This window comes from Phyllostomus discolor, chromosome 14 (assembly GCF_004126475.2).
Source record: "Phyllostomus discolor isolate MPI-MPIP mPhyDis1 chromosome 14, mPhyDis1.pri.v3, whole genome shotgun sequence".
NCBI classification, from domain to species: Eukaryota; Metazoa; Chordata; class Mammalia; order Chiroptera; family Phyllostomidae; genus Phyllostomus; species Phyllostomus discolor.
The window spans coordinates 36,066,141-36,131,779 of NC_040916.2; the positions used below are offsets into that span (position 1 = coordinate 36,066,141).

The window sequence follows — 65,639 nt, forward strand, 5'->3', positions numbered from 1 at the left end:
GCCAAGCCCCTCCCGCTCTGTGATAAGCCCTCGGCGATTAACTTCGCGCCTGTTTTTCTTTTTAGAAGAATAATTTCCTGGAAGTGGGATTAATGGGTCAAATAATAGGACTCTGTAATAGATACTTTTTTAAAAAATAAACCTTTACATTTTCTTTGTAAAGATTTTATTCATTTATTTTTAGAGAGAGGGGAGAGGAGGGAGAAAGAGAGGGAAGGAAACATCCATGTGTGGTTGCCTCTTGTGCACCCCACACCAGGGACCTGGCCCGCAACCCAGGCATGTGCCCTGACTGGGAATTGAACCAGCGACCCTCTGCTTCGTAGTCTGGTGCTCAACCCACTGAGCCCCACCAGCCAGGGCTATAAGAGATTCTTGATCCTGTATTCCTAAGTGGTTTTCAGAAAGGTTATGTCGATGTTTATGCCCTGCAATAATGTATGTGTGCGTCCCAGCTACCAACTACCCTCTTGCCTGCGTTGGGACGTTTTTTTCCTCCATCTTTGCTAATTAATGGGAGGATGTGGTATCTCCTTGTCCTCTTTCTGGTTTTATTGATTCTTTGTGAGGTGCACTTTTTCCCCAAATGTTTATGGAGGCCATATTTTTTCTTAAGTTTGTCCAGTCCGAGGAGCAGTGGGCAGGGACCCGTGGGGGCGACGACAGGTGTGAGCAGAGCGCAGGGTTCAGGGTCCGGAATCCGGCCTGGGGAGAGATGGGGGAGGCCGAGTTTGGAAGGAATTTGGCTGTGAGGGTGGTGAGAACGGGGAGGGGTGGACAAACAGCATCAGTCCAACTGGGTGTGGGGGGCAAAGGGCGCCCACGAGGTGGAGAGATCCGAAGAAGACCAATGGGTGGCTGCTAATACAATTACGTTCGGCGGAGTCTTAGGGACTTTCCCCAGCAAGTTATCTTTAGGCAGGATTCTCGGGGCCGTGGGAGTGAGGGTGCCGGCTGGGTGGGGTGTCCCCTGTCCCCAAAACAGCCCGACTCCACTTCTCCGTAGGCTGCAAGGCGAAACAACCTGTAGGAGTATCATATTAATCGGAGCCAAGGCCAAAGCAATAAAACGCAAATATTAACGGGGTAGTGACTACAGGCCAGGCGCTGCTCTAACCCCTTAGATGAGCGCATTCATCCTGACCACCGCCATCTACAGCAGGGTCTCGCACACTCGTTTTACAGACAAACAGAAGTCCGGCTAAGTTAAGCAACTCTGCCCGAGTCAGTCAGGAAGTGGGCGGGGGAGTCTGGAATTGAACCCAGTCGTTCCGGCCACAGGGCCTAAGCTCTTAACCAACAAATACAGAAATAAACGTGGGAATGCACGGCACACCCTGCCTACCTACGCCTGCCAGGGCCTAACAGACGCCCAGAGCGAGAATGCCGGGGGCAGGACGTCTGCTAAAAGTGAAGCCCGGGACGGTAATAATAGCCGTCCCTCACTGGGCGCTTTGTGCAACAGCTCCTCCGAGTGACGCAGCGCGATTGCCCCATCCCACTTTCCGAGGAGGAAGCTGACGCACCGAGCGCGCACCGGACCCCGCGCTGCGGGCCGCGGAGGGGCGGCAGCCCACGTGGCGCCGGGAGGAAGATGGCGTGGGCGGGGCCGGCGGGCGTGGGCGGGGCCTGGGGCGGCCACGACGCGGCGCGGCGCTGGCCAGCCTTCGGCGGGGGTCGCACCTGTTGCGTGGCTTCCCCGCGATCCGGCTACGGCGGGCGGACCCCGAGCGCCCGGAGAACGTGGCGAGAAGCCCAGGCGCGCCCCGGGTCCCGCTGTGCCGGGAGCACGTGTCCTGCCCGCCTCCCGAGTGCGGGGCTGGGGGTCTTCCGGGCCAGTGCCGCGGCCGAGGTCGGCGGGGTCCGCATCCTCCCAGCCGGCAGTTTTGAAAGAGCTGCCGTCCTTCCCCCATCTCCGGGCTAGGGCAGGGGCTCTTGGAGCGACTTGGCCGGGGTCTGGGTTCCAGCCCTCGTCCCCTCCCTCGAGACCCGGGCTTCCCGGCTGTGCAGACCGTGGCAGGCGGCCGCCCCGGTCCCTTCCAGGGCTCGGGCAGCATGGCTTCAGGTGAGAGTGTGTGCCTGTGTTCCGGGGAGCCCTCTGGGCCCGAGAGGTGCACTGGCCGGAGGGGTGCAGTGACAGAGGGCGGGGGTCTGAGCGCCGCCAGCAGACCTGGGCAAGGCGGCCAGCTCCCGGGGAGGCCTGCGGGAGCTGAGCGGGCGTGTGGAGAGGCGGAGGGACGAGCCTGAGGGCACTGGCGTCTTTTTCCCAGACCCCACGGCTTCCCTGCCTTCCTAGAAGGTAGCTTCGGCTGGACAGTGGAGTTTTCCCAGGGGAAGATCCTCTCCCCCGGGCTGGGGTTCTCAGTTCTGTCCCATCCTCCCGGAGCTGGTCTGCCCTGGGGTTGGGGTTCGTTCAGAAAGAGAAGGAAAACCGGACTCAGCCCCAGAAGGCTAGGTGTTCACGGATTGCGCCTGCCCCGAGCTAAATGTGTTCTGGGCTCGGGCTGGATTCCTGTTGTTATTATTGTTATTATTATTATTATTCTCCCAGGCTGGCTGGACCGGCTAGCCTGGACTTTGAGTCCTTGCCCTAGAGCCCTGGCAGGGGCCGAGGGCTCCGGAGAGGATTAGTGGAGTGCTGGGCGCCGGCCCTCCCCTATCTCGTTCTCACCTCCACACCGCAGGCCGACGTCACTCCAGGGATGAGGAAGGGAGGGGAGGGGCGGGATCAGGGGCGGGATGGCGGCCCCTCTCCAGGAGGTTGCCTAGACAACCTCAGAAATCGTGGCCAGGGCCTCTTCCGCTGGCGGGGCCTCGGCTTCCTGCATCAGTCACTCCCGCTGGGGGCGGGGCGGAGGAAGGGGTTGGATGTGGCAGAGGCAGGCCCAGCTGGTGCGGCTCTGCCTCCTGGGCCAGAGCCATGGCATCCTATCCCTCCGGCCCAGGCAAACCCAAGGCTAAATATCCCTTTAAGAAGCGTACCAGCCAGCAGGCGGCCTCTGCGGTACCAGGTGAGTGTATGCATCCTGGGCCAGGCACCGGCCGCGCTCCGCCCCCGGCCCCCTCGGAGGGAGGCCTCTCCTGCACCCTCCGAGCGCTGGTGCTCCTTGTACTGCGCCCCAATGACAGCTGGATTGGGAGTTGGTGTGGGGAGAGCGGTGGGTGGAGGGTGGCGGGTGTCTATGCCGGGGACGCTGTCCTCTGTAACGGGGAGTGGGTGTGGGTGTGGGTGCAGCAAGAGGTGTGTTTGCACACGTGTCAGCGTGTGGATGTGCTAAGAGTGCCTGCAAGTGGAGTGTGTGAATGGAGTGGGGGCGTGTGGGGCTGGCTGGCCACACTGCCGGCGGCTGGCCCTTTGCCAGGCAGGCGCGGGCTGTCCTCCTGAGGCGAGTTCCTCCTTCCAGGAGCCCAGATCCCAGGTCCCCTCCCTGGGGGTCGGCCGCCCCGCCGGGAGGCCGGGGGCTGGGGCCCAGCTGTGCAGACTGTTGGCTGAGCGCTGGTTCTGGGGCTTTCTCGTGAGCTGCTGCAGGAGTGGGGTGTCCCCGGGCCCGGCTGTGCGGGGCTTCAGCTGAGTCTGCTGTTCCTCCGGTGTGCTCTGCACCCTTTGGTTCGGCTCCCACTCGGGTAGGCGTCGGTGCCGCATTCGGAGCAGGCGGCGTGGTGCGCCGTGCGAGCCCAGCTCCCTGGGGGCTCGCTGCCTGGGTTGGTGCTCGCTGAGGGATATCTCCCAGTACCCACCCCAGGCCTTGCGGCTAAGTAAGACCACCCCCACCCTGGTGACCAGGTCAGCCAGTGCCTCCCTGTCCCCAGCAGCTGCCTGGACCTGTAGCCTGGTCATCCCCCTCCTGTGCTTTCCCACGGCACTGGAGATGCTGGGCTGGGCTGCACTGTCCCGAGCGCTCGTGCTCTCCGTGCTCAGCTCTGTGCCGTCCGGAGGGGGCGTCTCCTGGGGCTGCAGCTGTCACACGCTGCTTGTGGATGAGAGCCGTGGGCACCGCTCTGCCTGCTGAGGCAGTCCTTGCAGCGAGGGAGGGCAGGCGGGATGCCGGGAATCTTGGAGTTGGTGGCACTGGGTGGCTGGCTCTTGGTTGCCCCCCCCAGCCCCGGTGTGTGTGTGTGTGTGTGTGTGTGTGTGTGTGGTGCTCTGGCACAGACCCTGGGAGGAGGTACCCGCAGGCAGCTGGGCCTTCCCGGCCTGGCCTTGGGGAGTGTGGAGATTGCTGTCTGCCTGTCACCCGGCAGGCTGGGGTGGGGATGGCTCTGGCCGCTGGAACCTGTGCTGGTCACCCAGTGTTGCGGTGGAGGTCCTGGGCCCTTCTGCTCGGAGAGAACTTTGAGGCCGGGACCTTGGACTCAGCTCCTGCTGACACCGTCCGAGGTCTGGACGTCTGTGGGCGGTCTCCCATGCAGGGGGTTAGAAGTCGGGGGTTGGCCCTGGCTGGCGTGGCTCAGTGGATTAAGTGCTGGCCTGCAAATCAAAGGGTTGCCAGTTCAATTCCCAGTCTGGGGCGCATGCCTGGGTTGCAGGCCAGGTCCCAGTGGGGAGCGTGGGAGAGGCAACCACACACTGGTGTTTCTCTCCCTTTCTCTCTTCCTTCCCTTCCCCTCCCTTCCCCTCTCTAAAAAAAAAAAAAAAAAAAAAAGAAGTGAGGAGTTGTGCAGGGTCAGAGTTCTTGGGCAGGCAAGGACCCAGGCTGTGTCTTACACCCTGGGGGTGAGGCAGGTACCTGTCTCTCTTCACCTTCCTGCTCTGCCTTCTTCCAAGTCAGAGGGAGTGTCGCCCTGTGTCCACTCCTGCCGGGCCCTGTTGTCTTTGCTGCCCATTCACCGCTCCGTCGCCTTGGCCTGCACTGCACCCCCACCCTCCCCAGAGGACGGGACTGTGTGTGGGACGTGTTTGGGGGTGTCTCAGGAGGCCATAATCGCAGACAATGGTGTTGTCCAGAGTACTCACGGGGCCGTGTCTCCGCAAGCCTCCCGGCAGCCATGGCCAGGCAGGACATCCCCTGCTTATCACCCCTTTGGAGTCAGGACCTGAGGCCTCCAGGAGGGAGAGGCTTGTGAGTGAGAGGGATCAGAGTCAGACGCAAGTCCGCCAAATCCTCGCCCCACCCCCCAAAACTGCTCTCCCCTCCTGGGCAATTTCTTCCCAACCATAGGCTTGGAGCAGGGAGCGGGAGGCCTCGGGCGCCACGCACCAGCCCCCTGGGCATCCGGGAGGCTCAGCAGCCGTTCCCGCCTGAGTGAGCCACTTCTCCGGCCGCCGGCCAGCTCCTCTCCCAGGCAGGGGGCCCTGTCCCTCCCGAGGGACCCACAGGCAGGGCCCCAGAGGACGGGTGTAGGGAAAACAAGGCCACTGGGAGTGGCGGTGAGGGCTGTGTGCCCCCTTGCCTTGCCCCCGCCCCGTGCTCTGGACAGCCAGGTCCTACCCACTCCCTAGGCCCCAGTGCATTTTAAGGAGGTGTGGACCCTCCTCTCCAGCCTCTCCTGTCCCTGTGCGCCCACCCTGCGTCTCTCCCTTGGGGTCCCCGCTTTGGGCCAGGCCCTGGCACCGTGGAGGTTAAGGCCCCGTTCAGTTCTGGGGCTCCTCTTGTCCCTGAACTTTGATGCCCTTTCTCTTAATGTCTGGGCTCCCCTGAGCTCCCCCAGCCCCCTGCTCACTGTCATCCCGGGGTCTCCCCTGCAAGCAGCTGCACTTGGTACAGCCCGTGCCGGCCCCTGAGCTGTCCTGGGGGACTGGCAGCAGCTCCACTCAGCAAACAGGCAAGCAAGGGGCACCGGCTGCCGGCCTGCGCTGCCTGAACTCTGCAGGTAGGGCCCAGGCAGGCGCGAGGACGAGTGGGCGCTGGGTCCTGGATCTGGATCTTCCCTTTGTCCGGACTGGGGGCCCGACTCTGGGGCGTCAGGGAGTGGTCCTGGAGAGTTTAGGGCACTCTACCCGTGCAGAGCCTCCAGCCTGCCCCTCAGCCACGGGGCAGAGGCTGAAGGGGGGAATGCTGGAGAACGGCCCCTCAGAGCTGGCGGGGGGAGCCTGGCCGGGGGGGAGGGGGTGTGGAGGGTGGAGAGCCCCCTGCTGCGGAGGCTGGGCTGTGAGGCCCGGTGGGGTCCTCCGGGATGCTCAGGAGCTCAGGCGGCCCCTTGAACTAGCCGGGTCAAGGCCTTTCTTTCCGGCTTCCTTGTGGTACACCTGAGTTCTGCCTCTCTCGGTGGGGAGAGACCCTGACCTCTGATCCTCCCGTCCTCGGGCTCTTGCCCAGGCCTCCGGCCCAGATCCTGGGGCTTCCGAGTGGCGCAGGCTGTTTGTGGCAGCTCCCCTTGGAGGGGCAGCCAGCAGTGGGAGGGTCAGGCTGGGGCCAGGCCGGTCTTGGCAGCCCTGGGGTCCTGGGGGAGAGGGCAGGCCTCCGGGGAGGCGGGGAGGGGCTACCACTGCCAGCCAGCTCCTCCAAGCCCTTGGCTCCTCTTCCCTCGGGGGCTGGTCCCCAGGTCGGAGCTGAGGGGCAGCTGTGGCTGCCAGAGCTCAGGGAGGAGGACCTGCCAGTCCAGAGGCAGGTCCGACTCTGGCCTGCCGGCCCTGGACGCTGCGGGCTAGGGGTGCTGGTGTTGGCCACCAGGTCCCCATGAGCTCCTGGAGAGTGCGTGGGGACACACCGTGCCTGTCTATAGGGGGTGCTCACGTGGAGGTTCTTCTGGCCTAGGGGGCGGGGCCCCTAGTCCCCGATTCAGATTCTGATTCCTGGAGGGACCCGATCGCTTGTTCTGGGGGCACACTCGGGACTCCCAGCCGAGAGCCTGGAGCGGGTGACGGGTCGCGTGCTAGACTGTGAGGGCGAGGTCCTTAGGGAGCCACAGGCAGGCTCACTCACCCCTCACCCTCTGAGAAGGGGCTGCCCACCCTCCAGGGGCTGGCTTCTTTCTGGGGCGGGCAGGGGCCTAGGGTTTCCAGCGCGCCCCGGGCCTGCCCCCACCCTTCCACCCCGGCTCCACTGTCTCCACAGAGGCCCGCGGTGGGCTGGGGGCCCCTCCGCTGCAGTCCGCGCGATCCCTGCCAGGCCCCGCCCCCTGCCTCAAGCACTTCCCGCTGGACCTGCGCACGTCCATGGATGGCAAATGCAAGGAGATCGCGGAGGTATCTCGGGGCACCCCACCCTGTGCCCCTCACGTGGTCCCCACGCCCTGATTTCATGCCGGGCCGTGTCCTGACCCCTCACCTCCTCCCAGTACCCCAGACTCTGCAAGGGAGGGCCCGGGGCTGGGGGCCGGGCCACACCGACCCTTCCTCCCACTCCCAGGAGCTGTTCAGCCGCTCCCTGGCAGAGAGCGAGCTCCGCAGCGCGCCATACGAGTTCCCCGAGGAGAGCCCCATCGAGCAGCTGGAGGAGCGGAGGCAGCGGCTGGAGCGGCAGATCAGCCAGGACGTCAAGTGAGCCCTGGGCCCCAGAGTCCTGCGGGCAGGCAGCCCCGGGTGGGGGCACTGCCAGGCCGCTGTGTGCGTGTGGAGGGGGGTCACGACCAAGCAGGGGGGTGTGTGTGTGTGTTTGTGCGTGTATGTAGGGGGTGTCGTGACCAAGCAGCTGTGTGTGTGTGTGTGTCAGGGTCACAGCTAGGCAGCTGTGCGGGGAGGCGGGGTGGTCGAGGCCAGGCATCTGTGGGGGAGGGTCACAACCAAGCATCTGTGTGTGTTGGGGGGTGTCTCGGCCAGGCGGCTGAGTGCGTGTGTGGTTTGGGGGGTCACACCCAGGCAGCAGTGTGTGTGGCGGGCATGACCAGGCAACCCTGCGGCTGTGGTGGGGAGGGGGCGCAGCGGAGTCTGCCTGCCAGCCTGCGTCTGGACGCTTCAGAGCTCCGTCTCTGTCCGTGTCCCTGTCCTCTGTCTCTGTCTGGGCCCTTGCCCCTGTCTGGGGCCCACAGGGAGGCAGCACAGGGCAGCGGGGGGACGACACACAGGCCTTGGGCCCGGGCTGCTGGGTTTGGGGCTGTCTTCGGCCACCGGTGGGGCCTGGGACGTGGTGCTTGCCGTCTGGCTGTGCTTCCTCACCTCCAGCGCCAGGCCAGGACAGCGCCCCGGGCACGGGTTCCGCAGCCCTGTGAGGTGACGCCTCACCCACAGCACCGAGCTCAGGGCGGCGGCCCCCTGGGAGCAAGTGCCGTCCCTCATCGTCTGCCCGACTCTCGCCCTCACCTCTAGGCTGGAGCCGGACATCCTGCTTCGGGCCAAGCAAGATTTCCTGAAGACGGACAGTGACTTGGACCTCCAGTGAGGAGGGCAGAGGGGTGCGGGGACCCTGGGGACACGCGGCTGGGGCCTGCCCCGCCGCTGGCTGCAGTGTCTGCCCTGTGCCCCCTCCCGCAGGCTGTACAAGGAGCAGAGCGAGGGGCAGGGGGACTGGGGCCTGCGGGAGCGCGACGTGCTGGAGCGGGAGTTCCAGCGGGTCACCATCTCCGGGGAGGAGAAGTGCGGGGTGAGTGTGCAGGGTCCCCGCCGGCTGCCCGGGCCTGGGGGGCTGGGGGCGGGGCCAGAGGGGGCGCTTCTCTTCCCGGGAGCTGCAGGGGGCGAGGGTGCAGCCGGGCGGGCGGGCGCCTGTCCGAGGGCTGGGAATGGGACGGTCTGAGCGTTCCTGAAGTCGGGCCTCAGGGAACCGGTGAGGGCGGGCCTGGCCGGTCCGAGACCCGCACGTCCTCGTCTGCAGGTGCCGTTCACGGACCTGCTGGACGCCGCCAAGAGCGTGGTGCGGGCGCTCTTCATCCGGGAGAAGTACATGGCCCTGTCCCTGCAGAGCTTCTGCGCCACCACCCGCCGCCACCTGCAGCAGCTGGCCGAGAAGCCCCTGGAGACGCGGGCCTACGAGCTGGGCCCGGACACCCCTGTGTCTGCCGGTGGGACCCCTGTCCCTGCCCAGCTCCACACGCCCTGGCGTCCCAGGCTCCCTGAGCTCGGAGCCCAGGCGCCTCTGCCCTGCCCGCTTCTTTCGCACCCGGCCCCATTCCCACCTCCTGGTGCTGGTGGGGGCGGGTGGGCGGGCAGAGGCACCCTGCTGGGGCAGCTGCATCTCTCCCCGCCCCTGACTGCATTCTCCCTGCCCTGCAGACGCCCCGGTGCACCCCCCGGTGCTGGAGCAGCACCCCTACGAGCGCTGTGAGCCCAGCTCCATGCCCGGGGACCTGGGCTTGGGTCTGCGCATGGTGCGGGGCGTGGTGCACGTCTACACACGCAGGGAGCCCGACGAGCAGTAAGAGGGGGCGGAGTCTGCTGGGGAGGCCGTGGAGGGGGGTGCCCATATCGACTGGGGGAGCCTGGGGGCCTGGCTCCGCGCTCCTCACCCACGCTCCCCCCACTGCCAGCTGCCCAGAGTTAGAGCTGCCGTACCCCGAACTGCAGGAGTTTGTGGCTGATGTCAACGTGCTGATGGCCCTGATCATCAACGGCCCCATGTGAGTCCCCGCTGGTCCCCTCCCAGCCGGGACTCCTGAGCCCCAGCCCTGCCCCAGACAGCTGTCACCATTCTGTCCTCGCTTCGAAGTCCCTGAGTCCTGCACTTCCCCCTCACCCGCCGCCCCCTCCTCGGCCTCACCCCAGCGCCTCCTGCCAGCCCTGAGCCCCCCACCTGCCCTTGTCCTGCCAGAAAGTCCTTCTGCTACCGCCGGCTGCAGTACCTGAGCTCCAAGTTCCAGATGCACGTGCTGCTCAATGAGATGAAGGAGCTGGCCGCCCAGAAGAAGGTGCCGCACCGCGATTTCTACAACATCCGGAAGGTGGGTTGCGCCCCGGGCCGCACCCTCGCCTCCGCCCAGCCTCCCCTGACCCGGCACCGGGCTGTAGAGGCCTCTCCGTCCCGCTGCCTGCACCCTCCGCCCTCCCGGCCTCACCGGACCCAGCAGCCCCCGTCCCGCCCCAGGTGGACACGCACATCCACGCCTCGTCCTGCATGAACCAGAAGCACCTACTGCGCTTCATCAAGCGGGCGATGAAGCGGCACCTGGAGGAGATCGTGCACGTGGAGCAGGGCCGCGAGCAGACGCTCCGCGAGGTCTTCCAGAGCTTGAACCTCACCGCCTACGACCTGAGCGTGGACACGCTCGACGTGCACGCGGTGCGTGCCGGCGGTGGGGGCTTGTGGGGGGGGGCTGGGTCAGCACGGGGGCTGGGCGTCGGGGGTGACCTGCCCGTCTCCCCCAGGACAGGAACACCTTCCACCGCTTCGACAAGTTCAATGCCAAATACAACCCCATCGGGGAGTCTGTCCTCCGAGAGATCTTCATCAAGACGGACAATAGGGTTTCCGGGAAGTACTTTGCTCACATCATCAAGGTGAGGAGGAGGTGTGGCTGCCAGGGCCCAGGTATGGGGGCAGCCCTCTCCCTGCCTGAGCGAGAGCCTGGGGGAGGCCCTGGGGGCTTCCGCAGTGGGGGAGGGGGCGGGGACGGCCGGGAAGCCCGGGTGCGGCAGTGGCCCCGTGCGTGCGTGCCTCCAGGAGGTGATGGCAGACCTGGAGGAGAGCAAGTACCAGAACGCGGAGCTGCGGCTCTCCATCTACGGGCGCTCGAGGGACGAGTGGGACAAGCTGGCGCGCTGGGCCGTCACGCACCGCGTCCACTCCCCCAACGTGCGCTGGCTCGTGCAGGTGCCTCGTCTCTTGTGAGTGTCCTGGGGAGTGGGAGGGGCTTGGCGGGCAGAGTTCAGGCGCCGGAGCCTGCCTTCTGCCCTCCCGGGGTGGCCGGCCAGCTCCTGTCCCGGCCGAGTCCTCTCCATGGGAGGAGGGGCCCTCATGCTTGCCCCCGGGGTCTGTCCTGCTGGGCCCACCCAGGACGGTTCACAAGTGCTTCTGGGATCTTGGGCCGAGCTCCGACCCTTCCCGGCCTGCTGGTGCCCTCACACCGCCTGGCCCTGACCTGCACGCACCTGTGTGCCCACCTCTCACCTGCAGTGACGTGTACCGTACCAAGGGCCAGCTGGCCAACTTTCAGGAGATGCTGGAGAACATCTTCCTGCCGCTGTTCGAGGCCACCGTGCACCCCGCCAGCCACCCGGAGCTGCACCTCTTCCTGGAGCATGTGAGGGGGCGGCACACGGCCAGGTGTGGGGAGGGGGCACGGCCTGCCTCGGGCCGGTGGCGGCTTCGGGCCTGATCCCCGTGTCCTGGGCCAGGTGGATGGCTTTGACAGTGTGGATGATGAGTCCAAGCCCGAGAACCACATCTTCAACCTGGAGAGCCCTCTCCCGGAGGCTTGGGTGGAGGAGGACAACCCCCCCTACGCCTACTACCTGTACTACACCTTCGCCAACATGGCCGTGCTGAACCACCTGCGCAGGTCTGGGCCCCCCCCCCCCACCCCGCCGGGGCCATGGCTCCGCCCGCCCTGCCGTCCGTCACCCCCTCACCCACCAGCCTGCCCGGGGCCGGGCCCAGTGAGCACTGACCCACTTCTTGCTCCCGCACGTGGACCTGGTGGTGGTGTTGGTGCCCTCGGGGTTCCGTGGCGTATGCCTTGCAGCCGAGGACCCAGCCCTGCCCATTGTCCCAGGCCCACACAGGCGTGGGGCGGGGGCTCGGCAGCCCCGGGAGCCCGGGGGCTGACGCTGTCTCCACGCCCCCCCCCCCCAGGCAGAGAGGCTTCCACACGTTTGTGCTGCGGCCGCACTGCGGCGAGGCCGGGTCCGTCCACCACCTGGTGTCGGCCTTCATGCTGGCCGAGAACATCTCCCACGGGCTGCTGCTGCGCAAGGTCAGGGCTGCACCCCCGCGCTGCCCCCCGCGGGTCCCTCCCTCCCGACCCTGGGGGCCCCTTCAGCAGCGGACCCTCTTAGGCAGCGCCTGTCTGGACCGCTCCCCGCTGAGGCCCCAGCTTGGATCCCGGCTGTAACTGACCCTCCCCAGATCAGGCCCAGCCGGGACCCCCCCCCACATGACTGTGGCCTGTACCCCCCAGAACCAGGCGTGCGCCCCAGCCCCGAGGCCACCTGACCGGCCCCCCTCCCTGTCGCCCACCCAGGCCCCAGTCCTGCAGTACCTGTATTACCTGGCCCAGATTGGGATTGCCATGTCCCCGCTCAGCAACAATAGCCTTTTCCTCAGCTACCACCGGAACCCGCTGCCTGAGTACCTGTCCCGCGGCCTCATGGTCTCGCTTTCCACCGACGACCCCCTGCAATTCCACTTCACCAAGGTCAGAACCCGCGGGCGGGGGACGGGGCTCCCCGGCACTTGGGGCTCAGGGCTGGTGCTGCCCCCTGCTGGCGGAGGACGGCATGCCGGGGCGAATCCCCAGGGAGGGACGGCGCTGCAGGGCCCCGTGCGTCTGTCTGAGGGAGCCTGGTCTGCGCAGGAACCGCTGATGGAGGAATACAGCATCGCCACCCAGGTGTGGAAGCTCAGCTCCTGTGACATGTGCGAGCTGGCCCGCAACAGTGTGCTCATGAGCGGCTTCTCCCACAAGGTACACCCTCCCCGCCCCCGCACCGGGGAAGTCCCAGGGTCCCGGGCCATGGCCCCTCAGAGCCGGCTGCAGCCTGCCTCTCCCCCGCCCCTGCAGGTGAAGAGCCACTGGCTGGGACCCAACTACACCAAAGAGGGCCCCGAGGGCAATGACATCCGCCGCACCAACGTGCCGGACATCCGCGTGGGCTACCGCTACGAGACCCTGTGCCAGGAGCTGGCGCTCATCACGCAGGCCGTCCAGAGCGAGATGCTGGAGACGATCCCGGAGGAGCCCGGCCTCACCATGAGCCCGGGGCCTCAGTGAGCCCGGCCGCCGCGGCGCCCCCTCCTGGCAGCACCTAGATCGCGTGGTGTCCCGGGACCCCTCCCCCCGCCGTGGTCTCTGCATGTGTCCGTCCGCCTCTGTTCCGTCCCGCATGTCTCTGGCCTCCGCCTGTCCCTGTGCCTGCCCAGCGCCAGCCGGGCTGGGGTGTGCGTCGCCCTTTCTTGGCTCCGGCGGCACCCGATGGCCTGAGTTGGAGAGCTGCCCTGTTGGGGGCCTTGTCCCAAGACCTTCTGAAACCTGTTGAGGGTCGGTTGTGGGGGGCCGGCCCCTCCAGCCTCTGGAGTCCTGCAAGTCCGAGCTTCGGCCATGGCTGGAGGTCAAGCCCCCATCTTGTTCCCATGGCTGAGGGACCGTTGGGTGGGGCCTGTGCCCGTCTGCCGTGGGTGTGGGGCTGCAGGGCGTCTATGGGGCCCCAGCGGCTCTGCGGTGGGCAGGGTGGGGCTGAGAGCAGGTGTAGTCCTGGCGTCCCGGGTTTGAACTCAGGCCTCGGAGGTGCTGGGCCACAGCCTCTGCCACGTCACTGCCCAGCAGTCTTGTCCGTCCTTCCTCTGGTCTGTGTGCCCTGGTGTTCGCTTCCTGTGCCTCTGTGGGAGGGGACAGCCGCCCTGGGCCATGTCTGGGGCCCTGCAGCTGGGGGGTCCCGGATCTGCCACCAGCCCTCAGGGCGTGTCCCACTGCGGTCCCTGGAGTTTTAAACGGACCCGGATCCTGGCAGGTCCGCGGCATTGTTTTCCGGGCCGAGGCCTTCGCTGTGAAATGCAGTGTCTTACACGATCCCACCTCTCCTAGTGCATGAGAAATAAAGATTATTTAAGTAACGAGGCAGGCGGGGTGTCTGTTGGGAGAGGGGAGCTGGGTTGGGGTGGCTGGGGTCGAGGCCGGGAGCACTTTGGACGGAGGGACAGCGTGTTTGTAGGGGAGCGACTGGGCTTGGCTGCCACGGGCTTGGGCACGTGGACCCGGTGGGAGAGAGGCGAGGCCCACCCGGCGGGAGCCATCTCCTGGCCCCAGGCCCTCCCCCAGCCTGCTCCCTCTGAAGGGGGCACCTCCCGTGGACGTCCAGGCCCTTGGGACCGCCCGGGAGAGGCGGGGGTCTGCGCTCAGAAGCAGACCTGGTGCCTGGTTCTCAGACTGCGGACGTCAGCAGCTTCTGGGAGCTCGTTTCAAGTGCCCTCCGATCCCAGCTCAGTGAGAGGACAGTGTGGTGCGGAGAGCCGCCCCTCTCGGCTTCTGTCCTGTGGTTAATGCACGGTTTCTGGCGCACCCCCAAGGAGGAAAGTGGGGTGTGCCCTGGGCGCTGGGTTGGCGCTGAGAAGCCTGTCACTGCCACTGCCGCCGCTGCTGCTGCCGCTGCATGGGGTGAATGCCAGGCTGGCTGCTTCAGAAGCAATTGGCCCTAGAACAGCGTGAGCCTAAGTAATTGAGGGCCTGCTGAGGGAGCTGGCCCCTTCCTCCCCCCTGTCTGCTCGCTCGGCCAGCCTGCTGCGTCCCTGCTGCGCCCCTGCTGCGCCAGCTCCTGCCATGACACTCACTCTGTGTGCACCACCGCCCCCAGGAGCTCCCCGATGCCCCTGCCTCCTGAGGGCCCCTCAAGGGTCAGGCTTGCCTCTGGCCAAGACCCCGGGCCCTTCTGAAGGCTTCCATGGCCGACTTCCTATACCACTTACATGTCAGAGCCGAGGGCTGGAGCCGGAGGAGGAGGAGGAGCTGGAGGTTGTGCAGCGCCCGCTGGTTTCTGCTGGGAGATGGGAGGTGTGGAACCCGCTGTGTCTCCTGTTCACTTGTAGAATGAGGAGAAGGGTTAGGGGATTCTTCCAGAAGAAGGCCAGAACTGCCCGTCTCCCGTGCCAGCACTTGGGACCGCAGGCACTGCATACCCACTCGCTGACCTGGGCGCGGAACGGAGCCCTTCGCACCAGGCTCTCGTCCTCTGGACGGCCCTCACAGTGTGGACTGGCTCCCACCCTGGGGATGCTGCCACGGGAAGGGCTTCTTAGCAAACTCCCCACTGTTTTGTTTTTTTTTAAAACAACTTACTTCTGGGTTTGTTTGTGGGTTTTTTTGGTACTCTGAAAATTCCCTTTCAAACATTTATTGAGAGAAAATAATTTTGAAACAGTAAGACCTTAATATTTTTTCCTATGTCAAAATAATTTCCATTCCAGGAATTTGGAAAATATTACAAAACTTGGAACAAGAAAAAAAACCCACTCGTCTAAGCAATATTAGCAAATATTTGCTGATGATCTGTGTGCCTGAGATATAGGCCTTAAAATATATTTACAACCTTGGTCAGCGTGGCTTGGCTGGTTGGGCCTCGTCCCTTAACTGAAAGGTTCTGGGCCACCGCAGGGGGTGGGCGTGGTCCTGGTATGGCGTGAACAGGAGGCAACAAGTTGGTGCCCCCCCCATTGATGTTTCTGTCTCCCTCTCTAAAAGGCGATGAAAAAATGTCCTCGGATGAGGATAAAAAATACATATATTTATATCCAATTTTAATCCTCACCCAAGGACACTTTTTCATTGCTTTTAGAGCAAGGAAGGGAAAGAGGGAGAAACCTCGATCGGTTGCCTTCCCATCCGTGGGGGGGTCACACCCGCACCCTGAGCACGTGCCCTAACGGGGGGGGGGGGTCGAACCACCCACGGGATTTTGGTCTACGGGACGATGCTCTGACCAATCGAGCCACACCGGCCAGGGCTGTATTTCTTTCAGTCCTTTCTAAAAAGGCATTTTTGCATTGAGATGTATGCATAATACGTTTTGTGGTTTTAAAATACCCGTCAGTCACTGCCCACTGCCTTGTGGTGAGTCTCGCCCCGGCTCACCCTGTCGGCCCTTTTTGGTTGGGGACAACTGTGGCCCCTGTGACCGATGGCGTCCACTCTGCAGCCACACTGCTCTCTGGTCGTGTGACCTCGAGCACATTTGTCCCCCTCTGTGGACCTCCAGGGGGCTGGGGAGGATCCCAGTGCCCCTGCTTCTATGGGTGGCGGGCGGGGGGCGGGGGGGAGTGGGGGTGGTGCAGAGCTGCATCGCAGGTCTGGTAAATGGAGACCCGAAAGAGAAATTTGGGGGCTGCAAGCTGTGGAAAGGACAAGGTCGCAACTGACGAGTGTTTAAATGCCTTCTGAAAGCCGCAGGCCTCCTGTAAGGTGTGTTGGTTAGTGTCCGCACACAAATGCCACATGCGAAACCAGTTTGTATAAACGGGGCTTTTGGCAAGAGTTCCAGATTAGGCAGGAGGCTTGGAGAGAGATCATTAAAAAAATGAGAAATCATAGCCCACAGTAAATTAAATGAGTTTATTCATTGTGCAAATGCATAAAAGCCCTTTATGTTGAGAGCCAAGAAGAGTTTTGTTTAATGAGGGAATGTGGGTACATTTTAACTTTTGCTCCAAGGAGGGTGGGGCCCCGGAGAAGCCCAGGCCGGGCCGGCGAAGGGCTGGCGGTGGCTGTCCTCGGTGCTCCAGGCCAGGGACCTGCTCAGCCTCCCATCCAGCCTGGCGTCTTTAACCCCTTGCCGCCCTCACCAGGCTGGACCTGTTCAGGATGTCTGTCACTCAGACATCTGTGCAGTGGCTGTGTGTGGCTGGGGGACCTGGCTCTGTTTAGCAGATAAGAAACTGACGATTTGAAAACCTGAGTGCTCCATTCATCAGCGGGGCAACCCCCCTCCCTGCCCCCTGGCTTCCCAGGTTTGGGGTGCTGAGCCAAGAGGAGAGAAGACCGCCTTTCTCCCCAGGCTTGCATGTAGAGCCAAGAGTCAAAGCCACGCCTGTCTAACCAAATTCCAAGTGGGAGCACAGGGTACGTTTCCCGAGGACTGGCAAACTCCAGAATTGCAGGAGACCCTGCCATCTGGGGGATCCGAATTCCTCTTCCTGAGACATGGCGACCTGGCCGTCAAGGCGACAGGCCTTCGGGCCTTGTCAAGGGGAAGAGAGGCACTCGGGACCACCCCGACTCCAGGCTGCCCGGGGCAGTCGTCTGAGGGGCCGACCCACCAGCGGCCTGGGAGACCAGCAGCTCTCCTCTGGGAGAGCAGGGCCAGCCTGTGTGTAGCAGCACCACCCGCCCGGGGAGGGGCAGACCTGAGTGACTTTCTAGTCAAGCGGTCTGCGCCGTCCCAGCTTCCTCCTCTTTAGCCGACTGTCCCCCTGCCCCTGCCCAGAAACCCTTGGCCTTCTGCCACGTCCGTCCACCAGATTGTCCTCTCTGGCCACCCCTTCCAAGGCCAGCTTTCCCCTGTGTCCTCATTGATGTTTCTGAGGCCCACCAACCCCTTTCTTGGGAACATTTCTCGCCTCTTGGCGTGGGTGGCTCCACTGCCACCGGCCCTGTTTCCATGCTGTCTCCATCTCCCCCTGCCCCGGGGCCAGTGCCTGTGGCTGCCCTGGGTGCACACCCCAGGGTTGGGGCCGGTTTGCTGGGACGGAGGCCTGGGCGGGGCAGAGGGGGCAGAGGGGCAGAGAAGGGGGCGGCTCCTCTGTGGCTCTCATCGCGGGCCTCGGTGGGTCAGGGCATGCGAGGATTGGAGCTGGACGTGGAGGCAGTGCTGGGGAGAGGCTGCTGGGGGCAGGTGGTGGCCCTGCAGGCCAGGTCCTCGATCTGTCATGGGGTCCAGAGATGACCAGCGCCCAGAAACCGACCCCCTGAGCCAGCTCACAGGAGATGTGCAGCTGGAAAGCCACTCGCCACTGTGTCTGGGCGTCACAACCGCACACACAGGGTTTGCTCAGGAGTCCGCCAGCGGCGGCTTGGTGGCAGTGAGTGGGAACACGGGTGTTGAACGGCCCGTGCTGGCCCTGGGCCACCTTCTCCTCTGCTCCGGGTGCCCCCGGGCAGAGCCCTGCCGGCTCACAGAGCGTCTCTGTGTGTTCAGGAGAGCTCCCCCTTCCTTGGGTAAACACAGCCTCCCCGCTGGGCAGCACCGCTGGGAGAGCCGAGTACAGGCTGGCTTTTGGTCCCTGGGCACCTCGGGGCTCTTGTCAGAGCACATCCTGTCTGAAGCAGGGGACAGCTGGCTCTGGGGTAACCGGGCACCCGAAGCCTGAGGGTGCCCGTGCAGCCGCATTGTCACGGGTGCACTGGCTCTCGCATCTGGGAGCTCTGGGCAGCGTCGGACACATCAGACGAAGCTACAGTCGCCCTGCTCTGTCCCAGGCCTGTGCTGCAGCTGAACAAGGCTTGGTGCCCGAGGCGCTGCCTGGTGCTTCCATGCTGCTGGGCGTGGCGGTGCACACACTCACGCCCAGGTGTCGCCAGGCCGGCCTGCCGTGGGCCCAGGAGCCCCCACTGTGAAGCATGCAGATGCCTGGCTTTCTCCCGTCTCCTCCCGCCACATCCTGCAGGTCCTGTCCCTGTGCACCAGGTGGCCTGCCCGGCTGCCTGGACACCTGGGTCCTGTACGAAGCCAGGGCTGATGCTCATCTGCATGCCACCTTTGTGTCAGGAAAAGGTGGACCCTCTGAGCAAACACAGACCTGTTAGCTCCCGGAACCGGTGGAGTCTTTGGGGAAAGAAAAGAGTGTCCCTCCCTGCAGGTGACTGCTAAGTCAAGTTCCTGGTTGTAGGCTGAAGCTTCCACTTGCCCCTCTAAGTGTAGTCCTTTGCAGTTCCCAGCCTGTCCATAGGGTGGCAGTACTGAGATCCTCGTGAGAACTGCTTCAGCTTCTGCCCCAGTTCCTGGCTGGCGGCTGATGGGACACCCTCTCCAGGCACTCAGTATGTCATGCAGTGGGCCCCAGCCCATTAGACAGGCTGGCTCCAGTGAGAGCAACGGCTCAGGCTTAGCCAGGGCTCCCTTAGGAGGAGCGCTGCCCAGGGGCCAACTGATGTGAACACCCTGTCTCCGGCGCAGGGCTGGAGAGTCCCACTGCCTGGCCCTTTGGCTGCGCTGCCCTAGACTCCCATGCCACCCCCTCCTCTCATCACCCACTGTCCCTTCTGGTCTGTGGGCCACAAGTCCTTAGCCACATCCACAGAGCGGGTCTTTTGCACTCCCAGAGCCTGATTGGGTTTCCCGGCGGCTCCAGCTCTTCCTCTGGAACACCTCTCAGTGCTAAGATGCTTTCTGCAGGAATTCACGTGGTCTCTTCCCACTGGATCTCCCTGTAACCCCCAGGGTTCTGAGCAAGGTCTAACTGTCCTCCCCGCCTCCCCGCCCACGCTGTGCACTGGCCACACCCCAGTCTGAGTGGAGGAGATGGGGTTGCTAAGAGCCCCTGCGGAGGCTCCTGTGGGCTGTGGTGGTCCAGGCGCGGAGGGAGCTCTGGGGTCTGGGCACTTGGGCAAGACTCCAGGGAGGAGGTGGGCCTTGACCAGGTCCTGCCAAGGCGAGCAGAACCCACCTGGAAGAGGAGGGGGGGGGAGGCAGCCTGGGGCTAGATTGAGGTATCTCCCCTCGTCTTCTGGCGACAGGTCAGTGTCTCAAAGGCTGCAGGAGAAGGGGACAGCAGTGCCCTTGGCCCTTGGGTCAGTGACTCCCTGGGATGGGGCCTGGAGGGGTCTCCTTGCCTCCCTTGGAGGCTGGGGCTGGGTCCGCTGTCATGGGAAGCTGGTCCCATGATGCTTAGTGAAGTATTTTGCTCCCTGTGGGTGCTCAGCAAACAGTACTGGCAGGGAGTATGGGGCCCTGAATTTAACCATCAGGCCTAGTGAGTCATGTCATGACAATGGCCAGCATTTACTGAATGTTCACCACATACCAGGCACTGGTTCAGGAACTTCGCATGTCTAATCTCATTGAATCCTCAAATCAGCCCTATGAAGTAGGCACTATTATTATGGCCATTTACAGAGGAGGAAAAGGAGACACAGAGAGGTTAAGTAACCTTCCCAGAGTCACACGGCTAGTAAGTGGTGGACCTAGGACGCCAACCTAGGAGGTCATTGGCTCCAGAGGCAATGCTCTGTCTGTCGGCCCCACTGTCTGTCTCTTCCTTTGTGTTCTGGGAACAAGTGCCCAAGGGGCCCATCTTGGCCCGGCAGGGGAGGGGCGGGTCCCTCAGATGGTAAGGAAAGGCTAGCTGTGCCCTGGGCCTCAGCAGTGCCCCTCAGCAGAGTGCCCCGTCTAGGACACCCCGACCGTGGGGCTGCCCTGTCTCTGCCCAGTCCCGTCTTCACCCCCCTTTCTGGTCCCACACCTGCCAAGCCCAAACCTCATCCCCGGCCTTCCTGTGAGCGTCCCACCAGTACGCCTCCTTCCCCGGGGGTCATTCCCTGACTTCCTGACGGCCTCCCAGCTACCGGGCAGAATTATTTTCCTCCTGGGGACTATCTGCTACTCACGCGGCTATGACACTTACAGCCCTAAGGGCAACCGCCTTCCAAGGCTTAGAGGAAGCCGAGCGCCTCCTACACGATCCTGCCCTGAGGCAGAGAGAAACTGCTATCACTACCTACCCCCAAACTGCGGCCCGAAAGAGGGGCTTTTTCGACCACTGGTGCTGGAGGAATAGGCATGCATACAGAAAAAAAAATGCTGACTCCAACTTGACACCACACACGAGTCAACCCCACGTCTTGAAAATCTTTTAGGTGAAAATACAGAACATCTCGATGACCGAGGTGGTGTTCAATGGTTTGTCTTTCTCTCGAGGACAGAGGTGTGTCACTCGGGGGATCAGCGGAGCAGCGGGAGCGGCCCAGGGGTCTATGGGAAGCCAGGTGGGTCGGGTTTTTAAACCTCCGCGGAGGCGAAGATGGGCGTTCACCAGGCGGGAAGGACCAAACCCGGCCTTTCTCCGCCCGGGAGCTGCACGTTTGGCCGCCAGGAGGCGCTGCTGGAGCACGGCTCTCCAGGTATAGGACAGGGATTTAGGATTTAGTACTAATTACTTAAAAGTGCAGCCCCCCCCCCGGGAATCAGGCAGTTTAGGAATAGTCGGGGTCCTTCATCCTCCAAAGGAACTCGATACAAAAGCCTCTTGAGATGGATTATAAATAAGTTCTGGTTACTTTCTGTTTTCTTCCTTGAGTGGATAGAAGTTTTTCTTGCCAGACATCTGTCTCTAACTCCCGGGCCCCCCAACCCCAAAGTGCTTGACTCCGTTTTGCAACCTGGGGGATTTCTCCTTATCTCTGTGATAATGACAGACATTCACATTAATGGGACTGTTAAGGAACTCTGTAAATGTTGCCCTTTGCCCTCAAAGCTTCCTGTATTTATTTTATTTTCTTTTTCTTGCCTTTTGTTTCCATGTCAGCCGGCTAATGTGCTGAGGTTGTAACAAGGTTCTTGGGAGGCACATGTCACACGAGAGCATGAACACCCAGTCATCACTCTTGTGAACTACAGAAGGATCTATTTTATTTTTCTTAAATTCTCATCTGAGAACATTTTTTTTCATTGCTTTTAGAGAGAGGGAAAGGGCGGGGGGAGGAGAGAGAGAAAAATGATTTGTTGTTCCACTTACTCATGCACACTCACTGGTTGCTTCCTGGATGTGCCCTGACCAGGGATCAAATCTGCAACTTTGGCTTATCAGGATGATGTTCTAAGAAACATCAGTGTAGCCTGATAAGGCTACACTGTGGGGACCAGGATGTTTTCTTATAGAGGCTGTATTACAGGTCACAGGTTACAGGTCACAGTTCACAGGTCACAGAGGGACTTCACAGGCCACCTGAGCCACTGTCTCATTCCACACACACAGGGGTCAGGAGCCAGGGTCAGGGTGGCCCCCGGGGACCTGGACAGCAGGGTCTGCAGGCCACAGTGGCAGTGGTCCTGGGAGGTGTCCTTGGCTCCTGCTGGCCACCTCCCTATGTGGTGCCCCAGCAGCTGCACAGGAGCCTGGCCCCTCAGGGGACAGCTCTCCCTCTCCTCTCACCTGCCTGTGTGACCCGCATGCTCCCGTCCTGTTCTGGTCAGTATCCGTCAGTGCTGGGGACCTCTAGCAGTGTGTTAAGGACTGCGCCTCCATACCTGTCTCTTTGTGGGAGCTGGTTCTGAATTTTAATCAACAGCTTTGACCATGAGCCTAACTGATTACTTTGCATTTGATTCTTATCACTCTCAGACACAGGACTTAGGAGCTGGGTCCTCCAAAGCACAGGAATGGAAACCCTGAGCCCGCAGCTCCCTGTCTCTGCTCTGGCCTCAGGAGTCGCTCTCCCCCTGCTGGTGAGGGCGGGGAGAGCCCTGGCATCAGGCATTCCCAGGTCCTGGAGGAGCTTGCAGGCTGGCGGGACTTCCCTGGACAGGCGCTGAGGGGCACGCTGGCTGTGAGGGGCCCGCCCATCTTTGGCTTTAAGGGGCAGTCTGATCCTCTCTGAGGCCTCGGGAACTCTGACGCCCGGGCAGGGGGTGGGGGGGAGCGGAGCGGTGCCTGGAATGGGAGGGAAGCCAGAGGAGCCTCGTTGTTTGCAGTTCAGATTTGTCAGCTGTGTCTCCCACGTGCCCTGTCCCCTCCCTCTGAGCCAGTGGAGGTCTGAATGCGGGCAGGAGTCGCGGAGCTGCCCGGGGCACCCAGGCGAGCCCGACCCGGAGGCCTTCTGCGTGCTGGCGCCCAGCCTTCGTACCCCAAGCCCCGCGGCTCGGAGGCAGGCACACGCTACGCCGGGAGATCAGGGGGCCAAACGCCGCGCTACAGAATCCGGCGTGAAGCGTCCCGGGAGCGCGAGCTGATTGGGTCCCTGGCGGGGGCGGGGCTGCGAGGGGGTGTGGCCTACACTAGGCCCCAGGCCGCCCCACTCAGGCCCTGGAAGAACTTAGAGCTCCGCTCGGGTGGAGTGATCTGAAGCCAAAGAACGCTGACCATGGCAATGACTCTGGGTTACTGGGACATTCGTGGGGTGAGCGAGGGGTCCGCCCCGGCGACCGGGAGGGATGAAGCTGGAGGGCGGGGAGAGGCAGAGCTGCCGGGCTGTTTCGTCCTGAAGGAACTTGCTCGCGGCTGGCCGAGCCAACCCTACTCCGGCCCATCTCCGGGGGGCGAGCGCGTGGGCGCCTGCGGGGTAGGGGTGTCTGTGTGTTGGGGGAGGGGTTCCCGTAGCAGAGCGAGTTCAGCGGTCCGGCCCTGGAACCCTGACCGCGGTCCGGCTGTCCCTTGCAGCTGGCTCACGCCATCCGCCTGCTGCTGGAGTACACAGACTCCAGCTACCAGGAGAAGCGGTACACGATGGGGGACGGTGAGTGCATCCCTGTCGCGTTCTGACCTCAGCCCCGCTCCTGCTGACTGGGTACCAAGCGCCCGTGCCCAGGCCACCTGTGGTTCCCCTCTGCCGCCTCCACTGCCTGAGGGTGGACTTGGGGCTTCCAGCCAGCACGGGAGAGGGGACGGCTGGGCCCCTGTGTCAGTGACTGGTGGCTCCTCTTGCGCTCCTCTGCACTTTATGGAAGCCTTATCCCTGTGGGCGCCTGAGACCTTAGCCTTGTTTCCCCCACGTGGGTGAGAGAGTGGTGTTCAGATTGCAGACTCACCTTTGCAGGGCCCGGCACCCAGGGAAGGGGTCGTCCTCAGGGGGCCGGTTCCTTCACTCCCTCTTCTCCACCACAGCTCCCGACTTCGACAGAAGCCAGTGGCTGAATGAGAAGTTCAAGCTGGGCCTGGACTTCCCCAATGTAGGTGCAGGGGATGGGGCCGTGGGCTCGAGTGAACTGTCTCCACTCAGATCTCCTTTCCCAGCTTCCACACAGGGTTTGGCAATGCAGGGCCTCTGTGCAGCCTCTCAGCTCCCTGGTCCCTGCACTGCTGTCCTGTGATGATGCCCTGGGGCCCAGCTCATCCTTTCATTTTGTGATATACAGGGTCTGGCACAAATAACGCCCCTTCTCTTTATTTAAAAATCTTTTATTGCAAAGTATAAGCATGTACTTCTGCATTATAACACTATCACACTCAAGCATACCCTGTGACATTTTTAGTGTGAATTTTTCAAATTAAACTATAAATTATTACACCCATATGATTTGCCCTGTCACTCACACTCAAGAAGGTCTTATCTTCTGGACCCCGTATGTGCTTAGCACCTGCCACGGGCCAGACACCGAGGAGCCCAACTTCATCCCTGCCCCAAACTTAGGGACGAGTTCCAGGGCAGCCTGTGGCCCACTGACCTGCTCCTGTTGCCCTTCCAGCTGCCCTACTTGATGACGGGGCTCACAGGCTCACCAGAGCAACGCCATCCTTCGCTACATCGCTCGCAAGCACAACCTCTTGTGAGTGGGGTGGGGGCCAGGGGCCAGGGGCCAAGTGGCCGAGCCCCAGGGCCGGCTGGGGTGGGTTGCTGAGGGAGAGCCCCTGTTGTGTGGCTGTAGGTGGGGAGACAGAGGAGGAGAAGATTCGCATGGACATTTTGGAGAACGAGGCCATGGATACGTCCAAATCAGTTGGCCACCGTCTGCTACAGCCCTGACTACGTGAGTCGTCTCTGGCCGAGCTCGGCTGTGCAGGCTTTGTTCAGAGCCTGCACACTTTTGTCTCCTCTACCCTGGTCCAGTTTGCCTGTGAACTTGGAGACTCTGATGCTCCACGCTGGTCCCTATACTGTCATCAGGGAGACCCCCACAACCCCCACGTGCCTCAGATGAAATCTCTGACTCAGTTCTCATGAATAGTAGAGTCCAGACACCCCAGGGTGCAAGTTCAGTTCCCAGCAGTGTTTTTCAGCTCCGTAGCCCTGCCCCATCCCTCACACCACAGACATCAGCACAGACATCAGCAGAGGTCCCAGTGGGACGCAGCTCGGGGGGCACCCCAGGGCCTCTGTGCCTCCGCCCATTCCCTCCTAGTCTCTCAGCTCTCCCCATCTGTCCAGACAGTGCTTGAGTGTCCACGCCGTCACCCGGCAGCTGGGACTCCTCATTCCTTCCCCTGGGATGTTTGGTTCTTTGCGTCTTTCATTCTGCTGAGGCCTGGGCTCTGCTGGGCTCCCACTAGCTCCTGGGTCTGAGCTGAGGGAGCGTGTTGTGGAGATGTCAGGGACAGTGGGGTGTTCCCTCTGCTTCCCCACCGCCTCCCCCCGGTGGGCAGCCACACCCAGTAGGTATGTGGTGGACACAGTGGATTACATTATAACCTGGGCACCAACGCAGTTGTGGTTGGGCACAAGGCTACTCATCCCTGGCAGCTGGGGGCTGCAGGAACAGCCCTGGGAGGCCAGCATCTGGCCCAGGGTCTGTGTCCGTGGGCAGTGACAGCTGTTTTGTGCCTCAGGAGAAACTGAAGCCTGAGTACCTGAAGGTGCTGCCTGAGAAGGTGAAGCTCTTCTCCCAGTTTCTGGGAAGAGGTCCTGGTTTGCAGGGGACAAGGTAAGGGGAGTCCTCTGGGAGGGGGAGCTGACATACTCCCAGGTTCAGAGATGGGCACCCGTTCCTCCTGTCCTGTCTGCAGCTCACCTATGTGGACTTCCTGGCGTACGACATCCTCGACCTGCCACCGCATGTTCGAGCCCAAGTGCCTGGATGCATTCCCAAACCTGAAGGACTTCATACCCGGATAGAGGTTGATCCACTGGTCTCTCACTTTTTATCCCTTTCGTCTTCTGTCCATTCCCCAAGCTTACCTGGTCCTGGAGCGCACGTGGAGCTACGTAGCGCTCACTGAGGACTGGCTGTGTGCCAGGATCCGCCCGCGGCATTGTGGGAGCACTGGGTTCAACTGACTTTCACCGTGTTCCTCTGGGTGGACGATGGATGACCTCCTTCCCTTTTACAGATAATGAAATGAGGGTGAAAGGCTAAGGCCTTTGCTCAAGGTCACAGCCCCAGCCCTGGGCTATGCTGGGCTCGCAGTCAGCGTTAACAGCCTCTGGGCAGATGTCAGTGGCTGCCCTTTCCTGGGCCAGAAAGAAGGGCGCAGCCCTGCTGCAGCCTGGGGCACAGCTCAGGGCATGGGAGAGGCAGAGGGTCCGGGTGTTTGCATGCAGCAAATTAGTGGTGTTGAGGCACAGGGGTACCAAAGACACACACAGTATTTACCTCAGTGTCTCCAAACAGCTTTTGCACAACGGGATGGTGCTGAGCGGTGCTGAGATTTCAGGGCGGCAGGGGGTATGGGGTCTGAGAGCATGTGCGGGCTCCCCTGCGGAAGCGTTTTATCTTGATGCTTTCAGTGGTGGGCACGTTCTTGCCCTTCCTGTCTCTCTGTCTTTGGTCTCTCTAATACCCAAGCTAATGTCTTGAGAGCAGGTGGTACATGGATTTCCAGGCGTATTCACTAATCTGCCCTTCTCTCTGTGAGGCCCGATGTCAGGCATAGAGCTGCTGCAAGGCGACCCAGCCCTGGAGCCCCCAACCAGGGTCTGTGAGCTCCGCTTCTGGTCCAGGGATGTGGGACCAGCTGGGAGGGCTCAGGGACAGCTGTGGGCTGCAGGCTGCCACTTGCTGGGCCAGGCCTGGTTACAGGCTGTCCCAGGACCTTCCAGTCCCATGGGATATCCTGGGCACTCTCTGTCTTGGGAAGAAGGAGCTCACACACCCCTGTGTGTCTCAGGCCTGGTTGGCTGCAGCAGCACGGGGGTGAGGTAGGTCTGGCCAGTGAGCGTGGGCTCAGGTGCAAGGCCAGCCAGCTGGACTTTCTCCTTTCATTGATGTGGACTAGGGGTGGGCAGGAATTTCTTCCTCCTATCAATACTCACCCCCTGTTTTGCTGAGTCACTGGGGAGGTCTGGCTTCCTGGGCCAGCTGGCACAGGCACAGTCTGAGCCCCTTTGTTGCCCCTGCGGGCCCTTCCTTGGGCAGCTCCTGGGAGGCCTGGAGCCTCCCTCTGCAGAAGGAGACTGTTTGTGCAGGCTGGGAGGGTCCAGGCCGCCTGTGTGGGAGGCAGGAGGGCGTTGCCGCAGCAGGAGCCAGAGTCAGAGAGAGCCAGGCTGCCTCCAGCCCTCCCAGAGCCTGGCAGTGGGGCCTGAGGAAGGCGCTGCCTGCAGGCCTGTGCGCCTGGGGTTTTCCCTGAGATACCAGGTGATGGCAGCACTTCCCTGGGTAGGGAGGTGTGTGGCAGTTTGGACATGCGTCATGATCTCTAGTGGGTACAGCGCACCTGGTTTGGCGCAGACCCTGGTGTGTGGTGACCCTCACTAAGGAATCACATGAGTTACGGGAACCTGGGAGTCAGCTCGGAAGAGCTGCGGACCCCCTGAAGGCTGTCCTCTGCCCCAGTGCCCGACCCCAGGCGGGGGTCCCTGACCTGGCAGTGCCCTGCCTTGGGCTGGGGGAGCCCAGGGTGGGGGGAGCAGCAGCCTCTGATGTTCGGCCTTCCTCCCCTCCCCAGGGCCTGAAGAAGTCTCTGCCTACATGAAGTCCAGCCGCTTCCTGCCGACCCCTGTGGTACACAAAGCCTGCCATGTGGGGGCAACAAGTAGGGCCTGTGAGTGCAGGAGGCGGGAGCGAGGGGCACAGGGGCCCTGGGGGAGCGGCGGGTCCTCCCTGAACCACGGACACAGCTGTTCTCTTCTGTTCTTTCCGCCACCCACACTCGGGTCCTGGGGGGCGCTTTCCCTTTCCAGTCGAAGTTCTCCTGGGATCTCAGGCCTTTCCCTCACCTTTGCTCAGTGAAGTCCCCGCCCCAGCATTGTTCCTACGGTACTAAATCAAGACAGACGTTCCTGTCAGTGATTGCATTCGATTTGGGAGCCCACCTGGACCCCTGGCCTGAGGGAGCTCAGCCCTGATCTCCCTGCAGGCCCTGAAGTCCAGTATCGCCAGGGTGCAGGCCCTGCCCCCAGCCCGGTCCCTCCCAGCCCTGCCTGGTCCCCACGAAGCCCACCTCCCAGTGCTGTGCCTGGCCCCCTCCCGGCCACCTGATTTCTCCACTGGGCCCTGCTGATCCAAGTGTCTCAGTGTGATACTGGCGGGGGTGGTTCCTTCAGATCCTGGGTGGGAGGATGGTGTATTGAGACTCTCATTTCTATTTCTGACACCCGTGGAGCAGGATCTCTCGTGGGGCTCTCTGTAGAAGGGAGGCCTCTTTCTGGACCTGCCTGTCTCAGTCACTCACCCTCATTCCTGGGGGCTCACAGGGCAGGGCTTCGTGTCTTACTGAGTGGGGCCCAGGGGTGTTGGGGGTCCGCAGTGGGGGACCAGAGTTCTTCTCCCTTCTGCATGGTCTGCTTCATCACAGCTGGGAGATCTCCGGGATTCCATGTCTGTGCTCTTCTCAGAGGTGGTCACAGCCCCCTCTGCAGGCTGCTGCCAGCTACTATAGGGACCTGGTATGTGGGCTTACTCCCTGGTGGTCACAGGTGCCCTGAGAGGCATTCCTTCAGTCCTTGCAGCTCTGCAAACCGTCTGTCTGGGCGTGCACGAACTGGTCGTCTGGTCGGGTGTGGAGCTCCACAACGCAGACCTTCAGGCCGCCGATGGAACCGCTCATCCACTGGGATCCCGCCCTGCTGGCGGGAAAGGTGATGCAAGTACGACTTGAGTCACCTGAATCGCTTTTTCTTTTCTGATTTAATAAAGTTTTATTTTTCAAAATGTACAGCTGGTGGTCCCTGTTGCTCTGCATCTTCCCCAGCCACTGGGGCATCCCCGGCCGTGGGGTGTCTGGTGTGAGTTCCTGGAGCTCTGTGCCTGGAAACCGGCTTCCCAAGCCCTCCACTGCGGGCTCCCGAAGGGCTGCCCTGGCCAAGGCAGCGCGGCTCTCCAGTGGCTCGGGACAGCCTCGGGGTAGCAGCGGGAGGGGAGCTCCTCACAGAGGGAGCAGGTGTTGTTTTCAGACAGGACTAGGTGACTGAGCTTGTCCCCGACTCTGCCTGTGGACCGCTGCTCTGTGGCCTTGCCCCAGGTGTGTTCACTGTCTCTGTCTTTCCTGGCCGACCCTCCCGCACCTTTTTCTTCATGGCGTCCTTGGGAGTCATAGGGAGACTCGAGAGTGCCTGTGCCCTCCCTGCTGCCTGAGGAGATGTCGGACCAAAAGCTTGAGTCACATTGTATAAACATAAGTAGCTTTTAGGCTCTTCCTGCCATTTGAGCTCACCAGGTCCTGGGTGGCGAGCTAGGGGATGTCCTCCATGTCACCCCCTTCCGTAAATATCCAAGCCTAGGTTTCCTCCACTGTCACCACAGTCACCTCCCCCATCGGCATTGCGGGTTTGGGAAGTGATTGTACATGATGCTGCAAATTGTGCTGCTGGAGAGGGGGTCTCCTGCAGCCAGGGCTCCCCCGTCGGTGCCACTGGGAGGAGCTCCTGGTTTTGTGAGTCTGGTGTTCGGCAGGCTCAGCTGGAGACAATGTTGCAAAGCATCCAAGGCCTCTTATCCAGAAAAGACTCTTACCCAAAACCCCACCCCGTGAACAAAGGTCCCAGCCTTGAACAGATCATTCCCGAGAGATTACATCCAGATGGCCACGAAGCGTATGAAACTGTGCTGAACGTCCTCATGCAGTAGAGAAGTCACAGCGCAGTTGGGCCCTATTGCGTACCCACACAGGCTAAAGGTAAAAGGATGGACGACTGGTCCGACTGGTGTCGCTCATGTGGTTGAGCATCAGCCCATGAGCAAAGGTTCGATTCTCAGTCGGACACATGCGAGGGTCGAAGCCTGGTCCCTGGTTCAGGTGCAGGTGAGAGGCGGCCAGTTGATGTTTCTGTCCCTCTCTCTCTCCTTCTCTCCCCCTCTCTCTAAAAACAAATAAAAATAATCTTTAAAAAAATGCAAGGCTTGACATGGTTGAACTCATGAAGTCACTGGAGGTGCCATTCACTCACTGCAGGGGGCACAAGCACGTGGACACCAGCAGTGCCTGCTGGGATGGAAGGAGCATGGAGCCTCTGCCCTGGAACCCTGCTCCGAGGTCAAGTTCAACAGGGATGAGTGCTGTGTCTTCCAGGGGGGCTCACAGTACCCTCGCAGCTTCATCTGAAGTAGCCGATGATTGGCAGTAATGCAAATGTCTATCACTGGAAGATGGGACAAGCTTCTGCTAGTGTGACTCAGTGGATTGAATGCTGGCCTGCTAACCAAAGGGTTGCTGGTTTGATTCCCAGTCACAGCACATGCCTGGGTTGTGGGCCCCCCGTAGGGGCATGTGAGAGGCAACACACACTGATGATTCTCTCCCTCTCTTTCGTTCCCTTTCCCCTCCTTCTCTAAAAATAAATGAATAAAGTTTTTTAAAAAGGGACAGGTTGACTTGGCTTATCACTAGGACTCCAGTGTCCCTGTGACGGAGTCCCACGTGACCGTGACACACAATACTCTACTGGAACAAATGCCCCATGTGAACCCAGCAACTGGGACGACCCTCACTGACGCAGTCTTGGCAAAGGGATGCAGATGGCAAATACATGCCTCCCAGCTGATGTGCCTGAAAGTCAACAGGCCAGACCAATCCAAGGTGACGGAGGTCAGCTGAGTGGGGCCCTTGTGTGTGCGGGGTTGCTCGTTGGCGGGACTTGAGACGGGTGGGAGTGTCCTCTGTGCTACTCCGGGGGGTGACCCAGAAGAGCATCCTATGTCAAAGCCACAGAGTGGCATGTGAGTGCTTTACTACCGATCCCGTGTACATACGATCTGACGTGCAGGTCTCATTACTGACGTGTTCTGTGGGGTCTGAGGCTCTGCAGGGCAGAGGCAGGCTCACGGGCCGGGCCTGGCCCAGGGCCCAGGGGTGTGAGGGGCCTGCTGTCTGACAGGCAGAAGGGCACCACTCCTGGACCCTGGAGGACCAGGCTGCCTGGCCACCCATCCCCTTCTCGGCCCAGGTCTCATCATGTCGACCCAGATCCTCCGCCTGGTGCCCAGCAGCCGACCCAGAGGAGGACTGACTCCAGGTGGCCCCTGTGGACGGTCCTGTGTGCCAGTGGTTGGCCCGGGGACTGAGTGCTCCAGCCCCCTCCCCGCCAGCTACCGTGGCCCAGGCACTTAGCAGCACATCTGCTCTTGCAGAGTTCCCAGCATCCGTTTTCCCAGAAGCACACAGCTTTCTAATAGCCTTTAAAATAGGGAACACCATCACAGCCCAAATGTTCCTGTTCTCTAAGTTTTCATGTGGCATTTGCCTTCAGTGTGGAAGCTGGCAGGTAGGAGTTGTAGGTATTGTACCACAGGTCACAGGTCACAAAAGGACTTCACAGGCCACCTGAGCCACTGTCTCATACCACACACACAGGGGTCAGGAGCCGGGGTCAGGGTGGCCCCCGGGGACCTGGACAGCAGGGTCTGCAGGCCACAGTGGCAGTGGTCCTGGGAGGTGTCCTTGGCTCCTGCTGGCCACCCCCCTACGTGCTGTCCCGGCAGCTGCACAGGAGCCTGGCCCCTCAGGGGACAGCTCTCCCTCTTCCCTCACCTGCCTGTGTGACCAGCAGGCTCCCGTCCTGTTCTGGTCACTACTGGTCAGTGCTGGGGACCTCTAGCAGGGTGTTAGGGACTGCACCTCCATACCGTCTCTTGTGGGAGCTGGTTCTGATTTTAATCAACAGCTTCCACCATAAGCCTAACTGATTACTTTGCATTTGATTCTTATCCCTCTTAGACACAGGACTTAGGAGCTGGCTCCTCCAAAGCACAGGAATGGAAACCCTGAGCCCGCGGCTCCCTGTCTCTGCTCTGGCCCCGGGATCGCTCTCCCCCTGCTGGTGAGGGCGGGGAGAGCCCTGGCATCAGGCATTCCCAGGTCCTGGAGGAGCTTGCAGGCTGGCGGGACTTCCCTGGACAGGCGCTGAGAGGGCGCTGGCTGTGAGGGGCCCGCCCATCTTTGGCTTTAAGGGGCAGTCTGAGCCTCCCTGAGGCCTGGGAACTCTGCCCTCCAGGGGCGGTGCCCAGAGGGGGAGGGAGGCCTGAGGAGCCTTGTTGTTCAGATTTGTCAGCTGCGTCTCCCCGTGCACTTCCCCTCCCTCTGAGCCAGCGGAGGTCTGAACCAGGGGGCTTCGCTGGGAGCCGAGTAGCTCCGCGGCACCAGGGGAGCCCGGCCTTCCCACCTTGGGCGTCCTGGCGCCCAGACTGAGTCCCCCAATACCCGGAGCCGGGTTTGGGACAGAGACTGTTGCCCGGGCTCCCGCGCGGGAGTCGCCGGGTAGTCACGGGTCTCCGGGGTGGGGTGTGGGCGGGCTTAGGGGCGGGGACTAGGGCGGGAAATAAAGGCTGTGTGCCCCTCCGCGCTTCGGGGACAGACCGCAGTTTCCAAGCCCATCCTGGAAGAATCCCGACCGCTCACAGCGCGATAACCAGCACCATGGCCATGACTCTGGGTTACTGGGACATCCGCGGGGTGAGCGAGGGGCCCGTGGGGCGCGGGGATGAGATCCGGCGGGATCCAGTGGGGAGGCTGCGGACCCTGCAGGTTCCCTGAGGGGTCTGGCTCAAGGCTGTCCAGGGCGAGCCCACCCTGTCCCCGTCCATATCAGTGGATGGGCTCGTGGGTGTCTGCAAGGTGGGGGATCTTGTGTTGGAGGAGGGGTTCCCGCAGCAGAGCGGGTCCCGAGGTCCCTCCCTGGAACCTTGACTGAGGTCCGGCCGTCCCTTGCAGCTGGCTCACGCCATCCGCCTGCTGCTGGAGTACACAGACTCCAGCTACGAGGAGAGGAAGTACACGATGGGGGACGGTGAGTGCATCCCTGTCCCGTTCTGACTTCGGCCCCGCTCCTGCTGACTGGGTACCAAGCACCCGTGCCCGGGCCACCTGTGGCTCCCCTCTGCCACCTCCACTGCCTGAGGGTGGACTTGGGGCTTCCAGCCAGCAGGGAGAGGGGACGGCTGGGCCCCTGTGTCAGTGACTGGTGGCTCCCCTTGCGCTCCTCTGCACTTCATGGAAGCCTTATCCCTGTGGGCGCCTGAGACCTTAGCCTTGTTTCCCCCACGTGGGTGAGAGAGTTGGTGTTCAGATTGCAGACTCACCTTTGCAGGGCCCGGCACCCAGGGAAGGGGTCGTCCTCAGGGGGCCGGTTCCTTCACTCCCTCTTCTCCACCACAGCTCCCGACTTCGACAGAAGCCAGTGGCTGAATGAGAAGTTCAAGCTGGGCCTGGACTTCCCCAATGTAGGTGCAGGGGATGGGGCTGTGGGCGTGAGTGAACTTGTCTCCACTCAGGTCTCCTTTCCCAGCTTCCACACGGAGTTTGGCAATGCGGGGCCTCTGTGCAGCCTCTCAGCTCCCTGGTCCCCTCACTGCTGTCCTGTGATGATGCCCTGGGGTCCGGCTCATCCTCTCTGATTCATCGCTTAGTGCCTGCCCTGAGCTGCACATGGCTGGCCAGGCCCATCTGTGCCCCATAGGCAAGGAGGGGGCTCAGGGAATCCTGTGGGCCACTGACCTGCCCTGTCTCCCTTCCAGCTGCCCTACTTGATTGACGGGGCTCACAAGGTCACCCAGAGCAACGCCATCCTTCGCTACATGCTCGCAAGCACAACCTCTGTGAGTGGGGCTGGGTCCCAGTGCTGGGGTCCAGGGGGTCATGGCCCTGGGCCGGCTGGGGTGGGATGCTGAGGGACAGCCCGAGTTGTGTGTCTGTAGGTGGGGAGACAGAGGAGAGCAGATTCGCATGGACATTTTGGAGAACGAGATCATGGACATCCGAATGCACCAAGGCAGGATCTGCTACAGTCCTGACTTTGTGAGTGACCACTTGCAGGGCTGGGCAGGTGGGTGTGAGAGGGGACTGCACTTGTGTTCTTTCTGTGCTGGCCCTGTTTGCCTGTGAACTTGGAGACTCTCATGCTCCACGCTGGTCCCTATAGTGTCAGCAGAGAGGACCCCACGACCCCCACCTGCCTCAGATGAAATCTCTGACTCAGTTCTCATGAATAGTAGAGTCCAGACACCCCAGGGTGCAAGTTCAGTTCCCAGCAGTGTTTCAGCTCCGTCCCTGCCCCCTCCCTCACACCACAGACATCAGCAGAGGTCCCAGTGGGACGCAGCTGGGGGGCACCCCAGGGCCTCTGTGCCTCCCCCTCCTCCCTCCCAGCCTCTCGGATTCTCCCCATCTGTCCAGACAGTGCTCGAGTGTCCACGCCGTCACCCGGCAGCTGGGACTCCTCATTCTTCCCCTGGGACGTTTTGGTTCTTTGCGTCTTTCATTCTGCCTGAGGCCTGGGCTCTGCTGGGCTCCCACTAGCTCCTGGGTCTGAGCCGAGGGAGCGTGTTTGGAGATGTCAGGGACAGTGGGGTGTCCTCTGCTTCCCCACCGCCCCCCCCCCCCGTGGGCAGCCACACCCAGTAGGTGTGTCGTGAACACAGTGCATTACATTATAACCTGGGCACCGACCCAGGTGTGGTTGGGCACAAGGCTACTCATCCCTGGTGGCTGGGGCTGCAGGAACAGCCCTGGGTGGCCAGTGTCTGGCCCAGGGTCTGTGTCCGTGGGCAGTGACAGCTGTTTTGTGCCTCAGGAGAAACTGAAGCCTGAGTACCTGGAGGTGCTGCCTGAGGGTGAAGCTCTTCTCCCAGTTTCTGGGGAAGAGGTCCTGGGCCGGGGACAAGGTAAGGGGAGTCTCTGGGAGGGGCAGCTGACATACTCCCAGGTTCAGAGATGGGCACCCATTCCTCCTGTCCTGTCTGCAGCTCACCTACGTGGACTTCCTGGCATACGACATGCTGGATGTACTGCGCAGGTTCGAGCCCAAGTGCCTGGACGCGTTTGCGAACCTGAAGGACTTCCTGGTTCGCTTTGAGGTGATTCCACTGGTCTCTCACTTTTTACCCCTTTCGCCTTCTGTCCCATTCCCGAAGCTTCCATGGTCCTGGAGCCCACGTGAAGCCGAAGTAGTGTCACTGAGTCCTGGCTGTGTGCCAGGATCCGTCTGTGGCATTGTGGGAGCACTGGGTTCAACTGACCTTCACCCCCTTCCTCTGGGTGGACGATGGATGGCCTCCCTTTTGTTTCTCATTGGCCGTGTCACTGATCTGCTCTTCTCTGTGCGAGGCCTGGTGTCGGGCACAGAACGTGTGCAAAGGGCACCCAGGCCCGGAACCCCCTTGTGGGTCTCGGTGCAGCTGGAGGGGTACAGGAGTCCCCTGCTGTGGTCCTGGGGTCCCACTGGGGCACTGGAGGTGCGCAGCCTGGTCCTCTCGGTCACCCATCACCCTCGGTGTCCCATCACCCTCAGTCACCCATCACCCTCAGTCACCTCCCAGAGGATCAGCCGAGTCTGCTTTGTCACAGAGGAGGGAGGTCCGGGCAGTGTTAGGCCCATGGGGATCCCGGCTTACAGTCTGTGCCGATTCCCCTCCCATCAAGAGACCTGCTTGGTCAGCTGGTTCTGGGAGCTCTGGCTCTGGTCCAGGGCGATGAGCCTTGGACATGAGGCAAGAGCTGGTTGTGGGATCAGCTGGAGGGCTCAGGGACAGCTGTGGGCTGCAGGCTGCTGCCTGCTGGGCCAGGCCTGGTTACAGGCTGTCCCAGGACCTTGGAGTCCCATGGAATGTGAGGCACCCTCTGTCTTGGGAAGAAGGAGCTCACACACCCCTGTGTGTCTCAGGCCTGGTTGGCTGCAGCAGCACGGGGGTGAGGTAGGTCTGGCCAGTGAGTGTGGGCTCAGGTGCCAGGCCAGCCAGCTGGACTTTCTCCTTCATTGATGTGATTAGGTTGGGCGGGGAATTTCTTCCTCCTATCAGCGCTCACCCCTGTTTTGCTGAGTCACTGGGGAGGTCTGGCTTCCTGGGCCAGCTGCACAGGCACAGTCTGAGCCCCTTTGTTCCCGCGCGGGCCCTCCTTGGGCAGCTCCTGGGAGGCCAGAGCCTCCCTCTGCAGAAGGAGACTGTTTGTGCAGGCTGGGAGGGTCCAGGCTGCCTGTGTGGGAGGCAGGAGGGCGGTGCCGCAGCAGGAGCCAGAGTCAGGGAGCCAGGCTGCCTCCAGCCCTCCCAGAGCCTGGCAGTGGGGCCTGAGGAAGGCGCTGCCTGCAGGCCTGTGCGCCTGGGTTTCCTGTGATACCAGGTGATGGCAGCACTTCCCTGGTAGGGAGGTGTGTGCAGTTGTGGACATGCGTCACATCTCTAGTGGGTATAGCGCACCTGGTGTGGTGCAGACCCTGGTGTGTGGTGACCCTCACTAAGGAGTCACATGAGTTACGGGAAACTGGGAGTCAGCTCGGGAGAGCTGGGGACCCCAGGAAGGCTGTCCTCTGCCCCAGTGCCTGGCCCCAGGGGGGTCCTGGCAGGACCCTGGCCTGGCAGTGCCTGCCTTGGGGCTGGGGGAGCCCAGGGTGGGCGGAGCAGCAGCCTCTGATGTCGCCTTCCTCCCCTCCCTCAGGGCCTGAGGAAGATCTCTGCCTACATGAAGTCCAGCCGCTTCCTGCCGACCCCTCTATACTCCAAGTTTGCCACGTGGGGCAACAAGTAGGGCCTGTGAGTGCAGGAGACGGGAGCGAGGGGCACACCTGGGGATTTCTGCGACTTAGAACCATCTGCTCTGCTTCCTTTTCTCCTTGCAACCTCCTTCCCTTACCCCTTCCCTCTCCAGCAGCCTCAGTGGCCCCTTACTTGCCTGTTAACACCCCTCTCATCCAGGCTTTCCCGCCCCAGCACCCCCTTTTTCAGGAAGTTCCAGGCCTCCCACATTAATCCTCTTGCTTTGAAGCCAGTAAGACTGACCCCCCCCTCACTTGTTGCTCTGGTTTGAGGAGCCCCCCGACCCCTGGCCTGGGAGCTCAGCCCTGATCTCCCTGCAGCGCCCTGAAGTCCAGTATTGCCAGGGTGCAGGCCCTGCCTCCAGCACGGTCCCTCCCAGCCCTCCCTGGTCCCCGCGAAGCCCAGTCCCAGTGCTGTGCCTTGGTCTCCCCGGCCACCTGATTTCTCCACTGGGCCCTGCTGATCCAAGGTCTCAGTGGTGATGCGGGGGGGGGGGGGGGTTCCTTTCAGATCCGGGGTGGGAGGAAGGTGTATTGAGACTCTTGTTTCTATTTCTGACACCTGTGGAGCAGGAGCTCTGGTGGGGCTCTTTGTACAAGGGAGGCCTCTTTCCGGACCTGCCTGACTCAGTCACTCACCTTCACTCTCGGGGACTCACCGGGCAGGGCTTCGTGTCTTACTGAGTGGGGCCCAGGGGGTTGGGGGTCCGCAGTGGGGGGACCAGAGTTCTCCCTTCTGCATGGTCTGCTTCATCACAGCTGGGAGATTCCGGGATTCCATGTCTGTGCTCTTCTCAGAGGTGGTCACAGCGCCCTCTGCAGGCTGCTGCCAGCTACTCTAGGACCTGGTATGTGGGCTTACTCCCTGGTGGTCACAGGTGCCCTGAGAGCATTCCTTCAGTCCTTGCAGCTCTGCAAACCGTCTGTCCCGTGCGTGAACTGGTCGTCTGGTCGGGTGTGGAGCTCCACAACGCAGACCTTCAGGCCGCCGATGGAACCGCTCATCCACTGGGATCCCGCCCTGCTGGCGGGAAAGGTGATGCAAGTACGACTTGAGTCACCTGAATCGCTTTTTCTTTTCTGATTTAATAAAGTTTTATTTTTCAAAATTCACAGCTGGTGGTTTGTGTTGCTCCTGCATCTTCCCCAGCCTGGGGCGTCCCCGGCCGTGGGGTGTCTGGTGTGAGTTCCTGGAGCTCTGTGCCCGGAAACCGGCTTCCCAAGCCCTCCACTGCGGGGCCCCTGCAGGGCTGCCCTGGCCAAGGCAGCACAGCTCTCCAGTGGCTCGGAGACAGCCTCCGGGGTAGCAGCTGGGAGCGGGAGCTCCTTACAGAGGGAGCAGGTGTTGTTTTCAGACAGGACTAGGTGACTGAGCTTGTCCCCGACTCTGCCTGTGGACCGCTGCTCTGTGGCCTTGCCCCAGGTGTGTTCACCGGGTCTCTGTCTTTCCTGGCCGACCCTCCCGCACCTTTCTTCTTCATGGCGTCCTTGGGAGTCATAGGGAGACTCGAAGTGCCTGCTCACTGCTGCCTGAGGAGATGTCGGACCAAAAGCTTGAGTCACATTGTTATAAACATAAGTAGCTTTTAGGCTCTTCTTGCCATTCTGAGCTCGCCAGGTCCTGGGTGGCGAGCTACGGGATGTCCTCCACGTCACCCCCTTCCGTAAATATCCAAGCCGAGGTTTCCTCCACTGTCACCACAGTCACCTCCCCCATCGGCATTGTGGGTTTGGGAAGTGATTTTACATGATGCTGCAAATTGTGCTGCTGGAGAGGGGGTTCCTGCAGCGCAGGGCTCCCCCGTCGGTGCCGCTGGGAGGAGCTCCTGGTTTTGTGAGTCTGGTGTTCGGGCAGGCTCAGCTGGAGACAATGTTGCAAAGCATCCAAGGCCTCTTATCCAGAAAAGACTCTTACCCAAAACCCCACCCCGTGAACAAAGGTCCCAGCCTTGAACAGATCATTCCCGAGAGATTACATCCAGATGGCCACGAAGCGTATGAAACTGTGCTGAACGTCCTCATGCAGTAGAGAAGTCACAGCACAGTTGGGCCCTATTGCGTACCCACACAGGCTAAAGGTAAAAGGATGGACGACTGGTCCCGACTGGTGTCGCTCATGTGGTTGAGCATCAGCCCATGAGCAAAGGTTCGATTCTCAGTCCGGACACATGCGAGGGTCGAAGCCTGGTCCCTGGTTCAGGTGCAGGTGAGAGGCGGCCAGTTGATGTTTCTGTCCCTCTCTCTCTCCTTCTCTCCCCCTCTCTCTAAAAACAAATAAAAATAATCTTTAAAAAAATGCAAGGCTTGACAGTGGTTGAACTCATGAAGTCACTGGAGGTGCCATTCACTCACTGCCGGGGGCACAAGCACGTGGACGCCAGCAGTGCCTGCTGGGATGGAAGGAGCATGGAGCCTCTGCCCTGGAACCCTGCTCCGAGGTCAAGTTCAACAGGGATGAGTGCTGTGTCTTCCAGGGGGGCTCACAGTGCCCTCGCAGCTTTATCTGAAGTATCCGATGATTGGCAGCAATGCAAATGTCTATCACTGGAAGATGGGACAAGCTTCTGCTAGTGTGACTCAGTAGATTGAATGCTGGCCTGCTAACCAAAGGGTTGCTGGTTTGATTCCCAGTCACAGCACATGCCTGGGTTGTGGGCCAGGTCCCCAGTAGGGGGCATGTGAGAGGCAACCACACACTGATGATTCTCTCCCTCTCTTTCTGTTCCCTTTCCCTCTCCTTCTCTAAAATAAATGAATAAAGTTTTTTAAAAAGGGACAGGTTGACTTGGCTTATCACTAGGACTCCAGTGTCCCTGTGACGGAGTCCCACGTGACTGTGACACACAATACTCTACTGGAACAAATGCCCCATGTGAACCCAGCAACTGGGACGACCCTCACTGACGCAGTCTTGGCAAAGGGATGCAGATGGGAAATACATGCCTCCCAGCTGATGTGCCTGAAAGTCAACAGGCCAGAGAATCCAAGGTGACGGAGGTCAGCTGAGTGGGGCCCTTGTGTATGTGGGGTTGCTCACTGGTGGGACCTTGAGACGGGTGGGAGTGTCCTCTGTGCTACTCTGGGGGTGACCCAGAAGAGCATCCTATGTCAAAAGCTACAGAGTGGCATGTGAGTGCTTTACTACCGATCCCGTGTACATACGATCTGACGTGCAGGTCTCATTACTGACGTGTTCTGTGGGGTCTGAGGCTCTGCAGGGCAGAGGCAGGCTCACGGGCCTGGCCTGGCCCAGGGCCCAGGGGTGGAGGGGCCTGCGTCTGACAGGCAGAAGGGCACCACTCCTGGACCCTGGAGGACCAGGCTGCCTGGCCACCCACACCCTTCTCGGCCCAGGTCTCATCGTGTTGACCCAGATCCTCCACCTGGTGCCCACTGCAGCCGACCCAGGGTAGCACTGACTCCAGGTGGCACCTGTGGACGCCCTCTGTGCCAGCAGCAGGGTCTGCCGGCCACAGTGGCAGTGGTCCTGGGAGGTGTCCTTGGCTCCTGCTGGCCACCACTCTAGGTGCTGTCCCGGCAGCTGCACAGGAGCCTGGTCCCTCAGGGGACAGCTCTCCCTCTTCCCTCACCTGCCTGTGTGACCAGCAGGCTCCCGTCCTGTTCTGGTCACTACTGGTCAGTGCTGGGGACCTCTAGCAGGGTGTTAGGGACTGCGCCTCCATACCTGTCTCTTTGTGGGAGCTGGTTCTGGTTTTAATCAACAGCTTTGACCATAAGCCTAACTGATTACTTTGCATTTGATTCTTATCCCTCTTAGACACAGGACTTAGGAGCTGGCTCCTCCAAAGCACAGGAATGGAAACCCTGAGCCCGCGGCTCCCTGTCTCTGCTCTGGCCCCGGATCGCTATCCCCCTGCTGGTGAGGGCGGGGAGAGCCCTGGCATCAGGTATTCCCAGGTCCTGGAGGAGCTTGCAGGCTGGCGGGACTTCCCTGGACAGGCACTGAGGGACACGCTGGCTGTGAGGGGCCCGCCCATCTTTGGCTTTAAGGGGCAGTCTGAGCCTCCCTGAGGCCTGGGAACTCTGCCCTCCAGGGGCCGGTGCCCAGAGGGGGAGGGAGGCCAGAGGAGCGTTGTTGTTTGAGGTTCAGATCTGTGGGCTGCGTCTCCCCGTGCACTTCCCCTCCCTCTGAGCCAGCGGAGGTCTGAACCAGGTGGGCTTCGCTGGGAGCCGAGTAGCGCTGCGGCCACCAGGGGAGCCCGGCCTTCCCACCTTGGGCGTCCTGGCGCCCAGACTGAGTCCCCCAATACCCGGAGCCGGTTTGGGACAGAGACTGTTGCCCGGGCTCCCGCGCGGGAGTCGCCGGGTAGTCACGGGTCTCCGGGGTGGGGTGAGGGCGGGCTTAGGGGCGGGGACTAGGGGCGGGAAATAAAGGCTGTGTGCCCCTCCGCGCTTCGGGGACAGACCGCAGTTTCCAAGCCCGTCCTGGAAGTATCCCGACCGCTCACAGCGCGATAACCAGCACCATGGCCATGACTCTGGGTTACTGGGACGTCCGCGGGGAGCGAGGGGCCCGTGGGGCGCGGGGGTGAGATCCGGCGGGATCCAGTGGAGAGGCTGCGGACCCTGCAGGTTCCCTGAGGGTCTGGCTCAGGGCTGGCCAGGGCAAGCCCACGCCGTCCCGGTCCATATCAGTGGGCGACCTCGTGAGCGCCTGCAAGGTGGGGGATCTGTGTGTTGGAGGAGGGGTTCCCGCAGCAGAGCGGGTCCCGAGTCCCTCCCTGGGCCCCTGACCGCGGAACGGCCGTCCCTTGCAGCTGGCTCACGCCATCCGCCTGCTGCTGGAGTACACAGACTCCAGCTACGAGGAGAGGAAGTACACGATGGGGGACGGTGAGTGCATCCCTGTCGAGCTCGACTTCGGCCCCACTCCTGCTGACTGGGTACCAAGCGCCCGTGCCTGGGCCACCTGTGGCTCCCCTCTGCCGCCTCCACTGCCTGAGGGTGGACTTGGGGCTTCCAGCCAGCACGGGAGAGGGGACGGCTGGGCCCCTGTGTCAGTGACTGGTGGCTCCCCTTGGGCTCCTCTGCACTTCATGGAAGCCTTATCCCTGTGGGCGCCTGAGGCTTAGCCTTGTTTCCCCCACGTGGGTGAGAGAGTTGGTGTTCAGATTGCAGACTCACCTTTGCAGGGCCCTGGCCCAGGGAAGGGGTCGTCCTCAGGGGGCCGGTTCCTTCACTCCCTCTTCTCCACCACAGCTCCCGACTTCGACAGAAGCCAGTGGCTGAATGAGAAGTTCAAGCTGGGCCTGGACTTCCCCAATGTAGGTGCAGGGGATGGGGCCGTGGGTGTGAGTGAACTTGTCTCCACTCAGGTCTCCTTTCCCAGCTTCCACAGGGGTTTGGCAATGCGGGGCCTCTGTGCAGCCTCTCAGCTCCCTGGTCCCCTCACTGCTGCCTCTGATGCCCTGGGGCCGCTCATCCTCTCTGATACATCGGCTTAGTGCCTGCCCTGGGCTGCACATGGCTGGCCAGGCCATCTGTGCCCCACAGGCAGGGAGGGGTCAGCCCGTGGCCCACTGACCTGCTCCTGTTCCCTTCCAGCTGCCCTACTTGATTGACGGGGCTCACAAGGTCACCCAGAGCAACGCCATCCTTCGCTACATCGCTCGCAAGCACAACCTCTGTGAGTGGGGCTGGGTCCCAGTGCTGGGGTCCAGGGGGTCATGGCCCTGGGCCGGCTGGGGTGGATGCGAGGGACAGCCCGAGTTGTGTGTCTGTAGGTGGGGAGACAGAGGAGGAGCAGATTCGCATGGACATTTTGGAGAACGAGATCATGGACATCCGAATGTACAACATCAGAGTCTGCTACAGTCCTGACTTTGTGAGTGACCGCTTGCAGGGCTGGGTTGGGTTTGAGAGGGGCTGCACTTGTGTTCTTTCTGTGCTGGCCCTGTTTGCCTGTGAACTTGGAGACTCTCATGCCCCTCACTGGTCCCTATACTGTCAGCAGAGAGACCCACGACCCCCACCTGCCTCAGATGAAATCTCTGACTCGTTCTCATGAATAGTAGAGTCCAGACACCCAGGGTGCAAGTTCAGTTCCCAGCAGTGTGTTCAGCTCCGTAGCCCTGCCCCCCCCTCACACCACAGACATCAGCAGAGGTCCCAGTGGGACGCAGCTCGGGGGGCACCCCAGGGCTCTGTGCCTCCCCCTCCTCCCTCCCAGCCCCTCAGGCTCTCCCCATCTGTCCAGACAGTGCTCGAGTGTCCACGCGTCACCCGGCAGCTGGGACTCCTCATTTTTCCCTGGGACGTTTTGGTCTTTGTGTCTTTCATTCTGCCTGAGGCCTGGGCTCTGCTGGGCTCCCACAGCTCCTGGGTCTGAGCGAGGGAGCGTGTTTGGAGATGTCAGGGACAGTGTGGTGTCCTCTGCCTCCCCACCGCCTCCCCCCGGTGGGCAGCCACACCCAGTAGGTGTGTTGTGAACACAGTGGATTACATTATAACCTGGGCACCGACCCAGGTGTGGTTGGGCACAAGGCTGCTCATCCCTGGTGGCTGGGGCTGCAGGAACAGCCCTGGGAGGCCAGCATGTGGCCCAGGGTCTGTGTCCGTGGGCAGTGACAGCTGTTTTGTGCCTCAGGAGAAACTGAAGCCTGAGTTTTTGAAGGTGCTGCCTGAGAAGATGAAGCTCTTCTCCCAGTTTCTGGGGAAGAGGCCCTGGTTTGCTGGGGACAAGGTAAGGGGAGTCTCTGGGAGGGGCAGCTGACATACTCCCAGGTTCAGAGATGGCACCTTCCTCCTGTCCTGTCTGCAGCTCACCTACGTGGACTTCCTGGCATACGACATCCTGGATGTACTGCGCAGGTTCGAGCCCAAGTGCCTGGACGCGTTTGCGAACCTGAAGGACTTCCTGGTTCACTTTGAGGTGATTCCACTGGTCTCTCACTTTTTACGAGTCTTGCCTTCTGTCCCATTCCCAAAGCTTCCCTGGTCCTGGAGCACACGTGAAGCCAAAGTAGCACTTACTGAGTCCTGGCTGTGTGCCAGGATCCGTCTGTGGCATTGTGGGAGCACTGGGTTCAACTGACCTTCACCCCCTTCCTCTGGGTGGACGATGGATGGCCTCCCTTTTCTTTCCCATTGGCTGTGTCACTGATCTGCTCTTCTCTGTGCGAGGCCTGGTGTCGGGCACAGAACGTGTGCAAAGGTGACACAGCCCGGAACCCCCTTGTGGGTCTCGGTGCAGCTGGAGGGGTTCAGGAGTCCCCTGCTGTGCGGTCCTGGGGTCCCACTGGGGCACTGGAGGTGCGCAGCCTCGTCCTTCCTCCCAGCTCATCACCTCTCACCCTCGGTCACCCCTCACCCTCGGTCACCCATCACCCTCAGGCACCCATCACCCTCAGTCACCTCCCAGAGGATCAGCCGAGTCTGCTTTGTGACAGAGGAGGGAGGTCCGGGCAGTGTTAGGCCCATGGGGATCCCGGCTTACAGTCTGTGCCGATTCCCCCTCCCATCAAGAGACCTGCTTGGTCAGCTGGTTCTGGGAGCTCTGGCTCTGGTCCAGGGTGATGAGCCTTGGACATGAGGCAAGAGCTGGGGTGTGGGACCAGCTGGGAGGGCTCAGGACAGCTGTGGGCTGCAGGCTGCTGCCTGCTGGGCCAGGCCTGGTTACAGGCTGTCCCAGGGCCTTCCAGTCCCATGGGATATCCTGGGCACTCTCTGTCTTGGGAAAAGGAGCTCATGCACTCCTGTGTGTCTCAGGCCTGGTTGGCTGCAGCAGCACGGGGGTGAGGTAGGTCTGGCCAGTGAGAGTGGGCTCAGGTGCCAGGCCAGCCAGCTGGACATTCTCCATTGATGTGATTAGGGGTGGGCAGGAATTTCTTGCTCCACTTCCTCCTATCAGCGCTCACCCCTGTTTTGCTGAGTCACTGGGGAGGTCTGGCTTCCTGGGCCAGCTGCACAGGCACAGTCTGAGCCCCTTTGTTCCCCTGCGGGCCCTCCTTGGGCAGCCCCTGGGAGGCCAGAGCCTCCCTCTGCAGAAGGAGACTGTTTGTGCAGGCTGGGAGGGTCCAGGCCGCCTGTGTGGGGAGGCAGGAGGGCGGTGCCGCAGCAGGAGCCAGAGTCAGAGGGAGCCAGGCTGCCTCCAGCCCTCCCAGAGCCTGGCAGTGGGGCCTGAGGAAGGCGCTGCCTGCAGGCCTGTGCGCCTGGGTTTCCTGATACCAGGTGATGGCAGCACTTCCCTGGTAGGGAGGTGTGTGCAGTTGTGGACATGCGTCACGATCTCTAGTGGGTACAGCGCACCTGGTGTGGCGCAGACCCTGGTGTGTGGTGACCCTCACTAAGGAGTCACATGAGTTACGGGAACCTGGGAGTCAGCTCGGGAGAGCTGCGGACCCCAGGAAGGCTGGCCTGTGCCCCAGTGCCTGCCCCAGGTGGAGGTCCTGGCAGGACCCTGGCCTGGCAGTGCCTGCCTTGGGGCTGGGGGAGCCCAGGGTGGGCGGAGCAGCAGCCTCTGATGTCCAGCCTCCTCCCCCCCTCAGGGCCTGAGGAAGATCTCTGCCTACATGAAGTCCAGCCGCTTCCTGCCGACCCCTGTGTACTCCAAGGCTTCCATGTGGGGCAACAAGTAGGGCCTGTGAGTGCAGGAGCCGGGAGGGAGCGAGGGGCACATGTGGAGGTTTCTGCAACTTGGAACCAGCTGCTCTGCTTCCTTTTCTCCTTGCAACCTCCTTCCCTCACCCCTTCCGCCTCCCAGCCGCAGTGGCCCCTTACCGGCCTCCTAATCCTAACGCCCCTCTCATCCAGCCTCCCTGCCGCTGCAGTTCCCTTTCTGTCTGCATTAAACCCAATGAGACTGACCTCCTCCCACTGGCTCTGGTTTCAGGAGCCCTGCCGGACCCCTGGCCTGTAGAGCTCAGCCGGAGACCCCAGCACCGCCCTGAAGTCCCATATTGCCAGGGTGTAGGCCCTGCCCCCCAGCGTGGTCCCTCCCAGCCCTGCCTGGTCCCCAGTATAGCCAATCCCACCTGGGTGTCTTGTTATTCCGTCTCCACTGGACCCGGGGCTGACCGTGGTGGAGTTTGGTAGGCTCTCCACTTTCCCCCGTTGTCTGCGATGGTCGTGTGGTGGGGACATCTATGTGGGGGAGGGGGGGCAGGGAGAGGGACAGGTGGGAGTGGGAGGTTTCTCGTTCGTTTCTGTGTTCCTGCGTGCGCGCCTGGGCGTGGGGCGTCTACAGAAGCGGGGCCTCCTGCGCCTCTGTCCCTCCGTCATTTCAGCCTTGGTGGCAAGCCCCCTGTGAGCTGGTGGGAGTTTGTGTCACGGGTCAGAGGGTTTGCGGGGCGGGGGGCGCACGGTGGGCCGTCCGCTGCTGGTGTGGGGTCCCCGTGGCCACGTCCTGTCACCCTTTCCCGGAAGTGCTCCCCGCGGTAGACACCCCCCTCTGCGCTCATACAACACATCTCAATAAAACACAACCCGCTGTGCTACACTTGTCGCTTTTACTTGCTTCCCCTCCGACTCATCCGGGATTCACTGAGGAGCAATCCATGTCCTGTTGGAGTTTTTATGCCTGATTTCCATCACGCTGCCTGAGCGCATATTCAATCTCGGTCTGAAGTCTGAGTCTCCTCTGAGTAGGACCCTGGCACACACTACAGCCACTCTGGGGACTCGGGCTGTGGACATACTTCCTCCCAGCCTGTGGGGACACGAAGCAAAGCTCAGACGATTTTGGATGCACAGGTCTGGGATCAGGAGCCGTTAGCTCTTTCTCCCCGCAGCATTTCACGGGCTTCAGCTGCTCTTTGAATACCTTGACCCGACCCAGGCAGGCCTGGCATGCGGGGCCAGCGGCCAGCCCAGCTGGTGGTCAGGAGGCGTGTGCGCCGTGGGTGCTAGGGCACCTGCAGAGGCATGTGCAGGATGCGTGAGAGCCGCCCGATCGGCGTGTGCCTCAGACAGCAGCCGGGCCAGGCCGGGTGCGGGGCCCTGGTAGGGCGCAGCCTGGAGACCCCGCTGTCCGAGGGGGGGTGCGGAGAGGGGCCTCGTGGGGCAGTTGCCCAGGTGGTCTGCACCTGCAGCTGTACGTACTCCTTGGCAGTTGTTAACACAAAAAGGGAGCCGTGGGGAGTCACGATCAAAGTCTCTGAGAAATAATGATTCATATCAAAAGAAAACTGATAAAAGTTCAGCAAGGCTAATCAAAGTTTATGAAACTGGTAAGGTGAAAGTTTGTTGAGCCAAAGCTTACTAAATATTAACTTAAGACAGGAAGGATAAGGATGAAAAGGAAACCGTGGAAACGAGGAGTGGTGCTGGGATTAACGATAAACAGAGAGAACAAAAACGTGAAATCGGAGTCGCGCAGACACGGTCCGGGCCGGGGTTGGCCCGTGTGTTCTGCAAGGCCCGGACGCTGCGTACTTCTGGCGTTTCGGGTCCTGCGGCCTCTGTCATCCGCTCGCCCACCCTGGCCGTGGGAAAGCTGCCCACACAACACGAAATGCGCGGGTGGGGGTCTGTCCCAGCAGGACCTCAAAGACAGAGCCCTTTCCCGACTCCTGACCGAGGAGCTCCGGTGAGAAGGGCAGAGCTGTAGTAGAGCCAAATATTCGATGTAGAATGGAATCAGTGATAATCAAAGAGAAAAAGAGCAGAGCGCCATCTTTAAAAGGAGGGAAGACGTGGGAACAAAGACAGCGGCAGATGAAAACAATTTTCTAAACACTGTGGTCAAAGTATAAAAGCTAAAAAAGTTACATTTGAAAGTCTGGGGCAGAAACTGTAGGATGTATGTCCTTGCCCCTGGGGCCGCCAAAACGACCATCTGACCGTGGGTGCCTCCAGCTGGGGCTCCCCGGGGCCCGGCACGGTGCTCCGCCGGCGGTGTTCAGGGTGTTCCTTCCCCTCCCAGAGCTCAAACCCGAGGTGCTGGTGTCCCTGGGGTCTGTCATCACCTGCTGACAAGTTCCCTGCCCTGAGTCCCTCTGTTCTTACTGTGTTAGCGGAGACAGGCAAAGCTGACCGAGACCCTGAGACGGCAGGTTATGGAGAATTGGAGTTCATTCTTCCGTCCTGTTCCTTGGGGAACAGTCCAGGCTGGTGGGGCAGCCCAGCTGCATGGAGTCATTCAGCGACTCCGGCTCTGGCTCCTTCCCTCCCGCGGCTCTGACAGCCCCTGGGGTCCCTCCTCACGTCCTGGGTGAAGCCGTATCATGCGTATGGGGAGGAAAACACAGAAAACCCAAGGAAGCGAGTTTCCATACACACACGCGGCCAAAGGTGTGTGTCACAGTCGTTCACCTTCTGTGCGTGAGTTCCGACGTGTGGCTCTTCCTAGTCCCAGGGGTCCACACACCCCTATTTCCGGGGTCAGATTCCACAGCAGTCGCTCCCACGCCTGGAAAAGTGGGGAGAAAAGTTAAGCCCCAGTCCAGAGGAAGCCATGGGGTTAAGCCAGTGGTTTGAAGCAGGGGGGAGAGAGGCTAAGGCATTCATTAGAGATAAAGCCTTATTTTCACATAATACCCAGTGGGAGCGGCACATCACTTACGGTCCGTTCCCTCCCGCGGCTGGAATGGGGAAGGGAGTCATTATAGGTATCAGGTAGCTCACGGAACCCCTGGGAGGCCTGGGGTGGTTGGCCCTGGAGGCTGGGCCGCCGGGAATGAGCCTAACCACACGTGGGATTGTTCTAGAGAACACTGCACAGCCGAGGCTGGGCACGGGCGCTCCGGGTCCTGTCCCTGGCACGGGACGCTGGGTGCAAGGGTCTCACCGCGGCCGCCTCCCAAATCCTGGTCCTGCCAGGAAACAAGTCCTCAGGGCCTGCTTCATGAGGTCCTGTGCCCCGTGTACCATTCACAGCGCCCGCGTCCCCAGCCTGCGCCTGAGCCACAGGCAGGCTGGAACAGCAAGCAAATTAGGGAGCATTGAGTTCTGCTAGGTATGACGAAGTAATAACAGTGGCTTAATAGAACAGAAGCTTGTTTCTCTTGTAAGGAAAGATCTGGAAGGGGACAGCGAAGCGCCAGGGATGTCAGCTTCATGGCAGCCTCAAGGACTCAGCTTTTTTTTTTTTTTTAAGATTTTATTTATTTATTTTTAGGCAGAGGGAAAGGGAGGGAGGAGAGGGAGGGAGGAGACATCAATGTGTGGTTGCCTCTTGCACGTCCCCTGCTGGGGACCTGGCCGGCAACCCAGGCACGTGCCCTGACTGGGAATCGAGCCTAGGACCCTTTGGTTCGCAGGCCAGCACTCAATCCACTCAGACACAGCAGCCAGGGCAGGACTCAGCTTTTTAGTTTGCTGCTCCCTCACCCCCAGTGCGAGGGCTCCATCCTCTGATACCTCATGGCACAAAGTAGCTGCTGGAGCCCCTTCACCTCTGCATGTCAAACCGCAGGAGGCCGAAAGAGGCGTGGGGGCTGTGCTTCCCTTCTTCAGGAAACTTGCTGGGAGTAACCTAGAGCGCTTCTGCTTGTATCTCAGTGGCTAGAGCTTAATTAGACTGGAAGTGACATCTTTCCCCTGGGCAGTAACCTGTGCGGCAGAAATGGAGCCACTGGGACAGCGAGAAGATGGGGAGGCGAACACGGAGAGCCAGCTAAGCAGTCTTGTGCCTCTTGGACTTAAAACAAAATCCCCCACCTGTCGGAAGCACGTTTCAAAGATGCAGAGGAGAGATGCCCACCAGAGGCAGGTTCTTTCCCACCGGGCTCTTCCAAACAATCGCCACGGTAGCCGCCACCACAAAACGCCCCCACCTAACGCAGCGCCGCCAAGCCCGCCCACACAGAACCACATCCACCCTCCGTTGCCCCGAGTAGGGACAAACTGAAGAATCGTCAACTCCCGAGCCGACCTCCAAGAGTGGGAGTCTCGGGGTAACGCTCAGATCGGTACTCTGAGACCACAGACCGAAGCATGATGTCCGTGACGCCCCCACGGCCGCCCTGTGGGAAGCGTAAGGGAGTGGGAGGCGGGGAAGGGGCGGTCAGGTGAGCTCCGCGATGCAGCGGGCAGCTCATAACCTGCTGTGCTGCCCACGGGGCTCGTGGGATGCCCTCCTCCGGCGAGATGACCCAGCGGAGACGTCGAGACGCAAGGCTTTCACTTTTATCAACGTCAGCCAGCCTCCGGCCTCTGGGTCGGCTCTCGCCTCGTCCCTCTGGCGACCCCACCGTCAGGGTTGCTGTCGTCCCGCTGGATCAGCCTGGTTTTCCTAACCCCCGGGACACGGAGTGAACGCTTTATCGCTGACAGACACCGAGGGACCTGCCTGCTGCCCCGTGGAGACTCGAGGCGTGGGGGCAGACACGCAGAGGGGCCCCGTGCTCACGGGTTCCAGGGCAACCGCCTCTGTCCGTGCTGATCGTCACGTTCCTGTGTCATCAGCTCTGGCTGCTCCTATCGGACCCCACTTTGGGGGGTAGCCCCCCGTCCCCAATAAGGCAGAGCTCTGTCGAGAAAGCCCCCCCCCTTTTCCCGGGGGCTCTTTCCACTTGAAACAACACACGCTGGAAGGCAGCAGATCAGGTTTCAGGCTCGGTTCAGAAACTCCCTGTGAGTACAATGGCAACATTCCAGCGCAGGAAATAAAATACAGACATCTTCTCGCTTTCCTCAGACTTCCACCACGGCCGGACACGATCCTCCCTGTGAGATGGATTCCACCCCTGTGCACGTGGGAGACGCCCCTCCCCCAGTAACCTGGGCTGCCCCCCGGCTCCGTGCGGGCCCCACAGCTGCCCCTGCCCACTTGAAATTCAAACCCACACACATCCGTCTAATCTTTTGTTCTGAATTTAAGTCTCGCATGTGAGTCCCCTGTGAATATTTTCACTGAAAATCCCCAGAGAGCCTAGCCTGTTGGTTTCCAGAAAAAAAATATTTTTCCAGTATGGCCTGAGCCAGGAGCAAGCCAGACCACCGTCTCACACGACCCCACTCTCCAGCCAGGGAGTCCTGTGCTGGCCTCGGGGCCCTCCCCGAGCTCCTTTTTGTCAGCGTGGCCCATTGTCCCACCCTGTCCTGCTGCCGAAGATGAGGGATGTGCGATTTCTGTTCGAAGCCCAGGTTCCGGGAGTTCGGAGCTCTCGGGCTGGCTGTGAGGCAGACCCACGTCCCTCTGTCCCTCCGTGCCTGCCAGTAGTCCCCACCTCCACCCCCTCAGTGAAATAATGTTACAAGATTTTTCTGGAGTCCAGTGTCTCTGAACTGGAAATACCTTAGCCCGCTTGCTCAGCCTGCAACAATGAATACAAATGAGCATCTCTAATACTTTTGGGGGAACCGCTTCTATCACAAGTTGGGTTTTCTTTGTTTTTAAGCTCTCAGTGATACTGTTTGCACAAACCCAGCACTAGTGATGTTCGCTCACAAATGTAGTAACTAGGAAAACTTGGAGCATGTGCTTTGTTTCTTTCTAGCTGAGATTTACAAGCCATACGTTTCACCTGCGGACCTACGCTTTTTAAACCTCTCCCTTCCAGTGGCCACGTTGCCGTCCTCCCGAGATCCTTTTCACAGAGGACTCCCAGGCGGATTCCTGGTTCCCTGCCCTCTTCCCTGCGTCGATAGGATGGACCCCTGTAAGCCCGCCTTCTGGTACTCAGGCCCCTGTGAAACCCTCTCCCTTGGGGGTGAGCAGGACCCGCGATGTGCTTCTGGTGGAAAACAGCAAAGGTGATGAGCGGTGGTTCCCATTCCGTGCGTAGGGTGGTAGCGTCTTCCCGGGAGACCCTCCCCCTGCCGGTTTTGATGAAGCAAGAGGCGCCCCTTGCAAGAAACGAGGGCGGCCTTCAGCTGCCAGCCAGCAGGAACCTGGAGCCCCCTGTCCAGAAGATCGAGGACCTGAGTTCTGCTGACAATCCCGCGAACTCGGAAAGCCGACCCCTCCCCAGCTGAGCCTCGAGATGAGACCGGAGCCCTGGCTGACACGCGGACCTCAGCTTTGAGGTGAGACCCGAAGCGGGGAACCCTGTGCAGCTGCGCGCTGACTCCTAACCCACGGGAACCGGGAGATGACATGTGTGGGTTCACGTTGCTAGAGCAGTGGTGATATCGCTACCTAGCAATGAACAGTGCGTTCCCTTTCCGAGCCTGGTCACAGCCCCTCTGCAGCTGAGAGGCATCCGCAACCCCCGCCCCCTCCCCTCGCACTCCCTCCCCCCCTCCCCCAGTCTACCAGGCCTTCCCTTAAGGCAGGGTCACTGGCTCACACTATGGAAATCCCCTCAATAGTCACTGGATGACAGGGAAACCCCCGCCTCACACCTCTTGCTGGTGGCACAAGGTGGGAGTGGAGCCGCTTCCTGCCTTCTGCCTGCACTAGCCCCTCCCCAGGCAGAAGGCAGCCTGACGTCACTGGTCCCCTGGTCACTCAGCCCTCACCCCTCCCTCCCTGGAGAGAGCCTTGGCTCCGGGTCACAGGGGACAGCAATCTGGCCCTCTACTCAAAGACTTTGCTCTGCACGTGGAGCCGAGCCAATGCAGCCTCCGCAGGAGTCAGCTTTCCTTCCGTTTGCTTTCCTCTCCTAAAACCGGCTCCTGTTACAAAGTAGCCCGGCAGGGCACACCCCCACCTGAACCACGGTCCTGGGTTCTCAGCCTTTCTCCGAGTTCTCCTCCCGCCTCCCCCCTGGAGCCTGGCTGGGGGTCAGACCCAACTCCGCGCATGTCACGCACTCGAATGTATCCGCAGAAAACGCTTACCTCAAGGTTTCCCTTCTTAAAACACGAACGGTTTTATATTATACGTACTGATCCGCAGCCTAATTTTAAAAATTCAACAGTGTGCCTTGGGGACCTTCCCATGTTTGCTCACGGAGTTGAATTTCACTGTTTCATTGCCGTCTGGTACCCCGTGGCATCGATGGGCAAGTGTGCAACAAGAATTCCACTCTTGCTACTACAAACAACCCACCATCGTAGCGTAACCTTAGGTGTGTTTAGCACAGCGGAATTACTGGGTCACAGGCCATCACTTGATTTTTTAGAAGATATTGACACACTGTTCTCTGAAGTAGTTACAACAGCGTGCAAGCTCCCCAGAAGGCAACGCCACCCCTCTCACCTTTTAAACTTTTAAATGTTTGTTCACCTGAAAAATGGTCTCTCTTGTCATTCAAGTTCCTTGGATGATAAACATCTCTTTAATCTCTTAGGGGGCCATTAATATCCCTATTCCTATAAGTGGTTTGTTCATAGATCCTTATCCACCTTTAAAAACTTTGTCCTAACGATTTACGCGAGTCCTTTCTGGTCTTTATACGGGTCCTTTGTGTTTGGTTCACAAATCTGATGCTCTTCAGGCTTTTCCCCTTACGGCTTTTTTGTCTTACGGAGACTTCTCTCACCCTCTGACCACAAACCCCTACCTACACTTTCATGAGCACTCCCCCAGCGTCGTGTTTGGCGTCGGGCCTCGAATTCCAGGTGTTAATGGTGGCAAGAGGTGTGAGGTGGGGCTCCAGCATTTTTCATTGCCAAGGAGTGGTCCCAGCCGAGGGTCCCGGTCAGCCCCCTGGTCTGAACACTGTCTGTGTCACACTGGACCCCCACAGAGAAGGTGTGTCTGGACTCCAGTCCTGCCACTGCCGCTGTCGTACCGGACACTGTCACCGGGTCTTCACAGGGGCTGCAGGCCCTCGTGACACACCGTGTCTGCAACTGTCCCTCCCACCCTTGTTCTAGGGCTCGCCCTCCAGGCTCAGGCAAGGCCCCCTAGACACTGAACACCGTTGGTGGAGGGGGTGTCCATGTCGCAGGGACTGAATCACATCTTGGGGAACCCCACATCCTCCCCCTCCTCCAGCCTTTACACCCAAGAGAAACCCAGCGAGCTGGACACCGGCAGCCTAAGTGCTATTTATTAAAAAGAGCAGAGAAGGAAGCACGCGGCCCCCTGCAGGCACGGGGGCACAGGCACAGTGCCAGTCGGCTGGCGCTCAGTCACGCACGCCCTCTTGTTGCCCCACAAGGCCATCTTGTTGTTGATGGGCATCTTGAAGAAGCGGTCGGACTGCATGTAGGCAGCGATCTTCTCCAAAGCCTGAAGGGAAAGCACACCACGCCTTATAGAGGCCAGTGCTGCCCCAGAGACGCACTTCCAACCAGCCGCGTGCACAGGCCGCCGGTCCTCCCCACCCTTCCCTGTGAACAGCACCTGTCAGGTATAGAAGCCAGGCCCGTCCCAAGACTTAAAGGTTGGAGATGTCCAATCACTGGTCCCTTTAGGCCCGGGCGGCCTGCGTTTTGTAAGAGAAAGCTGCAGGGAGCATCCGTTACCTCAAAACGGCACATGAAAGCCTTCAGGTTGGGAAACTCGTCCAGGCACCTGGGTTCAAACATGCGGTTCTGATCCAAGACGTCGTAGGCGAGAAAATCCACAAAGGTGAGCTGGAGAGAGAGTGAGACGGTGAGGCCTGGGGCGCATGAGCGCCTGCACGGAGAGACAGGTATCCCTTCTCCTTCCTTTCTCCCTACCTTTTCCCCTGCAAACCACGAGAACTTCCCCAGGAACAAGGAGAACTGCTTCAGATGTCCAGGTAGCTGGTCCAGGTACTGAGGCTTCAATTTTTCCTGGGAGAGGGTGAGAGGAGCTGCCATCACGTTCCTGGCGAACCGGGGCACGGGCCCGCAATGGACACCGCGTGACCCTTCTCCCGTCGCCTTCCCCCCACTGCCTTCAGGCGGGGGGGGGGGGCAGCATGGAAGGGGGGGGTTTGGAGGGGCACAGGGGCCGACACCAGAGTTACACGACCAACAGACCCCCACAAAGTGAGAGTTCTGTTCTATTCTGGCCGATCAGGTTGGTGGGAAGGTGGCAGCAGAGGAACGGAGAATCAGCCTTGGGCTCCTAGAAGCTCCTTTCCCTGGACATCTGCCTGCTAAGGAAACTCACATGGTCCGAGTTGTAGCAGATGCGGACCAGCTGCAGGCGGAAGTCCATCACTTGGTTCTCCATGATGTCCACTCGAATCCTTTCTTCTTCAGTCTCGCCGCCTGTCGGCCAAACCACAAGAAGTCACTCTCTGCACGTCCACATATGCCCAGGGGGCACGCAGCCCCGCCCCCTCACCTGCCCTACCCCACTCACACATATTGTGCTTGCGGGCGATATTAGCGCAGGATGGCATTGCTCTGGGTGATCTTGTTCTTACCGTCCAAGAGGTAGGGCAGCTGGAAGGAAAGGGACAGGTCAAATGATCAGCCCGACTGTCTGCTGGGGAGGTGAGACTCTCGGGGAAGTGAACAGAAGAGAGAAGGTGCCGTGTGAGGAGGAAGGAGAAAGTAAGTCGAAGGTAGCGACTGGGTCCCCACCGGAATTTAGACGGGGGTTCTTCATCTCTCTCTGTGGGTATGTGTGTGTGCCTGCCATGCACCCTTTTGCAGAATAAGGTTTGTTTTTTTTAAAGATTTTATTATTTTTTTAGACAGAGGGGAAGGGAGGGAGAAAGAGGAAGAGAAGCATCAATGTGTGGTTGCCTCTCACACGCCCCCCACTGAGAGCCTGGCCTGTAACCCCAGCATGTGACACAACTGGGAATCGAACTGGAGACCCTTCAGTTCAAAGGCTGGTGCTCAATCCACTGAGCCACAGCAGCCAGGGCAGAATAAGGTTTTTAAATGCTTAAACAAATTATGTACGTTTACACAATTTATAAAAAATATTAAGCAAAACTGTAACAGTAATCAGTGGCTATCAGTGAATTAAATAAAAACAGGTGTAATAGCTACCACAGTTTCAAAGTATGATGGATGTGAATATGTATTACAATAGCTACAACACAAAAATACCTGATTTCTACTGGTGACAGTCACAGCCGCGGCTAATGACCAGGGTCACTTACTGCCTGTATTCATAATAGAAGGAACTGTTCACTTTCAGTTGGTGGTTAGTGGAGATGAAAATGTAATTTTTTCTCTGCTCAAGTTCAAGAACCCCTGAATTCTATTCATTCTATGCAGGTGAAGAGCCTCTATTCCAGATCCCCCGAGACCAGCGAGGGAAGAAGCCAGGAAATACTTCCAGCCTTCCCTTCGCCGCCAACCCCGCTTTTGCTAAACCACCTACGTTAGGAAAGTCCAGGTCTAGCTTGAATTTCACGTCCAGCCACTGGCTTTTATCGTAGTCAGGAGCTGTAAGAGAGAACCGAGGGGGACCCAGCGTCCTTAATATCCCCCCTGAGGGCAGTGCAAAGACCTAAAGAAACAACCTGATCTGGAGGCTCAGGCTCCCAGGCCCCCAAAGCTTAACCCGGGCATCTCTGGGGCCTGTTTGGGTAAGGGTGAGGATGGACTTGGGCTACGGCAGAGGGCGAGTCTCAGCTCCAGATAAAGGACGCGTCTCTCCCAACACAGGGCAGGGCAGGGCAGAGATCTTCCAGGTGACGGGGACACTAGTCCCACTGGACTCTGCAGTGATGCCACCTTCGGGGCACAAAAGGCAACAAGTGTTGCAGGGCCAGCCTGGCTGAGCTCGGCGGCCCCAGAGCGGCCTTACCTCCCCCGCACGAGTACCGTTTCTCCTCGTAGTTTGTACCGGTGAACTCCAGGAGCATGCGGATGGCGTGCGCCAGCTGGGGAGGACAGCTCCGGTCAGCGCCTGCGCAGCTCCCACCGACCCCAACCCCCAACCCGCCCCGGGGCTGCCGAGACCCTTGACGAGGTGGTCGTTAAGCCACCCCCGGGAGCGGCCCCTGGCGGCTAGCGATCCTCAGCAGCTCTCCTCGGCCCGGGAACCCAGGGCAGGGGCAGGGCGGGCCCCTGAGGCCGGGAAACTCCGCGGGAGGGGCGGGGAGGGGCTGGCAGCGCCGGGTCACGGCGAAGTGGGCTTGGCTCGGAGGAGGGCCCCTTCTCTGCGAGACCGAGACCGCAGGCCCCGGACCCCCAGCCGCCTCTGCGTCCGTTTCCTCCCGATCCAGCGGCTCGGCCGTTGACATGGTACTCACCCCGCGAATATCCCAGTAACCCAGAACCACAGCCGACTTAGACGACATGGCGAAGGTATTCCCGCGCCCGCTGGACTGGAGAGCGAGCGCCAACGGGCGGGGCTTTATACCCGAGGCGAGGGGCGGGGCCAACGTGAGAGCCCTCGCTCCGCCCCCCACCGTCCGGGTCCGCCTCCTAACGCATGACCACTGGGCCATGCGCAGGCGTGTTTTCTGTAGACCCTGGGGATAGGGGCGGGGCGGGGCGGGGCGGGGCGGGCGGGGCGCGACGCGCGCCGGGGGTCCTGAGGTTGGGACTCTGCCCTGAACGTGCGTGGGAGCTGCACTCTGTCAGTGGTGCCAGTGGGAGGGTAGAACACCCATCCTCGCAGAGCGGTGAGAGCCATGGTGACCTCGGGGAAGTGAGATGCACGCTGCAATATTTATCTAGGGGGATGGGGTCGGGGGAAGGCGGGCGAGGCTGTGACTCTGAGGAATCGCCCCTCGGTGTGCATGCTGTTGGTGGTGGGAGGAGGCCGGAGCTACGCGCACGGTTCCTGGCCCCGGGGTCTACACAACATGGCCGCTCATACCCGAAGCCCCTTGACCTCTCCCTGGGGTGTGGGAAATCAATATTTCTCCATCGTTCCGGGTGAAGCAAGGTTGGGACTTTTTAAAAAGAACATTTTAGTAGAAAGAGAGAGAGGGGAAAAGTGCATTGCACAGGGACTGAGAGATTATAATGCCTCAGTCTCACCTCCAAGGTAGCAAAAGGCCAGCCACAAATTAACCTCAAGTATAAGACTAACATTTTTTTGCGCGTTAATATTTTGTATTGTTTATGTTATTACAGTTGTCTCAGTTTTTTCCCCAGTGCCCTCGCCCGTAAGACTAAACGTATTGAACACCTATGGGACGCCAGGCATCATTGGGTATTTCGCATATCGTGCTAATTTATTCAATGTAAGCTTCATAACTTGTGAAGTCGATTTTCTGCCCATTTTACAGAAGGAAACAAGGGAGGCCTGGGAGACGTTGGGTGGATAAGCCGGTCCAGGCTCTCCAGTCCCCAGAGCTGCAGCTGGGATTCACAGCGAGGTCTAGTAGCACAGCTTGTGTGAGTTCCACGAACCTGGACACGCACTCAGTCCCTCACCTTATTTCAGTCTTTGCTGAGAGACCTGGGAGCACCAGGCTAAAACCACTTTCATTTCTGGTCCTGGAGGGTGTCTGTGCTTCCAGGGCTCCTTGAGCTCCATGAAGCCCAGAGATGATGGGTTAATATCTCCTCTGCCCATCCCAGGGAATCCACTTCTCTGATTAACATTCGCCTTTGACAATCAGACCCCAGGGATCTCACCTGTTTTCTCTTTTGTGAGGGAAAAGAGAGGTTTTCTGAAGCCGGGAACTTGAGGGAATGGCGCAGTTGTAGGGTAATCTGGGACCAGGGCAATGTTAAAAAGCCCTGGACAAGTTCAGCTGAGATGTACTTATGGAACCATCTTAAGAACCCCCCAGGGGTCTGGATTCATCAGTACGTCAAGCCTGATATGCAGACTGAATCAGAAAAAGTACAGCCTCTGTTATGTGGGGAGGGGACTGCATGACGGGAGATTCAGGACCGCTGTGGATAGCGAGTCCTAGAAGCCGCCGACAGTGCCCCCAGGCGGTCCCGGAACTCTTCTTCACTAGCCCTCTGAGAAAATAGAGCCCCGGAGAGTAAAATGCCTAGTCAGCCAGTTGGCGGACTTTGAGCTCCCAGTCCGGTGCTCCCCATGCTCTGCTACTGGAGACAAGCTGGGGAGGAAGCTCAAGGTTGGCTCACCCAACAGGAGGGGACAGAAGTTGTATCAGAAGAAGAAGTTGCCAAATAGAGCACCTGGCAAGCCTATTAGTGCATCTCCGGACCATCAGCCAGTGCGGCTGCTCAAAACTGACCCCTGGCAGCAGCCTGCTCCTGTGAAGGGTCGTGCCCCCGGCTCTGCTGGGTGCTGGGGAGCCTACTGGGAGACGTGTACACAGTGTACACAGCGGGGCAAAGACAGTGAGCACAGCCGTCACCTGGGAGTTCGTTTTGAAAGAAGGTAAGCGGAGCCTGGGCCATGGTCATCCAATCCTGCTTCTCCGTCCCCGGTGGCGTGGGGACTCCCACTCACGCTCGGCCTGGGCCAGGGAGGGAGGCAGGGCTGCCGCTGGGTCATGCCCCGTGTGCCATCTCCTCCCGCCTCCCCGCCTCGGGCCCCCATCCGGCCCAGAAGAAGCTGCAGGGGAGGCACAGCCGATGAAGATGCGTTTATTGGGGAGGAGATGGACTGAACAGAACCCTGCCGACTCCAGCCACGAGTGCTCCGGGCTTAGGACAGAGACAATAAATAGATGGTAGCTGGAGAGGGCTCCTAGCACAGCCAGGGGGGACACCACTCGCCCGACCGCGGGGCTTGCCTGTCCTCCTTGCTGTGGGAGTGGGGTGTGGGGCTGGCTGCGGACTGGGGACCTGGAAGAGGAGTTCTCAGGGCGTCCTCCGTCTTGCTGCTGCGAGAAGGCCTTGGTCTTGGAGAGGTCTGCGTTGGTGCCTACGGGGTTATCTGAGGAAAGAAGGATCGCGGTGAGGCCGGGCCAGGGAAGAAGACCCCAGCGCTCAGGCTGACATGCAGCTTGGAGCCTCCAGGCATGGCTGCACGCCTGAAGTCAGGCCCCTGGGGGACCGAGCGGCCTGTGCCCAGTACCGGTCACATTCAGTCCTGCCCCGGGGCTGTGCCTGCCAGCTCGTCCCCCGCTCTTCTCACGGTCTCCCAGGGAGCACCCCAATTTCCACTGGGAGTGAGGACCCCAGGGCACCCTCACCCCCAGCGTCCTCCTGACGGCCTCCAGCCGCGCCAGGACCCGAGGGGCCTCCTGTGGACACAGCATCTGCAGCTCCCCCGGCCTGATGTGCAGCAGCTGGGACCCCATCAGGGACCCCAAGGTCTTCACCGTGCTGGGGACGGAAACAGAGGAGCAGTCGGTGGTGGGGCCAAAGGACTCGGGCCCGAGTCTTTGGGCAGAGAAGGGGCTGTTTGGGCCCGCAGGCTGGGGTGACGGGGGAATTCAGGGAGCAGGGCATCTGAAGGTGAAGGAGGAAAATGTGCATTTTGGCTTAAACCATTTTCAGAACTCCTGGACGGGCAGGGGGAGGTGCTCTGGGAGAGGATCCTGTGGGGGTGGGGGTGGCAGCCGAGGTTCTTCCTGAGTCCCCGGGGTCCCGCTGCCTCCCCCACGGCCAGGGCTGCCCGCTCAGCGCTCTGACGGGGGCTCGAACTCGGCCCTCCTGCTAACTCGGCAGCGGCAGCGCTGGGGCAGGGCAGTGGCTGTGGGGCTGTCGTGTGTGCTGTGTGTTGAGTACGGGTATGGGTCAGGCTGTATGCTCTGGGGCTCTGAGTTTCCTTGGTTACAGTCTGAACCCTTACAGCCGCCCCATCCCCCGCCCGCCCCGTGGCTGAGGCACTCACAACGTGGAGAAGTTCTCTGCCTGCAGCCAGGCTCTGACCTCCTCGGGCCTGGAGCTGAGTCGAAGCACTGGAGTCTAGAGTCGGGGGGCATGGGGGTCAGAGGCCATCCCCTCTCAGAGCCCCTCACAGCCCCTACCATCGGGGTCCCTTCCCTGGACTGCTCCATGGTGCCCCTGTCTGGCCGGGACCAGGCTCAGTGGCACACAGTGAGCACATGACATGCGGATGAAATCAACCCGGGGCTGCCTCCTGCGCTGCCGTGGGCTCCCCCGCCCCCACCCCGACTCAGGCCTCAGAGCTTCTGGGTGGTCTAGGCTAGGCCTTACCCAAGGGGGCTGCTGGCTCTGGCTCCTGGGGCCCCCCGACTCCAGGGGTTCCAGGACGTTGCTGGGGATGTAGCCGCTCCCTCCTGTCTTATTCTTCACCAGCCACCACTGCTTGCTGTCGTCCAGAACCTGCCAGGAGCCACCCTCGGTCACAAGAGCCTCTGTCCAGCCAGCCTCCCCTCCCCCACAGGGCTTCCTCCCTCCCGACCCTCCCCCACTTTCTCCCTCCCTAGGCCATGCCCCCCAGCAGCCCCCCTGCCCCCCTCACCCCAGGCTGCCTGTAGCTCCCACCAGCTCCCACCTCCTCTTCTAGGCTAAAGCCCCCGCCTCACCTCCACCACCTCTCCCTGGACCACCGTCAGCTCCTTGGGGTTCCTAGCTTCAAACTCATGTACGACTTGCATTCTCGGGGCTTGGCTGACAGGTCTAGGGGTGAAGGGCACAAGGTTGGGGTCCCCAGACTGAGGGCCACGGTTGTGTGTCTCCTCTGGAGCCAAGTATGGGGTGCTCCCTGGCCTAATACTGTCCCCACCTCCCCGAGAGACAGAGTCAGGATGGGCCTGAGAAACCGAGCCGTGTCCCCACCCCAGAGCCCCAGACAGTGCCGCCTGGGGTCTGGAGGCGACTGTTAGGTCTCCACAGTGTAACGGCAGGGCCGTGGGAGGCCGGGCTCCGGCTGGGGTTTCCTGCAGGCCGCCGGAGTCTGCACTGGGGCTGGTTTCTGAAGGCCCTCCCAGCTGCGGGCTTTCCTACACCTGAGCTCTCCTCTGCGCTCCGGGAGACCAGAGGCACGCGTGGGTAGTGTCGCCGGAAGGGGGATGAGAGCGCAGGTGGCAAACACAAGGCCTGCGGGCTGAGTCTGGCTCCCCGCTCCTCACAACCACACAGTCCCGACCGGGCCCGGGCTTACTGGAAGGAGGTGGAGTCCTGGTATCCTGAAGGCGCCTGTGGGGCAGAACAGAGTGAGCAGGGACAGGGCCAGCTGGCCTGGGGGTGGGGAGCTGGCCTCAGGCCATAGACCCTCCCCTGCCTGCCCACCACCTAGGTCTGGGCGCCAGGGGCCGTGTGACCGTGGTTTGGACGGAGAAGGCAGAAAGTAGCCAGAGACCAGGGCTTTGAGTGAGGCTCTGCGCTCAGCTCCCCCTTACCTGGTTGGAAGGTCCTGGAATCTGCCAACCATCAGAGAATGTGGGTTGGTAGGGTGGGGGCTCCTTGCCTGTCCAGTTGTCCCTGGGGAGAGACCCAAGCTGAGTCCAGCCTGTGCCGGTGTGGGGTGTGGGACGGAGGAGTAGACAGAGCCCCGCTTTGGGGTCTTCTAGGTTGTGGAGGACGTGGCCCACACACGCAGACGAAAGGCCCCAGGACACCCCCAACGGAGCAGAGGGCGGGGCGTGAACAGACACCAGAGCGCGGGGCTGTGTGGCCGGCGTCACCTCTGCCCCTGGGGTGCAGCTGGACCAGCTCCATGAGAACACGCTGGGCACCTGGTTGCCCTGACTGGAGGTGCGAATTACAGCGGAGGGGACAAGGGTGGCCGTTCCCTCTCCTGCCCTGTCACTGCACTTGGGCCACCCTGGGTCACTGCTCCTCTCACGCTGTACTGCACACGACCCCTCACATGCCTGCGATATGGAGCTTCTGGACAGCTGTTATTCTGAGTGCAGCGGAGGGCACGTAGGCAGCAGCTAATAAATATTCAGTGGGATCAAATAAATCGTTTCCTCTTTTGAATCTTTTTAAATGGTTCCTCTCTTCACCCTAAAAACACGCTCATGTCTTCCCTTGACAGTGCTATTCCGTTACCTTCTGCTTCAAGCTGTCTTTCTGTGACCTCTTCTTTGCCAGATTTTGGGGGGATGTGTCTGTGTGCCCCGCCTACATTTTCTCTCCGAGGGTCCTTTCACCCCTCCTGGCCACGTGGCGTCCACCGCTGCCCCTGCTCTGCTGGGCCCAGTTCCCCCGAAGTCCCGATCGCCACACCCAGTGGCGTGTGTGGTTCCCACCCTTCCGGGCCGCAGCGTGTAGCCTTGTTCATGGCTTTGGGTAGCTTTGCCTGCGGTCCAATCACCTACATGAAATTGGTCTGAAATTCGACTCTTTTGAGGGTTTTTACATCCTCTTTAGGTCTGTTTTCTGTATTTTTGCCTTTCAATTCATTTGTTCACTAATTTTTGTTGTTGTTATTTTAGGCAATTAGAAAACATTTTAGGGTAAATCTGACCTAATTTTTTTTTTATCAAAACTGATAAATGGGCTCAGATCACCGGGGCTGGGGAGAGGGAGGGTCAGCACAGAGTTTTGTAATTGTTGAATTTTTTTTTTTCCTGTCTGGGGTGATGGAAAAGTTCTACAGATGGGCCGTGGTGATGGTTGCCTACCATGAAGTATTTAATGCCATTGAATTACACTCTTAAAAACATCCAAGTGGCCCTGGCTGGTGTGGCTCAGTGGACTGAGTGTTGGACTGCCAACCAAAGGATCGCCGGTTTGATTCCCAGTCAGGGCACATGCCTGGGTTGCCGGCCAGGTCCCCAGTAGGGGTCACATGAGAGACAACCACACGTTGATACTTCTCTCCCTCTCTTTCTCCCTCCCTTCCTCTTTTCCCAAAAATAAATCAACAAAATCTTCTAAAAACAACAACAACCCTGAATTCACAGGAATGAAAGATACTTGCAAAATAAAGTCGTTTAAAAAAAAAGTTCAAGTGGTAAATCTTATCTCAGGTGTAGTCTATCACAACTAAAAAGCTAGACTACGCTGAATCATAACTTACGTCTTTGGATGGGGCTGAAGTGAAAAGAACCGCCCACTAGCAATGCACTAGAATGAACAGGTGCCTTAGCTCCTGGTGGGCATCTCTCTCCGACACCCTCTTCTCTCTTGGTTTTTATGTGTCTACTTTTTTGTTTCTTCTTTGAACTCTCAGGCATTTCCCTTTGCTTCCTTAACCCCTTTTCCTTCCTCCAGCCACGTGTAGGAGTTTCCCTTCTCCCACGGGACAGGAGGGAGCCACCTTGCTTGTTAGGGTGCATCTCAGGGCTGCCCCGCTGCCGCGCTCGCCTCTAGGGGGCGCCAGGCATCATCCCCAGACTGATTGCTCTCAACCCCACACAGCCAGGTCGGCGGCCCCCCCTGAGGGCCGGGCCACCCTGTCTCCGTGGCATGTTCCATGGGCACCTCAGCTCAGCACCTCCATGCTGGTTTGTCCTCCACTCCCATGGCTGTCATCGGTTTGGCCTTGCGGTCCAACTGCCCATCTCGCTGTCTCCCTTTTGATCTTAACTCCTCGGCCAGCTGGTCGCCAAGTCTTACTGGAGTTACATCTGCAGCATCTCTTCCTTACGTCAGGGATTCTTAAATGCTGGGCCCGATTGAGACAAAGTTTTCACTTTCTCCGTGACCAGAATGAGAAAATATTCTAGTGGGAGGTTGCCAACGCTCCTTTCTTGGGAAGAATTGTTCTTTTTTTTCTGAGATAACGCCTCCCCGTCAGTGCTGGGTGACGGTGAGAGGTGGTTTTAAGAAGAAATTGTTCGTACAGAGTGTGATAAAGGCTTGGGAACTCCGTGTTTGGGGAGGTTTCTGGCTTGTGGCAGCTAGCCCCACCCAGCGCCCGGCCCTATGCCCCCCCAGTTCCATCTGGCCTCGTCTCCACTCACCAGCTGGTGGTCCAGGCCACGCCCAGGCTCTTCCAGAGGTCACTTTCGGGTGGGCTGAGACAGAGCTGCATCAGGTCCACGGCTTCGGGGGTGAGGAGGGGCGAGGTCACCTGCGCTGCGAGGCCACGCTCAGGGCACTTGGTCAGGACCTAGAGGAAGGACAGAGGTGTCGGGAAGCCTTGGTCCCCCCAGGGCCCGCCCGGAGTCCCCCGGTGCCACCTTCTGCTCCTCCCCCCGCCGGCTCCCTCAGAGGCCTGGTGGCCGTGGCTCTGACCCCAGCCCCTGGAGTCTGCTGGGGGGTGCTGTACGCAGTGGGGATGGGGTCTTGGGGCCGAGGAGGGTGTGCTGGGGGAGCAGACCCCCCACCTCCCTCCACTCTCTGCCTGCCACCCTGGCCTCTGCTTTGTCTGCACTTCAGCCTGAGCTCCTTACCATCCCGCCCTCCCCCGCTCACCAAGTTCAGAGTGTTGAAGAGGAGATGCAGCAAATGGTCAGGACTTGGGTTCTGCAGGTAGTTGGCCAGCTTGCCCTGGGGACACAGGGGGCTGCCATCACCACCCTCCATCCCACCCCACCTGCACCAGGACCCCAGGGCTTGTGATGGTTCTGGGCCGTGGCTGGGAGCCTGGCACTCTGCCAAAGTCCTCAGAGTGGGAGGGGAGGTTCAGGGGGAGAAGCTGGAGAAACCGGGATGCCCGTGAGCCCAGGGAGGAGGGGTTGCTGGGGGCGGTGGCGTGAGGAAGGACTGGGGGACTTGTGGGGGCCACACACCAGGAGGTTGAAGCTGTATTTGAACTTCTGGAAGCATTCGATGTACTGCGCCTGTGTCACCCCTGTGGGGGGAGGGGAGAAGGCGGCGGGTTGCAGACTCCCCCCCAGACCGCCCCAATTCCTCTCCCTTGGCCCTCAGCACTCACCCCCCCGATTCTTGTCTTTTTTCTTCCCCAGTACAGTCTTCTTCTTCAGAGTGGCGTTCGCCTCCGCCTCCTTCAGCTGTCCCACAAACAGCTCGATGTCCGCCAGGATGTGGTTCAGCACCTCCTGGACCACAGACAGCGTTGGCCTCGCGAGGACGGTTCGGCCCCCGGAACAGCCACCCCTGCCCCTGCCGAGCCGCCCTGTCCCCCCTCAGCCCAGGGCCTGGCCTGGCCGTCCCGGGACCCAGTTTCCCTGGGGGAATGGAAGAGTTCGAGTCCTCCCTCCCTCCGGCCTCAGAGAGCTTGGCTGGCCCAGCCGCTGTGCAGTTACCTGGTCCCTTGCTGGGTCCTGGAGGGACGGGGGCCGCCTTGGAGGAGGCGGCGGGATGGTCCTTGGTTCTCGGGCACTGGAGTGTCGTGACAGGGGCCTCGGGGATGGCTGTGTGTCTGCAGCGGAAGGGGACCGTGGCCTCTTTGATCTTTGGTCTAAACCTCCTCCTCCCACGGGTCCCCACACTCCAGACTCACTGTGCTCTTTGGCCATCCAGGGGGGCTGTTCGGGAGGGAACCCCCGCTCCTGGGCGGGGGCCTGCTCCTTGGGGAGTGGCCTTTCTTGAGGAGCCCCCCGCCATCTGTCCTGGCCTTGGTGAAGGGCTCCCAACGGGGGTCTGCTGCGCACAGGGTGGGGACACAGGTCTGACAGTGTTTTGGGGACAGAGGCTCTGCCCACACTTCTCTCCAGGCCTCCACCCTGAACCTTCCCGACTCCACCCTGCCTTGTCAGCCTGCCTCTGAGCCCTCGCAGGCCCAGGTCAGGCTCCTGGGACAGCCTCCACTGTTCTCGGGCCGGCCGCAGCCCCTTCCTCACGCCCTTGCCTCCGGCCTGGCCCCGCCCCAGCTCCAGGCCCGGGGTTCCTGGGCTCCCCCAGGTGTGGGCTGGGGTTTGGCCCACCCAGGCCCACACTCAGAGACCCTGCAGGTGGCCCAGGCAGAGACTGCCTACCTGCCCTCCCGCTCCTCCTCCAGGACCTTCTGCAGGCTGGTCCTCAGTCGCTGCGCCTGCGGGAAGCGGCAGCTGGGCAGGCTGCATGGGTGTGCTTGGGGAGGGGTGACTGTCCCTGGGCCCTACCCCACTCCCCCTCGGCCCACCCAGGCCGCTCACCCCCACTTCCTGGCACTGGAAGAGCAGAGTGCTGCTGCCCAGTGGGCCCGGCTCCCGCACGGTGACGGCCAGGACGTTGTCATAAGAGCAGGAACTGGGAGCCACGTCCACGGCCTGGATGCTGTCCAGGCGGTACGAGTCCAGCTCCTCCTGGGCCAGGTGGGACAGCCACCGTGAGGTCACTGA

General features: G+C 60.7%; 5 protein-coding genes, 2 long non-coding RNA genes and 1 other non-coding gene across 12 annotated transcripts in view; 3 read left to right on the forward strand and 5 right to left on the reverse strand.

Moving 5' to 3' along the window:
• Positions 1–611: 611 nt before the first annotated feature.
• Positions 612–2,759, reverse strand: LOC118498263. The gene is made up of 2 exons (XR_004900788.1): positions 2,672–2,759; positions 612–705 (listed from the first exon to the last, which is right to left on the reverse strand). It is a non-coding gene; the product is annotated as an uncharacterized LOC118498263 (long non-coding RNA).
• AMPD2 (adenosine monophosphate deaminase 2) lies at positions 1,632–13,582 on the forward strand. 4 transcript variants are annotated; one of them, XM_036015971.1, is made up of 19 exons: positions 1,632–2,065; positions 2,946–3,011; positions 6,996–7,126; positions 7,290–7,420; positions 8,186–8,254; positions 8,351–8,459; positions 8,688–8,874; positions 9,086–9,227; positions 9,340–9,429; positions 9,621–9,750; positions 9,894–10,088; positions 10,175–10,306; positions 10,470–10,633; positions 10,923–11,049; positions 11,144–11,307; positions 11,601–11,721; positions 11,989–12,162; positions 12,322–12,432; positions 12,529–13,581. In XM_036015971.1, the coding sequence occupies exons 1-19, from the start codon at positions 2,056–2,058 to the stop codon at positions 12,736–12,738; spliced, it is 2,463 nt and encodes an 820-aa protein (XP_035871864.1). In that variant the 5' UTR covers positions 1,632–2,055; the 3' UTR covers positions 12,739–13,581. The 4 variants fall into 4 exon arrangements, with proteins under 4 accessions (XP_035871864.1, XP_028358527.1, XP_028358526.1 ...); XM_028502726.2 differs by lacking the exon at positions 2,946–3,011; XM_028502725.2 differs by lacking the exon at positions 1,632–2,065 and having other exon boundaries at positions 2,739–3,011; positions 12,529–13,582.
• A 7,384-nt stretch (positions 13,583–20,966) lies between these two features.
• LOC114489294 lies at positions 20,967–21,070 on the reverse strand. Its single transcript, XR_003683860.1, has one exon. It is a non-coding gene; the product is annotated as a small nucleolar RNA U13 (small nucleolar RNA).
• Positions 21,071–22,354: 1,284 nt separating this feature from the next.
• On the forward strand, positions 22,355–45,446 carry GSTM4 (glutathione S-transferase mu 4). The gene is given in 14 exon segments (XM_036015985.1): positions 22,355–22,563; positions 22,824–22,899; positions 23,268–23,332; positions 23,849–23,868; positions 23,870–23,928; positions 24,029–24,096; positions 24,098–24,130; positions 24,927–24,987; positions 24,990–25,021; positions 25,104–25,145; positions 25,147–25,194; positions 34,301–34,321; positions 35,898–35,992; positions 44,846–45,446. Coding segments are annotated over 13 exon segments (651 nt in total). The 5' UTR covers positions 22,355–22,527; the 3' UTR covers positions 35,988–35,992; positions 44,846–45,446.
• On the reverse strand, positions 25,127–34,524 carry LOC118498264. Its single transcript, XR_004900789.1, has 2 exons — positions 34,295–34,524; positions 25,127–25,188 (listed from the first exon to the last, which is right to left on the reverse strand). It is a non-coding gene; the product is annotated as an uncharacterized LOC118498264 (long non-coding RNA).
• LOC114488950 (glutathione S-transferase Mu 1-like) lies at positions 40,418–45,446 on the forward strand. The gene is made up of 9 exons (XM_036015984.1): positions 40,418–40,517; positions 40,773–40,848; positions 41,215–41,279; positions 41,560–41,641; positions 41,739–41,839; positions 42,602–42,697; positions 42,776–42,886; positions 44,502–44,596; positions 44,846–45,446. The coding sequence occupies exons 1-8, from the start codon at positions 40,482–40,484 to the stop codon at positions 44,589–44,591; spliced, it is 657 nt and encodes a 218-aa protein (XP_035871877.1). The 5' UTR covers positions 40,418–40,481; the 3' UTR covers positions 44,592–44,596; positions 44,846–45,446.
• Positions 45,447–52,814: 7,368 nt separating this feature from the next.
• On the reverse strand, positions 52,815–56,040 carry GSTM3 (glutathione S-transferase mu 3). The gene is given in 9 exon segments (XM_028503156.2): positions 52,815–53,017; positions 53,254–53,364; positions 53,452–53,547; positions 53,870–53,970; positions 54,065–54,089; positions 54,091–54,147; positions 55,043–55,107; positions 55,472–55,547; positions 55,920–56,040. Coding segments are annotated over 9 exon segments (759 nt in total). The 5' UTR covers positions 55,968–56,040; the 3' UTR covers positions 52,815–52,837.
• A 1,976-nt stretch (positions 56,041–58,016) lies between these two features.
• EPS8L3 (EPS8 like 3) overlaps positions 58,017–65,639 on the reverse strand; it is a 10,036-nt gene continuing 2,413 nt past the window's right edge. The window contains exons 4-18 of one of the 2 annotated variants that reach the window (XM_036015332.1): positions 65,454–65,603; positions 65,295–65,350; positions 64,820–64,959; positions 64,623–64,738; positions 64,292–64,415; positions 64,146–64,207; positions 63,829–63,903; positions 63,375–63,523; positions 60,861–60,942; positions 60,623–60,657; positions 60,045–60,138; positions 59,713–59,841; positions 59,387–59,460; positions 58,743–58,875; positions 58,017–58,483 (exon numbers count right to left, since the gene is read on the reverse strand). In XM_036015332.1, coding sequence (XP_035871225.1) covers positions 58,472–58,483; positions 58,743–58,875; positions 59,387–59,460; positions 59,713–59,841; positions 60,045–60,138; positions 60,623–60,657; positions 60,861–60,942; positions 63,375–63,523; positions 63,829–63,903; positions 64,146–64,207; positions 64,292–64,415; positions 64,623–64,738; positions 64,820–64,959; positions 65,295–65,350; positions 65,454–65,603 — 1,431 coding nt within the window. In that variant the 3' untranslated portion in view covers positions 58,017–58,471. Of the gene's footprint in view, positions 58,484–58,742; positions 58,876–59,386; positions 59,461–59,712; positions 59,842–60,044; positions 60,139–60,622; positions 60,658–60,860; positions 60,943–63,374; positions 63,524–63,828; positions 63,904–64,145; positions 64,208–64,291; positions 64,416–64,622; positions 64,739–64,819; positions 64,963–65,294; positions 65,351–65,453; positions 65,604–65,639 lie in introns of both variants that reach the window. The other variant, XM_036015331.1, reaches the window with a different exon arrangement.

Excerpts from the sequence above, each read along its gene's own strand:
- AMPD2 (XM_028502725.2), top strand. The coding sequence starts at position 2,921 with ATGGCATCCTATCCCTCCGGCCCAGGCAAACCCAAGGCTAAATATCCC. Across the intron at positions 3,012-6,995 it reads GGCGGCCTCTGCGGTACCAG|AGGCCCGCGGTGGGCTGGGG; the intron begins GTGAGTGTATGC and ends CTGTCTCCACAG. Across the intron at positions 7,421-8,185 it reads CAGATCAGCCAGGACGTCAA|GCTGGAGCCGGACATCCTGC; the intron begins GTGAGCCCTGGG and ends CCTCACCTCTAG.
- LOC114488950 (XM_036015984.1), top strand. The coding sequence starts at position 40,482 with ATGGCCATGACTCTGGGTTACTGGGACGTCCGCGGG. Across the intron at positions 40,518-40,772 it reads GTTACTGGGACGTCCGCGGG|CTGGCTCACGCCATCCGCCT; the intron begins GAGCGAGGGGCC and ends CGTCCCTTGCAG. Across the intron at positions 41,840-42,601 it reads TCTGCTACAGTCCTGACTTT|GAGAAACTGAAGCCTGAGTT; the intron begins GTGAGTGACCGC and ends TTTGTGCCTCAG.